This window comes from Ailuropoda melanoleuca, chromosome 15 (assembly GCF_002007445.2).
Source record: "Ailuropoda melanoleuca isolate Jingjing chromosome 15, ASM200744v2, whole genome shotgun sequence".
NCBI classification, from domain to species: domain Eukaryota; kingdom Metazoa; phylum Chordata; class Mammalia; order Carnivora; family Ursidae; genus Ailuropoda; species Ailuropoda melanoleuca.
This window is the reverse complement of record NC_048232.1, coordinates 24,358,889-24,430,977: the sequence shown is the minus strand read 5'-3', so window position 1 is coordinate 24,430,977 and position 72,089 is coordinate 24,358,889. Positions and strand designations below refer to the sequence as shown.

The window sequence follows — 72,089 nt, the reverse complement described above, 5'->3', positions numbered from 1 at the left end:
CAACAAAGTCCATATTAAGTTCAACTAAAGATTAGATTAACTCAGGTCTCTACATTTACTTTCTGGAAGTAAATGTTATTTTCCTCTCCGTTGTTTTTTCACACGCGATTGCCTGATCTATTAAAAATTATGGCACATTCAAAGAAGCAAGAAAATGTGAGCTATGGTTGAAAAAAGAAACAATAGTAATGAACCCAGAAATGGCCCAGAAGGTGGCCTTTATCAGACTGGGACATTAAAATAACTATAATAAATATGTAAAAGGACCTGGCAGGTAAAAAACAGACAATGCATAAATAGATGGGCAATATCCAGAGAGAGCAGGAAATTATAAAAAAAGAAACAAATAGAAACGTTAGAAATAAAAATATAGAAAGGGTGCCTAGGTAGCTCAGTGGGTTAAGCGTTTGACTTCGGCTCTGGTCACAATCCTCTGGTCACAATCCTCGGGTTCTGCGAGGGAGCCCCCCCACCCTTGTCAGGGTCAGCAGGGAGTCTCCTTCTCCTCTCCCTTTGCCCCTCCCCCCAGCTTGTGCGCGCGTGCACGTGCGCGCACTCTCTCTCTCAAATAAATAAAATCTTTAAAAAAATAAAATAAAGTAAAAATAAATAAAATTAAAAACTAAAAAGAAATAAAAACGTTAACAGATAAGAGAATCATTCAATGGACTCAGCCCACTAGACACAGCAGAGGAAAATACATCAGTGAGCTTCTAGACAAGTCAACTGAAATTATTCAGATTAAACTAAACAAAGGTGGGGAGGGGTGGAATGAGGTTAAAAAGAGAGAGAATCTGAGTTCTGTGGGACAGTAACAATGAAGACCTAACATTGTGCATGAAACTGAGTCCCCAAGGGAAAGAGAGTGAGTGGAACATAGGAAATCTGAAGAAATAATGGTTTGAGAAATTTCTTGGATTAATGATACCAACCCACAGATTCAAGAATCTCAGGAGACTTCAAGCAGGATAAACATGAAGAAAACTGCTCCTGGGCACAACAGAGTCAGACTGTTAAAACCAAAAAGATGAAGAGCACATCTAAGGAGCATCCATGGTGCGGCGGGGGTAATGATGAGAATGATGGCTGAATTCTCCCAGAAACAATGAAAACCAGAAAACACCAGACCCACATCTTTAAAGTCCTGAAAAGGGGGAAAACTGACAAACTAAAATTCCATATCCAGCAAAATTTTCAAAGTAAAATTTCAAAGAGTAAAACTGAGAGAATTCATTGCCAATAGACTGTCGCTTGCAAGAAATAGGAGCAGAAAATGTTTAGGCCAAAGGAAAATTGCACCCAATAGAAGAAAGAATCTGCAGACAAAATGAAGAGCCCTTGAAAGAGTAACTCTGTGGGTTTAGACCAACTCAGCCTAACAGCGCGGCTTTAATCCCCAAGCCATGGTCACCAATACTTTGCCCTGACGGTTGTATTACGGGTACTGGGGACCCGTCCCCAGTTGTGAACCCTTCCCTTGCAGACCCTATGCCTGGGGTTCTTCCTTTCTTTCCCCCGGACGACAGTTCCTCCGTAAAGATCATTTTATACGGAAACCAAGGACGCTGCCTGCCGGCGATGTGGCAGGAGCGGCGGAGCCTGAGCGGACGGAGAAAGGGAAGAGCCCGGTGGCGGGGCTGGGAGCGCGTAAGCGCGGAGCGGCCGGAGCTCTGACCCGCTTACGGCAGAGCTCGTGTGCAGCAGGGAGCCGGCTGAACGCTTCTTTGGTGTTCCAGTCCAAGAGAGCTCCTGGTACTGGGCAGGCAGTTGAGGTAAATCAAAGCCTGTTTCTTTCTTTATTGCTGTTATCCCTGCTGCTTTCGGTCCGAATTCACAGCACACAGAGCCCCAGAATGCGTCCCTTAGCCCACCCTCAGTGATAAAATAGCGCAATTGTCTTTCAACTTTGCAGTCTCCCTGCCCCTCCCCCTTACTTTCCGCGGTACTGTTTCCAGTTTTTGCCCCTCTGTGTATCTTCTTGGGTGTTTTAATGGGAAAGTTACAGAGGTCCCATCAGGTAAGTATAGTTTTTTTTTTTTCACTTTGATTATTATATATACAGGAAAGAGGAAATAATTTTATAGGGAATATTCTGCCTAAAGTATGGCGCTTGCTTATGATTGATAAGTTTTCATTTTTAGACACATTTTACAATAGATTTTAGTTTAAGCATTTTGTTTTTATGCACCTTCTCAGGACCTGCGAGCATTAGATATGCTTTAAAATATTAATATTAAAAAATAACCAGAGAAATAAAAACAGGAGTACAAATAATTGCGCTATAACTGATATGTCTGCATAACATTAATACATGGAGAACTGAAGCAATCATTTCAACTACCCACGTTTTAAAACTTTGTTGTGAAAGTTACTTGCATAATTTTTCACAACTATCCACTGCATTCCACAGATAAAAGCCAGTCAAACGAGGGGAAAGGAGAAATAAGTGGCCTCAATGTCAATCTGGGCCTGTGTTGTTCCAAGTAAAAATTCACCTAAAATGTAAATCAATCTTAGAATTCAAGAGATCTCCTTTTGCAGACGCTTTTTAAAAGAAATTATATAGTCCTGTAGTCTCGTGCCTGGTGATGAGGACAAGAAGCTGCTTCTTTTGTGATTCATCACCTTCTAACACTTTCGAGATTTGGGAGAAAACCCCAACAGCAGCAAATGGGGTGACTTGAAAAGTCACAGGATGGCCTCAAAGTCCTCTAAAAGGGGCACTTAAACTCCATTTTTTAAAAAAGGGTACGCTTTACACCAAAGCCTTGGTTGCAATATTCTTCCACATTACGTTTCCCCCTGTAATACAACATTTTAAACAGCCCAGCCAAGGGACCATAAAGCACTCCTACTCTTATATAACAATTCCCTGAATATTATTATTATTTTAAATTACATTCCCCTGGCACACATTACAAAGAAATTTTCCTACAGATCAAAACCATGAGCTTGGACTGAGCCAACGTTCGTTTCAACTTGAATCACCACCCACCTGGGCCTGACTCGGGCTGGCAGTCCAAAGGGAAAATACTGCCTCAGTGCATTACAGCCTTCGGATCTGTCCCCCGCTCAGGTGCACAGAACCAGATTAATCGGGAGAGGCGACAAGGCAAATTTGCCTGCAGATGAATTCTGGGAGGCAGCAGGGCTTAGGGTAGCCCAACCATTTGGCAAGGAGTGAAGTAGCAATTGAGTGGAACAGTTCGAGAAAGAACAAGGTTGTTCATGATTCAAGCCGTTGCCAGAGCTTGCTGAAGCTTTTAGCTAGAAATGCTTTTAAGACAAGGCTTTTCCTTCAGGAGAAGCTTAAGATCTGAACACCAGCCGTCTTTTGTTATTATGAAACTTCACAGTATATAAAACTCTAAAACAAAGACTCATGTTCACGAATTATATATTAAAATAAAAAGAAGCTAGAACTGATCTGTTCTTTGCCTTTAGAGATCCCTTTCGACTCTAGGTTTTTACATATCCCTTCTCAAATTAACTTTCAGGAAAAGGAAGGGGAGTTTTATTGGATAATTATTGCTCTTTCCTTTTTCCCATGGACCGGATTTTGCCAGGTGAGTAAATAGGGTCCGTTGGCTGAATCTAGCTTTAAATATCTTTAGTTCTCTTAAGCCTCCAGGATATTGCTTATTTAGGACAGGTATTAATTACCCTCTACCCAAGGGCCTAGCGATGTGGTGGGTCTCCTGAAACACTGGTGGGGAGGAGTGGTGAATGCCCTGTGTGGCGTTAGTCAAGAGCCCAGAAGCCTGGAAGACTGTGTTGGTTGCTCTTGGAGGTTTTGCCCATGTGACTGTTTGGAGAACCCAATAGCATTTCCAGCTGCTCCATTTGGTGGCTGGACAGACTGAGACAAGTTCCTTAATCTCTAAGGCCCATTTCCTCATCTGTAAAATGGGGCTAATAGCAATGCCTACATCATAGCGCTGTTTTCGGGATTAATGATGTACGGAGAGCACAAAGCAAATGTTAAACATATGTTAGCATTACTATCAGATGTCTGTGCGTGTGTGACCCCTAGAACTGCAACAAAGACCGATTTTTATTTGTGCCAGTAGGATTTCGTTGTCAGCTTTCGTCAGATAGGTCATGTTTTTAAAATGTTTTCACGACCGTGAAAAGATCACAAAAAAGACTCACAGCGGAGGCAGAGGGAGAACAGGGATCCCCTGGAATTGCTGCTCCCAATGTCCCTTCCAATTCCCAGCACCACTGAAAGCTACCTTTTGGGACCAAGGGAGAGCACTCTGGGGAGCTTCTGAAAAGCAGGCTTAGTGTGTGTGTGTGATTATTCCTCAACAAATATACGAAGCTCTACTTTGGGGATTCATGTCATAGATCCGCAAAAAGGAATCAGTAGAAACATTACGGACCTAAAAAACTCCGTAGGGACCTCACTAATGCTCGGTTACTTAGGCTGCTTGTATTTATGAAGACACCCTTCAAATTATCCCAAAAGGTGACCCAAATAGGCAAAACATAGACATGCTTTTAATGTCACTAGTGTCCAGATGGCGATAGTCTAGTTGCAAATAAATTCACGACAAATGAAACTACAAAACGCCGCTTCTGTCCCCATGGGATGGTTTTACTGCTTTTGTATCAATTTTGCCAAGTACGCTCTCAAGGTGGAGGCTCGCCTACCTAGTGATAAAAATTACTGGGTGTTAGGGAATGAGCTGCATTGAAAGACATTCGGATTCTTGGGAATTTTGACTTTTTCTTTCATATTTTATTTCTTGTGAAAGAAAAATGTAATTAGTTTTTTTGCTTTTATTGCCAGAGAAACATGGAAGGACTCTTCATTTTATTTGTATTTGAAAGAGGTCGTAATATCACACTCTGGATTCTGACCCCTTTTCAGACATTTTGAGCCACAGGAGAACTCTACTCACGAACACTCAAATTCACAATGTGGCTGCTGACATTATAGGGAATTATTCTACTGTTCCATTGGCCAAATAATAGGGGGAAAATCAGACATCCACTATGACTCTACCCGATATTAACAACATCTCTCAGCATTTATAACACATTGTACTCTGGTATCATCCATGGTGCTGGAAGAAAAGATATTTTTTCTAGGTTACAAAATTCTTGATTTTCATCTTCTGAGGTGCTATAATAGATATAGAGATCTCATAAAATCAATAGGTGTCTTTATTTTACACACAGTGACATGAAACTGAAAGTCTTTAGTTCAGCCATTGTTGTGAATATATTCCTATAGAAATCCCCCAGGCTAATATTAGACTGATGCTTTAATTTTGCCATAATGTAGGCAACATTAGACTGATGCTTTAATTTGGACAGAAATGTAGGAAATTCAGGAAAATGATAAAACCAGGAACATTTGATTTCGACAGTCTAATTGGTAAAAGATTGTTAATTTCTTAAAACCGGAAATCCTCCAATTTCCTTTAGGCATATTTTGCTGGGAGAGATTTGTAAACACTAACACAATTCCTAATCGTGCTCTACAGCACGAAGGCACTGCCTTACAATATTTACAGAATAGAGCAACTTCTGAAATTAAGGGACCAATGTTACCAACTGTTTCTCAGTTGAGGATATTCACAGCAAGGAAAACCCTACCATTTATTATCCCAGCGTCATTTCATCTCAAATGTAACATGTCCAAAAATAAAACACCTGATCCCTAACTGCCAACACAAATATGTTTCTCTGGTGTCATCTAGCTTAGCAAATGACACCACCAATCCACCCAAAAATGTCTGCTCAACCCAAAGGCTTAGGAGTTGTCCCTGACTTATTTCATTTCTCTCACACCTGGCATCCAATTTAGCAGCAAATTCCTTTGGCTCCACCTTTCCCAATTATCCCTAATCCAATCACGTCTTAGCTCCTTGATCTCCTAGCACTCTGGTCTAAACCATCATTATTTCTAGGCTGACCTACGGCAGGAGCTTCCTAACTGGTCCCCTACATCCCCTCTTGCACCTGATACTTAGCCTATTCTCCATAGAGCTGCGAGGATAATCCTTTCCGAAGATGGATTGAATTATTTCACTCCCCTGCTTAAAACCCTCCTGTGGCTTCTCCCTCACATTAGAATAAACCCAAGTTCCTTCCGTGGCCTCCAGGGCTCTAAGTGACCTGGCTCCTGCCTCCCCCTCCAACCTAATGCTTTCTTACTTTTCCCCTGGCTCACTCTGCTCCACCCAAATACATAACCTTTCCATCCCGAAAGCACACCAAGCATGCACTCACCCCAGGACTTGGCCTGTGTGGTCCATCTACTTGGATTGCACTTCAGATAGGCTCTTGGCTCACGGTCTGTCCCCTTTTGGGATGCTTCCCATGTGACTGAGTCAGAGAGGCAGTCTCTGACCACCCACCTAAAGGAGCATTTATGTCACTCTCTAACCTAGTGGTTCTCAATTCTGGCTGTACATTAGACCTACCTGGTGCCCAAGCTGTACTCCAGAGTAACTGAAATAGAATCTATCCAGGGGGAAAGAAGGCTTCAGCATTTCTTAAAGCTCCCAGGTGTTTCCAGTGTTGAGCCAAGGTGGAGCCCCACTCCCTAGACTCCTGCCCTTGCTTGATTTTTCTTCATAGCACTCATTACATAATTACTTACTACATAACATATGTATTTGTTTGTTTTCTGGAATGTGCTCTTGTGTTAAGAGGCTTCCTGTGTTTTCACTGCTAACCCCTGAGGACCTAGAACAGTTTCTTGCAAGTTATAGGAAGTCTTAATTTCATAAAAGGGCATTCCTTGCCCTGACCAAAGCAGAAAGAAGATAATCTCAGAAATAAAAAGATAGGGATGACTGGGTGGCTCAGTCGTTAAGCGTTTGCCTTTGGCTCAGGTCATGATCCCAGCATTCTGGGATCGAGCCCTGCATAGGACTCCTTGCTCAGCAGGAAGCTTGCTTCTCCCTCTCCCACTCCCCCTGCTTGTATTCCCTCTCTCGCTGCCTCTCTCTCTGTCAACTAAATAAATAAACTCTTAAAAAAAAAAAAGAAAGAAAGAAAGAAAAAGATAGTCCTTCCAAAGAAACAAAGTTTGTCTTTATCCTAATTTTTAAACTTTGAATGCAAAAAAAAATTTGCAATGTTGTGTTGTATGTCATGTGATTATTTTCCTAACACGGGAGCCTGTATTCAATATTGCAAGAGAAGAAGCCCCGAAAAGCCCGGCTTGCTCAGTTACTTCACTTTGAATGCCGTAACAAAAATGGAAGCAGCATTCTCTACTATTTTTTACTAAACTTGAGACAGTCTTCCAAGATACCAAGAGGAGCTCAGAAGACCGGACCCCACTCCTCACACTGTCCAAAGCTGAGGGCGTAGGGCCCGGTATGAGTGATGGCTGGGTGCTGGAGGCTCTGCCATATCTTTCCAGCCTTGAGCAGCCAAACATATGGCAGCATTCTTTCTCTTGGTCCTGGGGTGAAGTGGGGGTGAGAGCTTTGCAGAGGGGGAAGAGGCAAGAGAAACGGATGTAATCCTTCTGAGTACACAGTTATCTAGGAAGAAAAGCACATTCCTCACCATCTTAAAGGGGAAGCAGGTATCACATGTGAGCAAAGCCTAGTACTGGTTTTCCTTAATCTCTTGAGCAAAGAAGAAACTTCCTCTCCCACTCCCACCAGCAGAAAGTCGAACGGATGAAGCCATCGGCATGGAGTTTCATCCTCTAACATGTGAATATCTTATGTCAAGAGAAAGGCCAGTCAGAATACATGAACAGACATTTCTACAAAAAAAACACGCAGATGACCAACAGATACATCCAAAGATGCTTAGCATCGCTCCTCAGGGAAATGCAAATCAAGACTACAATGAAATATCACTTCATGCTTAAGAGAATGATTCAAATAAAAACACAAGAAACAAGTGTTGGTGAGGATGGGGAGAAAAAGGAGCCCTTTTATGCTGTTGGTGGGAATGCAAGCTGGTGCAGCCACTGTGGAAAACAGTATGGCGGTTCCTCAAAAAATTAAAGATAGACCTACCATATGATTCAGTAATCGCACTACTGGGTATGTTCCTAACAGGTACAAAAACACTAGTTCAAAAAGACATATGCACCCCTGTGTTTATTGTAGCATAATTTACAATAGCCAAAATATGGAAGCAGACCAAGTGTCCATAAATAAATAGATGAATGGATAAAGAAGATTTTATATATATATATATATATATTGCAACAACACGGATGGAGCTAGACAGTATAACGCTAAGTGAAATAAGTCAGTCAGAAAAGACAAATATCATGATTTCACTCTTAGTGTGAAATTTAAGAAACAAAACAAACCAGCAAAGGAAAAAACAGAGAGAGGCAAACTAAAAAACAGACTCTTTTTTTAAAAATATTTTTTTTTATTAAGTAAACTTTACAATGTGGGGCTCAAACTCATGACCCCAAGATTAAGAGTTGTGTATTCTACCAACTAAGCCAACCAGGTTCCTCCCAAAAATCACTCTTCACTGTAGAGCGCAAACTGATGGTTACCAGAGGGGAGGGGGTGGGGGATGGGTGAAATAGGTGGAAGGGATTAAAAGTACACTTACCATGATGAGCACTGAATAACGTACAGAATTGTCGAATCACCATGTTGTACTCCTGAAACGAATGTAACACTGCGTATTAACTATACGGGATTTAAAATAAACTAAAAAGGAAGCCCAGGGCCATCGTGTATCTCTGAAAAGAAGAAAGGGCGTCCTCCACTCCTGATTAAGTTGGGCATATCCCAAGTAGAAAAGCAGGGAAGTTTCTGGTGGTTGGATAATCTCTCTTCCGTCTAGGCCTATCCTGGGGAATTGAATTATTAAACAATTTATCTCTTCTTAATATCTGAGATAATCACTGGAGGCTTAGGCTAATTTACCTCACAAAAGGAAAAACCGGTTCAGAGGGTTTTTTCCACCGTATTCTACAGGGCTGTTATTGCTGTGTTTTTGATGGCGATACAAAGACAACAACTTCACCTAAAAATTTCAAACTACATGGAATAAAAATGTAGGACTCTGCCAATCGTGCATTATCTATTCACGCTTCCAGGGTAACTACTCTGGCCGTTTGGGGCGAATGCTGGACATGTTCTATGTATATTACACGCATGCGCGCGCGCACACGATGATCTCCTGTAGTCTATGATGTCATCTAATGTAAAACCCAGGATTAAACTGGAACCATTCCTCCAGGCTGCAGTCCTCCACCACTGACGCTGTGCCTCGGGCAATCCTGCGAGTGTCTACAGTAAGAGCGAGACCCGGGGTGCAACTGTTCACACAGCAGTACTGACATTCCTAGGGAAACCGGCAGGAATTACGTAACAGGCGAGAAATAAAACTAAACCAGAGATGAAGCATTACTGCTCTGGGACGAGACAGCCCAGGTTCATATCCTAGCTTTTCTGCTCACTAATGGCATGGCATTGGACACATTACCTGGGTGTCTCGATTTCTCACTGGTGAAATGGGGATAGTAACAGTACTCATCTTTAGTGTTACTCACAGGATTATATTAAATACCCGTGAGGAGCTTAGAACCAGGCAAAAGTGAGTGCTCAGCATGAATTAAGTTTTAGCATCTCTTCCTAAAATCCGCGGGTTATGCCATAAGTCACGAATCAGCAAACTTTTCCAGTTAAAGTGAATATTTTTGACTTTGGGAGCCGCAGTGGCTCTGTCACAACTGCTCAGCTCCGCCAGGGGGGGAAGCAGGCAGAGGCACTAGGCAAATGAACGCGCATGGCGTGTGCCAACAGAACGTGACCCGTGGACACCAAAATTGAAACGTCACATAATTTTCACGTATCATGAAATATTAATTTAAAAAATTTATTTCTCAATCATTTTTATGTTAAAAAAACCAAAAAGCAAAAAACATCCTTAGCTCCCGGGCTATACAGAACTAGCTGGCGGGCTGGATTTGGCTTACGGGCTGAAGTTTGCCAACAATCTGCCCCCACCCCTACCCCCCACCCCCACCGTAGGGTGTCCCTTACTGGCTGCTTTTCACCTTGACTCTGCCATACCAATGACTAGTCATATCAAAGCTTCCCTGCATCTTCTCTCTTCAGGTCCCCAGGCCCGTTTTCGCCCGTTTCTCCTCCACAGGAGAAAGCCAAAACTCAGTAATAATCTTTCCACTCCATTATGACCCAAGTATGCACGAAGCCTCTTTGTCTCAGCCTCTAAGCCCCTGAGTGAGCTCTGGCCTCACTGTTGCAAACTAGAGGGACCAGGGAAACAGCCACATATGTTGTAGAAGTTCCCTTGCCTTCCATTAGGGAGATATCTGTAGCCACAGCTGCAGCTGTATGATGTTCATTGCTTCATCACAGTCAACTGTTTGACTGTGTCAACAATTTGTTTAATTGACCTTTGTTAATGAAAATTCATCTAATATTGTTTCCAGACTCCAGGTTATCACTATGACAATAAATGCCCATTTTTCATACAATTGTCGAATTCTGTGAGATGGGAACATTTTCTTTTAAATCTCACTTTACAGATGAAGAATAGAGGAAATGAAGGCACTTGCTAAGCTCACACATGTGGTAAGTGGAAAAGGCAGAATTCTAATCCAGAGCCTGTATTTCTTTACTACCTTCCATTGTCTTCCTGCCAAAATAGGGGAAATACACTAACCTTTATTTAATAGATTAAGTAAGATGCTGGAGGAGTGCTGCAGTGTGCCCACCAGCGGCTTCACTAGCATTTGTAAATGCTGTTTCCTCAGCTTAGCACGTGGATTCACAGGTGTTTATTTTTGTGCTTCTTAATTACCCTTGCTGTTACATACGATGTTTCATATGTATCATCCACTGCACAATTAAAACTATAAAAAATCTTGGTACCAGTATAAAGATGTGTGGGTAAAATCTAAAGATACGTTCTTTAGAGTGCTTTAAAATTTTTGACCTATTCCAACATGGCTGGGGAAAGAAGAGATTGGAGTGGTGATTTGGGAACACACGGAGAGAGCAGATCTCAAGCTTGGTCACATAGTGGCCTCCATGACAATCGTTTATCTGGCACCTCTTTTCTAGGAACTGCCCTTTACCCAAAACTCATGGTTATGGTGGGAGGCACTATGACCGCACTTTGGGGCCACGGTTGGACCAAGAGTAGTTACTTGAGCCAAGACATTGTTCTTGTGGTAATTCATTTCCTGGCCTCAGCCAATTGGAGTATAAGCAGGCACGTGACTCACACTAAGCCATTCAGTGTCTTTTTCCCAGAATCTTAGAACTGGAAATGGCAATCTATTAAGATTTAAATTTATGCCTGCTAGTAGACTTTTAGAGAAAAAAAATCCATTTGTATTCCAAAAAAAAAGGGAAGCCAAGGCAGACAGAAAAACAGATGAGCCACAAGAGTCTTGATGGCATTCAAAGCTTGGTCCCCGATCTTCCTGAGGCCCAACTACACCCCAGACCTTCTAGAAGCTAAGTTGTCTTATAAAGAGAATGCAGTCTACATTTAACAAATTATTTTTTAAAGTATTTTTTTTTAAAGTTTCTTTCACTTTTATCTGACAGACTTCTAATTTCTTTGTCAGTGAATCAGCAGATAGTGCTGTAAAAATTATTAGGGAGCTAGGGGGTACCTGGATGACTCAGCTGGTTGAGTGTCTGACTCTTAACTTCCGCTCGGGCCACAATCTTGGTTTGGAGTCGGGCCCCACAATGGGCTCCAAGCTCAGCGCAGAGTCTGCTGGAGATTCTCTCTCTTTCTCTCCCTCTGCCCCTCCCCCGATCATGCTAAATAAATAAATAAATAATTTTTTTTTTTAAGTTACAAGGCAGCTATCAAGATACTGAGAACTGTTTCTCTGATGGCCACTGAAAGCTTAATAGGTTATAGACCGAAGACAAGTATTTCTACTGAAAAGTCAAAAGAAAGTACAGTTAGCAAACCAAGAAGTAAAATCTATTTAGCTATGATATAAAAGCAAACAAAAGTAAAGTCACCAGAGTTGCAGAACTTCCTTTGCTAAAAATAAAGAGAAAAAAATTGAGAAGCAAACTAGGAATAATGGATCCTAATTAATAGGAATAAACCATTTAAACTCTTCCTCATGTAACTTCCTGTTTCACATAAAATAACAGAGGTAGACCAGATAACTGCCTAGCTCTTCATTAGTTCTTTTTTTTTTTTTTTGAAGGGGGGCTGCAGGGGGGAGGGGCAGAGGGAGAGGGAGAGAATCTTAAGCAGCTCCACACCCAGTGCAGAGCAGGACTTAATTTTACAACCCTGAGATCATAACTGGAGCCGAAATCAAGAGTTGGATGCTTAAATCACTGAGCCACCCAAGAGCCCCCCTCCTCAGTAGTTCTAAAATTCTTTAGCTCTGATGTTAAAGACATCAACAGTAGTTCATAAATTCTTGAAAGTCCTAAAAATAGGATTTTCATATTGAACATAACTGTCAAAAACGGAGGTCTTAGCTGACTTAGTTCCAATAATAAAATCAGACCAACTGCTTCAGAATATTCTTTATGGGTTAGTTAACAAATTTGTGTTAATGACAAATTGTTATTAGCTCTCAGATGTGATTTGTAAAATATAAGTTATAGTCTATACTTTTTAGATGCTAAAAATACATAGAAATGCTGCATACAGATCCAAAAAAGCAAAATCAAATCTCTATCATTTTATTTCTGTATGGCTTTTAATTTAAAATTGCTACTCAGCTCAAGATCCAATTCATATTTATTTTCATTTTAAAGTCTGGCTTATTTTTCATTTCACACCAGTGGTTCACTTTATTATGAATATTTTCTTCCCTGTGACTTAGTACAATATGTATATATATATGATTAGAGTAGTGACTATCAAACATTTTGACAAGTGTGGAAAATAGTAGTTAATGTTTTCCATCTGCTACATGGCATGTCACCCTACAGAATAAGTAAACACCTACACAGGTACATGACAGAAATATAAATGTCTAATGAATTTATTTTGATCATTTACATACACATTTTTATAAATGTTACCATATGTTGTTGAAATTACCCATTATCAAAATTAGTGCCTGAATGTTGTCACTTCCAGAGCTTCACTCTGGAAAGTGTTTTAAAATTGTCATTATTTTATTTCTGTAAACTGTATCGTCCTTTATTTCTAAATATCTAATTTCTAACACTAAACTTCAGAGCTCTGAAGTGTCCTCCTTATAAGAGCTTTAGCAGTGCTGCTGCAAAATCTTTTGTTTGTTCAGCAGACTTAAGTTCTTTCAAGAGTCAAAACCTGTATCTAATGATCTCAAATTCAAACAGCAGACGGCAGAAAGGGAACGCAGAATGCTTCAGACCTTCGGCCTGCAGGCCTGGAAAGAAAGCACGGCAGATTATCCGTGTTCCAGGGGCTTGCCGCAGAGTGCGGGGACCCATCTGTCCCTGCCCTACCCAGCCTTCCCGGAGATTGTGCTGGGGCAAGACAGCTCAATCAGGACAACACGGGAAAGTCTAAGAAACTCTTCCTAGATTAAGTCCATCTCACCGAACTGGCACAAAAAAAGAGATCAGAAAGGCATAACCAAACAATTGCTTTATGTATTATAAATATTGGCATAGCTCTTTTGTTGTGTATTGGGGATTTATCGAGCAGGTGCTCTAGTTGGTCCCCATTTAACTTGCCTCGGGGTACACACCCAAGATGTTGCCCAGCTGGGAGGTGAACACAGGCACCTAACTATAGAGCTCATGCCTGGTGCACAACGCTACCTCTGAATAAATGAACGGGAAGGGCTAGATTTATTGGTACAAATGACACAAACACAACTTCCTGTCTTCTCGCCCTAGGTTATACTGGGGATTTAATGAAGCAGTCTTTCTAGCCTGATATTTTTTTTTCGTCTTTTTTCTTTTTCTTTTTTAATTTATTTGACGGAGAGAGAGTGTGTGTGCATGAGCAGGGGGAGGGGCAGAGGGAGAAGCAGACTCCCCACTGAGTAGGGAGCCGGATGAGGGGCTGGATCTCAGGACCCTGGGATCACGACCTGAGACAAAGGCAGACGCTCAACCAACTGAGCCACTCAGGCGCCCCTATTTTTTTTTTCAGTCTTATATTAATGTTTATGGACTCTGGTGTATCACTATTAGTATTGCATCTGTAAATTCCACACAGTAAAAACTTTTTAAAAATAGGAATTAAATCACATAGCTGTCCCATTTGCAGTACTGGCAAAATGAGTATCAAAGAATCTGCTCTGCTCTCCAACTGCTAAGTCAAAAAGGAACTCCACGGAGTCATGAGCTCCTGAAAACAGGCAAAACCACGAACACAGGTGCACATACACATTTTCCCTGAGAAGAGGTCACATGGCTTTTATCAGATAGTCACATCCTAAAACATGAAGACCCACTGCACTAAAATCTCTTAAAAAATGTAAAACTGACTTCCCGCATAACTTTATTATCTAGGAGGAATGTGAATCCATAAAAGAAAACCTTGCCTGTGATATGCTGTTGATGCTAATGTGGTAACTTGGTATTGTGATTTCTTCCAAGGCAAAGTTAGAGGAAAAACTGAAAATGTTTGCAGTAAGGTTTACAATGAACAGCTATGTTAAAAGAGGAAGCAACATTAAGTTGATACAGTGTTGACTGTTTTCATCAACATGTGGGCTCCAGGCTCTGAGTAATCTTTCTTTCCCTTATTCCCGAAGGGAAAAGAACAAATGGCTCTGTTCTGTTTACAATGCCTCCTTAGAAGAGTCCCAGCACTGAATTCACATCTTAGAGATTACCCTTCTTTAGCTTCCACTTTTGAGCTCAAATGCATTGTTACAACAAGAATTAAAAACGTCAACGGTATATTGATGATATAATGCAATCACTTGACATCTTTGATAAAAAACACTTAAGGTGTATTTACTGCTGGAAAACAGCATATTTTAGAAATTCATCCAGAAATGACCTGAATCCTCGGCCCCATTTTGCAGAAAGGACCGTGGAATGTGAGAAAGAGAACTGATGTAGAATGTAACCAATTAGGGAAAACTAAAGCTTATCACAGCACGATATTCCCCTTAGTATACAAACACATTACAGCAAAGAAATAAAATAATCTTACCCATTCCTGATATCTCTTCTCTTGATGCAGCAAATGAGTGCACGTCATCTACAGTATAATAAGGAAATTGCTTTTGAATCGTACGACATGTGCTTTTTTTGATTTTTATGTTACAGAGAGTTAGGAATTTAATCTCTTCCTTTCTGTGAGATAGAGTGTGCGTGCGGGTGTGTGTGTGCCAGCAAGGAGGAGGGGCGGGGCAGGGAGAGAGGGAGAGAATTTTAAGCAGACTCGGCACTGAGTTCAGAGTCCTAGGTGGGACTCAATCTCATGACACTGAGATCATGACCCAGAGACCATGACCCGAAATCAAGAGTCTGACTCCTAATTGACTGAACCACCCAGGCATCCCAGGAATTTAATCTGTTCTAGGAGTTAACAAATAAATATAAGGATTCCATCCTTCGAGTTGCAGGAAACAAAACAGAAGTCCCATTCTTGTTATATTATCACTATACAACTGAAGTGTTTGAATCTAGGCCTGTCAATGCACTCCAGTAAGCTGAATGACATTCATGTGGTATCCAGTCATTGTTGCGTTTGCTTTTGTTTTTTGTTTTTTTTTTATTTTTAGATTTACTTATTTATCTGAGAGAGAGAGAGCACGCGTGCGTGCATTAGTCAGGGGAGGGGCTGAAGGAGAGGGAGAAAGAGAATTGCAAACAGACTCCATGCTGAGCACAGAGCCTGACTAGGGGTTCGATCTCATGATCCTGAGATCATGACCTAAGACGAAATCAAGAGTCAACAATCAACCAACTAAGCCCTCGAGATGCCCCAAGTGTGCCTTAATCTTAATGGATGGAAGGAGTTTCCTCCTTCTTTTGCAAAAGGAAGGAACTCTGTGGCAATCTATACAAGGAAAGGTTTTTTTTCCAAACTGGACTATAATACTTGGTGCCAAATATACATTTAGTATTTGTTGAACATCAGCATAAAAAGAGAGAGAATTACATACAGAAATACTTACAATGTATCCCTGGGATACCACTGATGATCTTGCTTTGGACACTTATTCCAGATGTCCAGAAACACTGTTATGGTATTAAAATGACATTGATGAACAATCTAAGACTTACTTTTCTTTACTGTGCTGTTTGCCCAACAACACCAAGCTCACAGTTTAAAGCTTCAGGTAGAGCAAAGCCAAATGCCTAGCAAATCAAATAAGTCACTATCATAGTGATCAAATATAGTAGAAATGTCCGTCCTAATCCAAAACCTAAAGCAAAGACAACGGGGGGGGGGGGGGGGGAGGAGGGGAATCTAATCCACAAACAAAAGTGGCTGATAGGAAAAACATGCAGAGCATCGATAGGAACCCAGAGCCAATTAAATCTTGGGCCAAGAGTCCACTGAGGCTCATGATAAAGCAGCCAAAGAATTACTTTGATCCTTATGGTAGAAACAGGCATTTGAATTAGGGCTCTCCTGACCAAGAAAACACAATCATGCATCTTCTTTTAAGAATTTATTATTATTATTTTTTAAAGATTTTATTTATTTATTCGACAGAGATAGAGACAGCCAGCGAGAGAGGGAACACAAGCAGGGGGAGTGGGAGAGGAAGAAGCAGGCTCATAGCAGAGGAGCCTGACGTGGGGCTCGATCCCATAACGCCGGGATCACGCCCTGAGCCGAAGGCAGACGCTTAACCGCTGTGCCACCCAGGCTCCCCAAGAATTTATTATTTTTTAAAGATTTTATTTATTTATTTGAAAGAGAGAGACGGCGAGAGAGGGAACACAAGCAAGGGGAGTGAGAGGGAGAGGCAGCCTTCCCGCCAAGCAGGGAGCCCGATGCAGGGCTATATCCCAGGACCCTAGGACCATGACCCGAGACAAAGGCAGATGCTTAACGACTGAACTACCCAGGTGCCCCAACTCTGCAAGTTTCTAAACTCAGAGAAGCTGCATGCCAGATGGATGCTAGATGCGTGGACCCTCTGCCTCCTGCTGCAAAGACCCTCGTCCCCGTTGTCGAGAAGCAAGTCGCTGAGGCATCTGCTCCAAGCTGGAGAAGTGAGTACAGATAGTCAAGCTGCCCCTTACAAATGGTGTCACTCAAGCAAAGCAGAGCAGTCATCTCTGAGGGTATGAATGCCTAGTGTTCCTCATCCAGTAACCCATCCTGTTCCTTCTCCCCATCATGAGAGACAGACCACAACAAATGCAGTACCGAAACCCAAAACTGCCAAATACAGGATGAAAATCAGTGTCATAAAAGAGATGTACCAAACTTCATTAACTGGAAGGGGTAAATGCTTAATAGAGCAAACAAAATGAGGCTTTAATGTGAAATTAATATCCTCAGAAGAACATCATAACTATGAAAAAAGAACAGTGTTACAAGAATGCAATTTTAGATCTTAAAAATAAAAAAAGTCATTTATTATTACAATAAAACTCAATATATCGGCTGAATGATAGAATGGGCACAAGTGAAGAGCAAGTTAATAAGCTGATTACCCAGCCCTAAATGCGGCTCAATAGAATGAATGGGTAGGAAGTGCGACATAAAAGCTGAGGCTTGAGGGGGTGCCTGGGTGGCACAGCTGGTTAAGCATCTGACTCTTGGTTTCCGCTCAGGTCATGATCTCACAGTCATGAGATCAAGCGCCGCATCAGTCTTCATGCTCAACACAGAGTCTGCTTGAGGTTCTCTCTCCCTCTCCCTCTGCCCCTCCCCCCTGCTCTCTCTCTCTCTCTCTCTCTCTCTCAGATAAATAAAACTTTAAAGAAAAAAAAGAAGTTGAGGCTTGAAAGAAAGTCCCAGAAAATCTTGCATCCATGAAATAGTAGTTCCATAAAAAGAAGAGAGAGAAAGAGGACTGAAAAAAAGGTAATAAAAGCAATGACACGAGAACATCAAAAGAAGTGAGTCCCCAGATTTAAAGGGACTATTAAAAATGAAGCCAGATGAAAAACAACCATAGATATTCAAGGGGTTCAAAACAAGTCTCCCCAAAATATGTCATGTTGGCATATTTAAAATGAAAACAATCAAGACCCAGAAAACTCAGGAAAAACTTTTACTGGTCCCTTAACTACCTGAAAGAATTTAGATAGGGGCCTGGCCCAGAAAGACGACTATTACCAGAGATAATTTTTTTTATCTGAATGACAGATCTGTATGGTAGGTCAAACACCTAATTACCCACATCTGCTTTCCTTATTGTACTGTGAATCACCCTTCTCTTTGAAGCCCCAGGTCCCAGTCCCATTCCTTAGCTGAAGATAGCATATAAGCAGGAATTGCCCAGCTTCTGGTTGGGTCTCATAGCCTAATGGTACCCCTCATACATATGTAATTAAATTTGTTTTCCCTGTTAATCTGCCATATGTTAATTTCATTATTAGACCAGCCAAATAACCTTGAAGGGTGGAAGGAAATTTTTTCCTCCCCAATAATAGTTCTTATAAAATATTAAAGGAGAAGAATAATATCTAAGAGCCTTGAAAGAAGAAAAATAATTATTTCCAAAGAAGCAAGAATCCAATTGGTATTAAATATTATAGCAATGCTGGATACAAGAAGTCAAAAGAGCAAATTTTCAAAGTAGCAAATGAAAATAATTTGAATCTAATTTAAATTTGAATCTAAACAACTAAAATATCCACCAGTAACAGGATGATTAGATGAGATAGAGTATATTCATATTATGTGCTAGGATTCAGCAGTTAAATATAATGCCATCTCTAAGACATATTGTTAGTGAAAAAGCAAGTCACAGAAATATATATGTCAGTCATGGCTCAACCAGAGAAACAGAATCAGTAAGAAATATATAATAAGAGATTTATTGCAAAGATGGCTTATGCAATTATCAGGGCTGGCTAGGCAAGTTGGAAAATCACAGGGCAGGCCATCAGGAAGGGAGTTATCTACAACTTTGAGGCACAAACTGAAACTGCTGTCCCCAGACAGAATTTCTTCTTCAGGTAGGATTAAGTGCTGCTTTTAAGACTTTTCAAATAACTAAATCAGTTCCATCCAGGTTATCTAGGGTCATCTCCCTTCCTAATAAGTCAACTGGTTTGGACTTAAATCACATCTACAAAACACCTTCAAAGCAACACTTACATAAATGTTTGAAGGAATAACTGGGAACTATATAGCCTAGCCAAGTTGACATATAAAACTGACCATCACAACCACATGTATATGAATGCACACACACATTGTGTGTGTCTATGTGTGTATGGAGACAGTTCAGGAAGGATGCACACCAAATTGATAACAATGAAACAGAGTAAAAATTGGCAAGTTGAAAAGGCAAGTGGTGTAGGGCAAAAAGGAGATTCACTTTTTACTCTTTATAGTTCTGGTGGGGGATGTTGATAATGAGCGAGACACGCACGTGCAGGGACAGGAGGGAGATGAGAAAACGTTGTACCTTCGGTTTCATTTTTCCATGAACCTGAAATTACTCTAAAAAATAAATTCTATTATTTTTTTATTTTTATTTTTATTCATTTATTTTTTTTTTAGAGAAAGAGAGCATGCATGAGCAGGGATGGGGAAAGGCAAAGGGAGAGGGAGAGAGAGAATCTTAAACAGGCTCCACGCCCAGCATGGAGCCCAACATGGGGCTTGATCTCACAACCCCAAGATCATGAATCAAGACTCAGATGCTTAGCTGACTGAGCCACCCACGCACTCCTAAGATTTTATTTTTTAGCAATCGCTACACCCAACATGGGGCTTGAATTCACAACCCAAAGATCAAGAGTCCCATGCTCCACTGACCGAGCCAGCCAGGAGCCACTTTGTTCTTTTTTTAATTGAAAGATTACCTACAAAAAACCCCCCAAAAAACAAAAAAGCAAAAACCAATCAGGTTGGTAGCAGAGCTCTCATCAGCAAAAATAAATGCCAAAAGGTAGCAGGAAAATATCTTTCATATACCTACAGTAAAGACCTCATAACCTAGAATTCTATACATAATAAATTATCATTCAAAAAGGAAGATAATTCAATATATATTCAAGTATGAAAAAATAAGAGTTTACTCCTCACTGACATTTGTGAAGAAACTACTGAAGAATATGCATCAGCCATAAAACTGATTCAAAGAAAGAAGGAGGAAATTCAATGGTGAGCAAATTCTTTTGAAAAACACAGCCAAACTAAATGAACTATTGAGTGTGAAAGAAATAACCACAGTATGGCTGGGTGGCTCAGTTGGTTAAGTGTCTGACTCTTGATTTTGGCTCAGGTCATGATCTCAGGGTCCTGGGATCCAGCTCCATGCTCAGCAGGGAGCCTACTTGAGAATTTTCTCTTTCCCTCTCCCTCTGCCCCTCCCGCATTCTCACTCTCTCTGTCTAAAATACAAATAAATAATAACAATACTAGGAAAGCTGATAGCAGGGTGTTTCAACTTAAAATAAAAAATTATAAATATTTTCATTGCTTTTGGAAAAGAATAGTTAATAATTAACCTTAGAACTTGTTGGAGAGGGGCACCTGGGTTGCTTAGTTAGTAAAGCGTTCAACTCTTGATTTTGGCTAGGTCATGACCTCAGGGTCATGAGTCTGAGCCCCCATCTCAGGCTCCCCACTCAGCAAGGAGTCTGTTTCTCTGCCTCTTCCTCTCCTTCTGCCCCTCCCCCTGTATGTGTGCTCTCCCCCTCTCCCTTTTTAAAATAAATAAATAAATCTTTCAAAAAAAAAAAAGAACTTGTTGGAGAAATGTAAAACCAAGATACAGGTTAAAGATTTAAGAGTAACTTTTAAAGCAAACCATGAGAATTAAGAAAAAGATACCACTCCAACAAAAGGAACAAGAATAAAAGTAGAAAAAGCAAGTAGGAATAAAAGCTGGTAAAAAGATGACATAAAATAGGATAAATTCTAAGGAAATTAATAGATTTTTGAAAATTTATCTTTAGAACACTACCCATCAAAACCTATAGAGTCATTAATCCAATATGATAATGAAAAGTCATAGTTTTACATGCATTTATTATAAAACAAGAAGTCAACTTAAGTCAGAAAAAGAATTTAAAACGTTGGAAGAAGGAAATAAAGGCAAAGGTAGAAATTAAACTATGATCAAAGAATTTTAAAATAGAGTTAAACTGCAAAATCAAAACCTTTCTTCTCTTAAAAGAGTAATAAATTAAAAAAGCTTTAAAAGCCTCTTAAGGAAAAAAGAGAGTAGACACAGATTAATATTAGGAGTGGAAAAAGGGTCAGAAGTATAGATAAAGAATAGATTATTTTTTATTTTAAAAATGCACGAAAACATTATAGCAATTTAAAAATTAATGATGTAAAACACACTTTTAGAAAAATTATCAAGTTGGCTGAAGAAGAAATTTAATACCTGATTCACCCTATACTATCAACAAAATTGAGTTGGTTGGTAAAAATTTCCATCTCTTAAAGGCACTAGACCCAGAAAAGTCCCAGGAGAGATTTAGCAATCTTTCAAGAAACAGGTTATTTCTGGTCAGCTGGGAAGAAGGCAGAGTAGGAGGGCCCTAAGCTTGCCTCCTCCCATGGACACAACTAGATACCACTTGCAGCAGTGTAAATCACCCAGAAAATGACCCAAGACTTACAGAAGAAAGAGAAGAGGTCACACTTAGAAGGTAGGAAGGGCAAAGACATGGAAGATGAAGTCTAGGAGCAAAATGGACTGTGGACATCCTTGGTGGAGAGGGAGCTGGTGGTGTAGAGAAGGGTAAAGAAAACAGACTTTCACATTGGGAAGCCAACGGAACGGGGAGGACAAATCCCCAAAACATTTGCCTTTGAAAGAGAGAGAGGCCAAATCCCATGAGTTCTTATACTTAGTGGGACTCTCAGCTCTGGGAGAGCCTGGAGGGTGTTAGAAAGCAGAGTGCCCACACTTAAAGAGACATGTGACAAACAGCCCTTGCAAATACAGCCCTAGAAACAACAGTTTGAAAAATGGAGGGAGTAGACAGGAAGGAGCGTGATTTCCTCATATCAGAGTATAGCCCAGAGACATAAGGATCATGGGAAGACCCCTCCAGGGACAAAGGAACGAGCAGGTGCCATTTCCCTCCCCTGTCCCCTAGCATACACAATGCCCATCCGTGGGAACAAGCACTGCATTGATACTTGCTATGTAACTTGTTTGCACCAAGCTTCCAACCCCTTACTTGGGCAGATCCACCCTTCCCAGTGCTGCAGGGCCCCTCCCCTGGAAGACCGGCCCAAAGCCTGTCCACCACATCTCCAGACCAGCATATTTTGTGGGACCTCAGTTCCTGCAGCAACAGGGGCAGGTCTCACTTTGCAAGGAGACCACCACATACCTTGTTAAAATGCACCCCCACCACTGCTGGGGACAAAACACTGCCCACAATAGGCAAAGAGAGCCTCTGCAGACAACTGGATAGAAGGAAAAAGAGGCCAAGACTCAACAGCAGAGCACACACAACACACAGAGGAGACACTCACCAAAGCCCCAGGGAACAGGGGACGCTGCACTGCATGGCACTACAGGACCTCTTCTTCATAAGGCTACTATTGTTAGAGAGCAAGAGAAGTAGCTGATTTTCCTAACACACAGAAACAGACACAGAAAGTTAGACAAAATGAGGAGACAGAGCAATATCTCCCAAATGAAAGGAAAGCACAAAACCACAGTAAGAGACGTAAGTGAAATGGATAAAATTCTGATAGAGAATTTAATGTTCATAAAGATATTCACTGGACTTGAGAAAAGAGTGGAGGACATCAGCGAGACCACTTAACACATAGATAAAAAAAGAACTGATCAGAGATCAACAACGCAATAAAATGAAATAAAAATATACTTGATGGAATAAGTCACAGGTTAGATGAATCAGAAGAATGAATTAATGACCTGGAAGACAGAGGAATGGAAAGTAACCAAGGTGAGCAAACGAGAGAAAAGAAAATTATGCAAATTGAGAATAGTCTTAAAGAACTCAGTGACTCCATCAAGCATAATAACATTCGCATTGTAGGGATCTCAGAAGAATAAGAGAAAAAGGGGCAGAAATTTTATCTGAAGAAATAATACCTGAAAACGTCCCTAATCTGGGGAGGGAAACAGATATCCAGATCCAGGAGACATAGAGAATGCCCCAAAAGTTCAACCCAAGGAGGTCCACACCAAGACACATAGTAATTAAAATAGCAAAAAGTAGAGATAAAGAAAATATTTTAAAAGCAGCAAGAGAAAAAACAGTTATGTACAAGGGAAACCCCATAAGGCTATCAGCAGATTTTTCAACAGAAACTTTGCAGGTCAGAGGGAGTGACATGATATATTCAAAGTGCTGAGAAGGAAAAATATGCAGTTTAGAATATTCTGTCCAGCACTACTACCATGCAGAACAGAAGGAGAGATAAAGAGTTTCCCAGACAGGGAGCCTGGGTGGCTCGGTCGGTTAAGCCTCCAACTCTTGATCCCAGCTCAGGTCTTGATCTCAGGGTTCTGAGTTCAAGCCCCTAATTGGACTCCATGCTGGGTGTGGAGCCTACTTAAAGAGAGAGAGAGAGAGAGAGTTTTCCAGACAAACAAAAACTAAAGGAGTTCATGATGACTAAACCAGGCCTGCAAGAAATATTAAAGGGGACTCTGAGTGGGAAAGAATGACCATAAGGGAGAATATGAAAAGTAAAAAATACAAAAGCAGTAAAAATAAATATTTCTATAAAAATCAGTGAAGGGATTCATAAAATAAAAGGATGTAAAATATGACCCACATACCTAAAATGTGGAGGGACAGGAGAAAAGGATGGGTTTTAACTTAAGCAGCCATCACCTTAATACAGACTGTTACATACAGAAGATGTTATATACAATCCTAACGGTACCCACAAATCAAAAACCACTAATAGATACGCAAAGAATAAAGAGAAAGGAATCCAGGAATATCACTACAGAAAGCCAAAAAACCATGAAAGACAGCAAGAGGAAAAGATCACAGAAAACTTATAGAAACAACCACAAAGCAAGTAACAAAATGGCAATCGATACATATCTATCAATACTTACTTTGAATATAAATGGACTAAAGGCTCCAAGCAAATGATATAGGGTGACAGAGACCCATCTGTGTGCTACCTAGAAGAGACTCAATTCAGACCGAAAAACACCCGCAGATTGAAAGTGAGGGGATGGAGAAACATTTATTGTGTGAAAGAATGTCAAAAGAAAGCCAGGGCAATAATATTTAAATCAGACAAAACATACTTTAAAACAAAGATTGTAGCAAGAGACAAAGAAAGACACTGTATAATAAAGGGGACAATCCAACAAAAGGATATAACAATTGTAAATATTTATGCACTCAAACACATAATCAGTTAATAAAAAACATAAAGGAAATAATTGATAGTGATACAATAATAGTAGGGGACTTTAACACCCCACATACATCAATGGATGGATAATCCAAGAAGAAAATCAACAAGGAAACAGTGGCTTTGAACAACACACTGGAGTGGATGGATTTAACAGACGTTCAGAACATTCCATCCTAAAACAGCAGAATACTATTATTTTCAAGTGCACATGGAACATTCTCCAGAATGGATCTTGTATTAGGCCACAAAACAAGTCTCAACAAATTTAAAAAAAAAAATCAAGTCATACCATGCATCTTTTCTGACCACAATGCTATGAAATTAGAAATCAACCACAAGAAGAAATCTGGAAAGAGCACAAATAAATGGAGGTTAAATTATACACTACTAACCAATGAATCGATCAACCAAGAAATAAAAGAAGAAATAAAAAATTACACAGAAACGAATGAACATCAAAACAAAATGGTCCAAAATCTTTGGGATGCAGCAAAAGTGGTTCTAAGAGGGAAGTTGATAGCAATACAGGCCTGCATCAAGGAGCAAGAAAAAATCTCAAATAAACAATCTAACTTGTACCTAAAGGGAGCTAGAAAGAGAAGACCAAAAAACATTCAAACCCAGCAAAAGGAAGGAAATAATAAAGATTAGAATAGAAATAAATGACATAGAAACAAAAAAACAAAAGAACAGCTCAGTGAAACCAGCAGCTGAGTCTGAAAAAATCAACAAAATTGAAAAACCTCTATGCAGACTCATCAAAAAAAAAAAGAAAAAATGAACGAGAACCTGAATCAACAAAATCACTAACAAAAGAGGAGAAATAACAACCAACAGCACAGAAATACAAATAATTTTAACAGAATATTATGAAAACCTAAAATGCCAATGAATTCAACAATCTAGAAGAAATGGATAAATTCTTAGAAACATATAAATTATCAGTACTAAAACAAGAAGAAATAGATAATTTGAACAGACCAATTACCAGCAATGAAACTGAAATAATAATCAAAAAACTCCCAAAAAACAAAAGTCCAGGACCAGACAGCTTCACAGGCAAATTCTACCAAACATTTAAAGAAGAGTTAATACCTATTCTTCTCAAACTACTTCAAAAAGTAGAAAGGGAAGGAAAACTTCCAAATTCATTCTGATGAGATCAGTATCACCTTGATACCAAAACCAGATAACGACACTACCAAAAAAGAGAACTACAGGCCAATATCTCTCATGAATATAGATGCAAAAGTCCTCAACAAAATATTAAAAAACTGAATCCAACAGTACGTTAATAAAAAAAATCATACACCACAATCAAGTGGGGTTTATTCCCAGGATGCAAGGGTGGTTCAACAGTCCCAAAACAATCAACATGATATGTCACATCATTAAGAGATAGGATAAAAACCATATGATCATTTCAATAGGTACAGGAAGACCATTCAACTAAGTACAACATCCATTCATGACAAAAAACTCTCTGTAAAGTAGGTCTCCAGGGAACATACATCAATAAAATAAAGGACTTATATGAAAAATCCACAGTCAACATCATACTCAATGGTGAAACACTGAGAGCTTTTGCCCTAAGGTCAGGAACAAGACAAGGATGTCCAGTCTCCCCACTTTTATTCAACACAGTAGTTGAAGTCCTAGCGACAGCAATTAGACAACATAAAGAAGTAAAAGGCATCCAAATTGGTAAGGAAGAAGTAAAACTCTCACTCTCTGTGGATGACATGATACTATATATATAGAAAACCCTAAAGACTCCACCAAAAAACTACTAGAACTGATACACGAATTCAGTAAAGCCGCAGGATACAAAAGCAATGGACAGAAATCCACTGCATTCCCATACACTAATAATGAAGCAGGAGAAAGTGAAATTAAGAAAACAATCCCATTTGCATTTCCACCAAACACAATAAAATATCTAAGAATAAACTTAACCAAAGAGGTGAAAGACCTGTACTCTGAAAACTATAAAAAACTGATGAAAGAAATTTAAGATGATGCAAAGAAATGGAAAGGCATTCCATGCTCATGGATTGAAAGAAAAAATATTGTTAAAATGTCTGTACTACCCCAAAACAATATACAGATTTACTGCAATATCTATCAAAATATCAACAGCATTTTTCACAGAACTAGAACAAACAATCCTAAAATTTGTTCAGAACCACGAAAGACCTTGAATAGTCAAAGCAATCTTGGAAAAGAAAAACAAAACTTGAGGTATCACAATTGCAGATTCCAAGTTATACTACAAAGTGGTAGTAATTTAAACAGTATGGTACTGGCATAAAAATAGACACATAGATCAATGGAATAAAGTAGAAAACTCAGAAATAAATCCATAAATCCATATGGTGAATTAATCTTTGACAAAGGAAGAATGACTATACAATGGGGGGGAAATACAGTATCTTCAATAAATGGTGCTGGGAAAACTCTACAGTTATATACCAAAAAAAAAGAAACTGACTACTTTATTTCCCCATACACAAAAATAAACTCAAAATGGATTAAAGACCGAAATGTGAGACTTGAGACCATAAAAATCCTTGAAGAGAGCACAGGTAGTAATTTCTCTGACACTGGCTGTAGCAACACTTTTCTAAGTATGTCTCCTGAGGCAAGGGAAACAAAAGTAAAAATAGACTATTGGCACTACATCAAAATAAAAAAGTTTCTCACAGTAAAGGAAATAATCAACAAAACTAAAAGGCAACGTACAGAATGGGAGAAGAGAATTGCAAATGATGTATCTGATAAAGGGTTAGTATCCAAAATATATAAAGAACAGATACTACTCAATACCCAAAAAACAAATAATCCAATTTAAAAAATGGGCAGAGGACATTAACAGACATTTCTCCAAAGAAGGCATCCAGATGGCAAACTGACACATGAAAAGATGCTCATTATCATGTATCATCAGGGAAATGGAAATCAAACCACAATGAGATACCACCTCATACCTGTCAGAATGGCTAAAATCAAAAACACAAGCAACAACAAGTGTTGGCGAGGATGTGGAGAAAAACGAACCCTCCTGCACTGTTGGTGGGAATGCAAACTGGTGCAGCCACTGTGGAAAACAGTATGGAGTTTCCTCAAAAAAATTAACAACAGAACTACCCTGTGATCCAGTAATTGTACTACTGGGTATTTATCCCAAAAATACAAAAACACTAATTCAAAAGGATACATGAACCCCTATGTTTATTGCAGCATTATTTACAATAGCCAAACTATGGAAGCAGCCCAATGTCCACTGACAGATGAATAGATAAAAAAGTGGTATGTCACACACACACACACACACACACACACACACACTGGAATATTATACAGTTTAAAAAAGAATGAAATCTCACCATTTGCAATGGCATGGATGGAGCTAGAGAGTATAATGCTAAACAAAGCAAAATACGTCAGTCAGAGAAAGACAAATACCACTTCACTCATATGTGGAATTTTAGAAACAAAACAAACCAGCAAAGGAAAAAGAGAAAGAGAGAAAGACAAACCAAGAAACGGAGTCTTAACTATGAGAACAAACTGCTGGTTACCAGAGGGAGGTGGGTGGGGAGATGGGTGAAACAGGTGATGGGGATTAAAGAGTACACTTATCATGATGGAAAAATAAAATAAAGAAAAAGAGGGGGAAAAAAGAAACCGTTTTTTATATAAGTTTATATATGATATAAGTTTTATATAAGATATTTCTATCTTATATAAACTTTTGCAGAGAATAGAAAAAGAAAGTTATCCTTATAAGGCTAGTATAACATTGTTATCCAAATTGGACAATAAAAGAAAATTAGAGGCTAATCTCACCTCAACATGAACGCAGTAATGCTATATAAAATGTAGTAAATTGAATCTGCATTATATTCTGACATTTAGGGTTTTCAAGCATCTGTTCAAGGTTAAACAACAACAACACCATCTGCCACATACACAGATGAAGGAGAGACTCATGTCCTTCCCAACAGATTAACACACATGATTTGATAAAATTTAACTCATTCATGAAAAAAACACTTCTTAGCAAACTTTCCTTACCTTCATAAAGGCATAAAACTAAAACAAACAAGCAAAAAAATCCTACGCAATAGTGAAACTATTTCTAATAATAATAGCCCTTATTGAATTTCACGTTTTAAATAATTTAGCATGTATTAAGTAATTTAATCCTAAGAAGCTTCTCCACTTAAAAAGTGGAAAATGTGGGGCGCCTGGGTGGCACAGCGGTTAAGCGTCTGCCTTCAGCTCAGGGCGTGATCCCGGCGTTATGGGATCGAGCCCCACGTCAGGCTCCTCCGCTATGAGCCTGCTTCTTCCTCTCCCACTCCCCCTGCTTGTGTTCCCTCTCTTGCTGGCTGTCTCTATCTCTGTCGAATAAATAAATAAAATCTTTAAAAAAAATAAAAATTAAAAAAAAAAGTGGAAAATGTGACAGAAAGAGGTTAAATACCTGGCCCAAAATCACACAGGTAGTAAGAGGTAGAGCTGGGTTGGGAACCCAGGCACCGTAGCCTCAAAGTCTATATTTTTAACTAGGATGCCGTAATTCCTTGAAAAATATCCCAAACCGCTTCATTTCCACTGCCCATGTAGACCTCGTACTCCTGGATTGAGTGTGGGTTCTGTCTAGTCCTGTTTGAGCAGAATTTATGTGGGCCCCAAAACTTGTGTCTTGGGGTCACTTTCCCCTGAGTTCTCCACATGCATTTCAGCTGTAAAATCATTCTCATCAGATTCCTGAACAGAATCTATTATTTGTGTTCCTGAAGTCTGTGCCCCTTGGGGCCTAGCAAGGATCAATACCTCTGCCATGTTCTCTCTGCCCCCCCCCCCAAGATTACCTGTTCCAGCTTTTGGATTTTTCTATACTCTTAAGAACTTACCTCACCTCGGAGGGCTGCAGAAGATCTCCCCTTCCCACATTGCTTTCTGTGGTGGAGTTCCAGGACAAAGATTTCCTGCCCTTCCAGGTTACCTTTCCCTTCCTCTTTTTAAGAAGGTTCCCTTAGTTTTACAAATCTTATCTTGCCCCTCACAGTGATCCCTTTCCTTCTCGAAAAACCTGAAAGCAGCCCTATTTGGTGGGACTGAGTGCTCTCCCTTTATTATTTCCCCTTGATTTAGGGCTCAGACATTGGTTTGCTAACATAGTCTTCCATTTTTGTTTTGGGAAGGCTCCCACAGAAATATAAAGCCAAGGAGTTACTGAAGGATCAAACCACCCACTGTTTACCAAATCTCCCACCTTCACCTCCATTGGATAAATTCATACTCTCCCAATGGACTTCAGGCCCAGGGTCAATCACTGTGGTCCCCCCTGGTTCCTTGTAGTGTTTCTCCTCTTTCCTGTGCTTCTCTTTGGAGAAGATTTCACTCTAGAAATTCTTGGTCCGCTGGGGCTAAGGAGATACAAGAATCTTTACTGAAATAACTTCATCACTTTGAGACTGACTTAATAACATGCGAAAGAGTCTAATTGCCCAAGTTCTAGACTTAAAACTCTATTCAGACTTTTCTCCTGTTCTTCAAGGAAACATCTCCACAGGCTGGAGATTACTCAGTTATCTCCTGGATTTGTGCTTCCTCTGGGGGCATTAGTCTGGTTTCTTCTGTTACATATTTTAAGACTCCAGTCATTCTCTCTAACCTATTCATTTTTAATTATCCACCCCCCCCTTTAAAGTCCTGCTCAATAAAATGTCAAGTCTGGTTATTGTTGCTGTGTTTTCCTTTCTGTATGTTGAATGTGGTCTTCAAGATCTCCACGTTCCTGTTCTGTCTAATGTGTTCTCTCAAATTCCAACAATTCCATTAAGGAGATCTCTATTTTTCTTTCTCTCAAGCATTCTCCAGCTTGTCTTCTGCTATTTCCTGAGCCATGGTTTTGGGCATCACTATACTACAGAAAATGAGAAATTCACCTTATTATATAAAAAGGAATTAAATGAAGGTCAACGATAAAGTAACTACTTCAAAGAGTTTTACCATCAGCATCGTGAATGCCAAGTCCATAAAAACCTGAGCCCTCTTGCTTCCAAAAGAAGGCAAATCCCAAATGCACATGTACTTATCAACCTTCTGCTTGTGTCACAGTTGCTAATGTCCCATTGGACCTAGTAAGTCACATGGCCAAACCCAGCATCAATGTGGGAGGAAACCATGAAAAATCATAAATGCTGGGAGCCATGATTCATTGGAGACCATCAATATAAAAGCCTACCACCCTACCATAATACGTATGTGTGTTTTAACAGTGTTTCTCGGGGCACCTGGGTAACTCAGCCACTTAAGTGTCTACTCTTGATTTCAGCTCAGGTTATGATCTCAGGGTGGTGAGATGGAGCCCCAAGTCAGGCTCCGCACTGGGCGTGGAACATACTTGGGATCCTCTCTCCCTCCTCTTCTGCTCCTTCTCTCTCTCATTCTCTCTCTTGCTCTCTCTCTCTCAAAAAAAAAAAATTTCCTTCCCCAGCACTACATTCATGATCAGTTCTTGCTGCTGCCCCTTCTTCAGTTTCTTTCTTTTCATCTTTCAGTTTTAGAGCCTCTTCTCAATGGCCAATTTATTAAATCTTTAGATTTCAGTCTAGAAAAGGAAAACTGAGCGACTTCATAATGCTCTGTGACAGATTATTACACGAGTTAGGAGGAACGGCTATACTCTTTTAATTCCAACAAGGAAGAAAGGAAAAGGAAAAAAGCTGAAGATAGGGCAGATGAAAAGATGCAAAAAGATAGCTGGTGTCTCAGTTAGAACACAGGCATCTGAGCAGACCCTATAGGATCTACAGAGTACATTTCCACCATTATGGCTGCCATATTTGAATTCTGTAATTTCTAGAGCTGTGGAAAGACAAGCAGGACCACCCAAGTTATGACTAACATTAGAGTGTCCTCTGAGTATCAAACACAGGGATGAACAAGATGCAGTTCTCATCTCCAAGGAGCTCATACTCAAGTGTAGGAAACAGATTAACAAGTAACTAAAATCACAGTTAAAGGAGAAGCATCTATTTGTAAATAATAATGAGGAAAAACTTTTTTTTAATAAAAAATAATGGGGAACTGCCCTTTATTTATACCAAACTCAGTTTGGCTAACCTGAGAGAATGCAACTTAGAAAAGGAGAAATAGGGGGACGAGGAAAAAAAAGGGACATGGGAGCTGCTTGAGAAGGACTGGGGAACAGAAGGAAATGGAATCTACATAGTGATAAGAGATACAGAAAAGGTAATGCTTTGCCTGCTTCATTTTATCTAGACCGAAGGTGGATAAGAAGTAGACAAGATAAACTTTTAAGTTCTAAACTATATTCTTGAATCCCCAATTCCCACCCTCTTCTCATCCAGAAGGCATTTTATAAAGTATGGAGAATCCTATCCTGACAAAGTAGACACCATTCTCAGATTAAAGGCCAGTGGGTTGTATGAATTGAAAGGAAGAAACTTAAAAGACTTGTCACTTAAGACATGTGACTTCTAGGCCACGTTACAGCTGCTTTTGGAGCAGTCTAGAGCTCCGAAACCAATATGAAAGGGTTTCACAACTCAAATACAGCAGATGAGCTCATTTCAAAAATGCCAAATTCCTTTTATGGAATGACACAGAAAAACTGGTGGGGAATAACTATTAGTGGTATTTTTTATTGACGTTCTAAACCCACACAAACATTAGTAATCTAGATAACTAGATTAGTAAAAGTAAATGATCTATAATCAATAAACCAGAATGAAGAAACTGGATAAATTCAAATCTCGAGGCACATATTTTTCTATAGAATTTAGTACTTCACGGTGGCTGATTTATGAGCAACTGTAGAAATTTAGTGGTTGTGTCTTGAGATAAAAAAAAAAAACCACACACTGGGGCGCCTGGGTGGCTCAGTCGTTGAGCGTCTGCCTTCGGCTCAGGGCGTGATCCCAGAGTTCTGGATCGAGCCCCACATCAGACTCCTCCGCTATGAGCCTGCTTCTTCCTCTCCCACTCCCCCTGCTTGTGTTACCTCTCTCGCTGGCTGTCTGTCTGTCAAATGAATAAATAAAATCTTAAAAAAAAAACACCACGCTGATGCTGTGCTAAAAAAATACCATAAAGATGGGCAGTAAGAGGCAGTAAGGGGTTTGGTTTCATACATTATGGAGTACTTGTGAACACCCTCCCTCTAACATTTCATCCTAAATGTTTAGGAAACCAGCGAGCCATTCTCTCCCTAATGTAGATATGGTTTAACAAATGGAATTCCCGAATAAGTTCCTTCATTTCAATGTGATATAGATGCCACTAGATGTATGGCACATCAACGATAAACTCAAAATGTAGCTATAACTAGGACTTGCAACACGCAGATAAAGGAGAAAAGGAATCCCCGGTCCCATCTGCCATAACTTTTAAAAGAGAAAATGGGCGCCATCTGTGGTTATTAAGGTCGCTCTCAAACAATGGCTTTCTGGAAAGCCAACTTAACAATATCTCCTATTTCTTTCTCCTTTAAAATAGTGTTAAAGATATCTTCCTTAAACTCTCGGACTTGGTAGTCTTGCAATCTGGAGATTTCGTTAAAATGTTGTAGTAACACAAATCACAATTAATGCCAAGTGACTGCCAACCATGGAAAACATGGCAAGCAATGTTCATAATTCTAGGAACCGCTCGCCACCTGCCTTTCAGTTCCCTGCATGTTAAAAGGTAGGTGAGGCCTTTCATAAAAATGGTGACATGAACGCGGGGGTCCCTCCATCCTGGGAACTGTGGGACAGACCAAAGATAAGCACTCACTTTTCATTCTGCATATTGACTTCTAACTTTTTACGAGGAGCATGTATATGTTAGGTTTGTAGTCAATAAAAATAATAAAGTAAGTGTGCCAGGTTCACCTTACCCAAGAACTGGGTTACTGGATGATCCCAGAAAGGTTAGAACACGTGTGTGTGTGTGTGTGTGTGTGTGTGTGTGTGTGTGTACAAGCCAAATTCCCCCAATAAAATGCAAGTCTTGTTGAACAGGCACGCATTTACTCACCTTTAGGAAGTGTTTGTGTATTCACCAAACTCCTGGGGGCACAGGCCACAGACGAATTTGGGGCTACTGAGGCTCTGGGTCAAAACACGTGCTCCCCAACGAAGCTTCCAGGCTCCGGGCGCGAGCAGCCCGAGTTCAAACAGACTTCCATAGAATTTCTCCAGGAAACCGTCGGGTGGGGTGGAGATGAGCGCTCCGCCCGGTAGCTGCTGTCTAACCCGCTGTCCAGTTTGAGAACGTTGCCTTTCCCTCCCGGAAATGAGCCTCAGTCCCTCCAAGGTTGCGCCGGAGGCCCAGCCCGAGGCGGAGGCGGAGCGGGAGCCCGAGTCCACAGCAGAGAAGCTGGAGCAGGAGCCGGAGGAGCCGGAGCCGCAGCCGGAGCCGGAGGCTGAGCGGGAGCCCGAGCGGGAGCCGCAACCGGAGCCGGAGGCGAGGCGGGAACCCGAGGCCGGGCTTGGGCCAGACTCCGGGAGGCCGTCGGAGGTGGAGGCTGGCCCGCGGGCAGAGCCGCTCCCCGCCTCCAGGCAGGAGTCAGAGCGGCTCTTGGAGTCAAGTCAAGGACGGGAACCCGAGCTTAAGTGGGCTTCAGGGCAGCGCACGCAGCCCCTTGGGGCGTCCCGTTCACAGTCGGTGTCAGTGAGCAGGCGTTCCAGTCTGCGGGCAGCACGGTCAGAAAATCAGTTGTCGGAGAGACCCCGCTGCCACACCGACTGCCTGGAGACGCCCCTCTCCCGCACCTTCGGAAGGCTGGGGTGGGAGGTGGGCTCGCACCCCTGGATCTTCCTGCTGGCGCCCATGGTGCTGACGGCCGCTCTGGGCACGGGCTTGATTTACTTGCCCAAAGATGAGGAAGAAAACCTCGAGGAGCAGTACACCCCCATAGGGAGCCCGGCCAAGGCTGAGCGGCGCTTTGTGCAGGGACATTTCACCGCCAACGACTCTTACCGCTTCTCCATCTCCAGGAAGAGCACCGAAGTCAATTTCGCTTGTATTCTGGCGGTCTCCAACACTGCCTCACTGCTAGAACAAGAAATCTTAGAAGAAATTAGTCGATTGGATGACGTGGTACAGAATCTGTATGTGACAGAGGAAAACGGAACCCAGATCCGCTACAGTCAGGTGTGCGCTAAGAACCAGGGCCTCTGCGTGCCCTCCAACCCACTCCTGTCTGCCTGGCAGATGAACAAGAACCTCGACCTGAGAAACCTCCCCTTCCCAATCTTCAGCCAAGCAGGGCAGCCCATCTACCTGGCCGGCACCATTGGAGGAACCTTTCTAGGCAAGAGGACGGGAATGGCCCAGTTACTCATGAAGGCCAAGGCCATGCGGCTACTGTACTACCTGCAGACGGAGGATGGAGAGGTCAATGAGCTTAGCAAGAGGTGGTTGATCCATTTCCTGAACCAATTTAGCAACATCGAAAGAAGTCTGGCCTTGGAGAAGATCCAGGTACCTGGTGGCTGGGCTTTATAGGGAGGCCAGGAGAAGGTGGGAGGAAGGAGGTCGCTTTTTCCAAGGATCATAGCAGGAGCAGTCCCTGATTATTGGATAGGAGTCCTTGACTTGAAGCTGGGAGTGCTCTACCCGATTCCGTACTTAATCCAACGTCCTTAATCTCACACATCAAAGGATGCCACAAATCTTAAATCCTTAGTAATATTCCGGTGGAAAACAAAAATCCTACATCTTCAAGGTAGGTCTGTTCAGTACAGACATTGATCATCAGGTTTCCTAGTCAAATGACTTTGTGATTCCTCTTTTTAGTTAGTCTCTGCTGTTTGGGGGAGCCCCTAAAACTTGTTTGGAGTTCATTGAAAACAAAACAAAAGAAAACCTCTAAGCAGAAGTTCTATGGTGTTTTTGTAAAGAGAACCGGCTCAGCATTTTCCAAGTAAGTTACGGCATAGTGCCAGGCACATGCTAGCTATCCTGTAATGCTGGGCGAGCAAGCCTACTAATACTTGTGAATAAGCCAAGTGAGACCACTACTGGAAAAAGCCTTTGAATACCAGATGGTTCCGAAATATCAATGCAATTAAAATAGTAAAAGACAACAGCCTAATACAATTTAGAAAAAGCGACACTTTTCTGTAGCTATTAATGATTTCATGGTCTTAAATAAAACTCAGATTTTGTATATTCAAGAGTTTTAAACTTTGGGTTTTTGCAAGAAACTTTGGAAAGCATGCCATGAATTTGTGGGAAGAAGCAAATCTATGTTATCTTTAAAGTCATAGTTCACATATTTTGATCTTTTACTAAATTCTAACATGTTTCAGTGAATAAGCTATAGTGTTTTGATAGTGTTTGTAACTCACATGCAAATATTGGAATGAAAAGTTATTTACTTGAGTATATTTTTGTGGCAGGTGGTCTACTTTACATCACTTTCCAGACAACTGGAATTTGAAGCAACTTCTATGACAGTGATCCCTTTGTTTCACTTGGCATACCTTCTAATCATATTATTTGCAATCACATCATGCTACAGGTAAAACAGTTTTATTGGTTGTTTAACTTTTTTTTAAAAAGATTTTATTTATTTATGTGACAGAGAGACAGCCAGCGAGAGAGGGAACACAGCAGGAGAGTGGGAGAGGAAGAAGCAGGCTCCCAGCGGAGGAGCCCGGTGTGGGACTCGATCCCAGAATGCCGGGATCACGCCCTGAGCCAAAGGCAGACGCTTAACTACTGCGCTACCCAGGCGCCCCTGTTTAACTCTTTTTAAAAAATATTTGTGTGTGGTGAAATATACATAAAAGATATAAAATATGTCATCTCAATCATCTTTCAGTGTACAATTCAGTGGCATTACATTCACACTGTTGTGCACCCATCACGACCAAACAATTTGTATAAGCATTAGGCAGTAACCCTCCACGGTTTCCCTTCCCCCAACCCCAGTCCCAGTTAACCTTTACCGACTTTCTATCCCTATGCATTTGCCTAGTCTAAAGATTTCATATAAGTGGAATCATACAACATTTGTTCTTTTGTGACTGGCTTATTTCATTTAGCATAATGTTTTCAAGGTTCAACCTTGACATAGCACGTATTAAAGCTTCATTCCTTTTTATGACTGACTAATATTTCATCATATATAAATAGCACTGTTTATCCACTTACCTGCTGATGAGTGCTTGGAATGTTTCCACCTTTTGACTATTGTGAATAATGCTGCCTTGAACACTGGTGTACAAAAACTTGTTTGCGCTCCTATTTTCAATTCTTTTCAGTATATACCTAGGAGCTGAATTGGTGAGTTGTATGAGAATTCTCTATGTAGTTCTTTGAAGAACTGCCAAACTGCTTGCCACAGAGGCTACCCCATTTTGTATCCTACCAGCAATGCATAAGGGTTCCAATTTCTGCACACCCTCGCTGACACTTGTTACTTTTTGTTTTATTGACTATAGCCATCTGGGTAGTGGCAAAGTGTGGTTTGATTTACATTTCCCTAATTACTAATAATGTTAAGTATCTTTTCATGTGCATGTGGGCCATTTGCCTCTCTTCTTTGGAGAGATGTCTATGCAAGTCCTTTGCCCATTTTTTAATTGGGTTGTTTGTCTTTTGGTTGCTGAGTCCTGTTGTTAGTGAGTACTTTGTGTATTTTGGATATTAAACCCTTATCAGATATATGATTTGTAGGGGCACCTGGGTGGCTCAGTTGGTTGAGCGTCCAACTCTTGGTTTTCAGCTCAGGTCATGATCTCAGCGTTGTGAGGTCAAGCCCCGAGTCAGGCTCCATGCTGGGTGAGGAGCCTACTTAAGATTTTTTCTTTCTCTCTCTCTCTCTGCCCCTCCCTCTTGCTCATGCTCTTGCTCTCTCTCTCTTTCTCAAAAAAAAAAAAAAGACATATGATTTGTAAATATTTTCTCCCACTCCATGTACTGTCTCCACTTTCTTGATAATGTCTTTAATGCACCAGAGCTTTTAATTTTGATGAAATCCGATTTATCTTTTATCATTTTTCTTTTGCTACTTACGCTTTTGGTGTTACATCTATGAGTCCATTGAAAAGTCCAAGGTCGTGCATATATGCCCTGTGTTTCCTTCTAAGAGTTTTATGGTTTTAGCTCTTATATATAAGTTGTTGATCAGTTTTTAGTTCATATTTGTATATGGTGTCAGTAGAGGTCTAACTTCATTCTTGCACATATGGAAATCCAGTTGTCCCAGTACCATGTGTTGAAGAGACTGCTCTTTCCCAGTTGATTGGATTTGGCATCCTCATCAAAAATCAATTGGCCGTAGATGTATGGGCTTATTTCTGGACTCTCAATTCTGTTCCATTAGCCTAGATGTCTGTTGGTAGGCCAGTACCACACTGTTTTGATTGCTCTAGCTTTGTTGTGAGTTTTGAAATCTGGAAATCTCAGTCCTCCCAATTCTTTTCTTCTTTTTCATGACTATTTTGGGTATCCAGGGATCCTTGCAATTCCATATGAATTTGAGGGTTGGCTTTTCCATTTCTTAAGAAAAAAAAAAGGCCATTGGAATTTTGTGATAAAGATTGTGTTGAATCTATAGGTTGCTTTAGGTGAGATTGATGATTTCCCTATCATTTTGAGGAAGTTCATTCCAATTCCTTGGTTTTTGAGTGTTTTTATCATAAATGGGTATCGGATCTTGTCAAATGCCTGTTCTGCAACTATTGAGATGATCACGTGATCATCTCACATGATCATATCCTTTGTTCTATTAGTGTGGCATATCACATTGATTGATTTTCCCATGTTGAACCACTCTTGCATTCCTGGGATAAATCCCACTTGGTCATGATGTATAATCCTTTTAATGTGCTATTGAATTGGGTTTGCTAGAATTTCATTGAGGATATCTGCATCCATATTCATAAGAGATATTGATCTGTAGTTTTCTCCTTGTAGTCTTTGTCTTGCATTGGTATTAGTGTTCCTTCCTTTTCAATCTTTTGGAAGGCTTTGAGAAGGATTGGTGTTAATTCTTCTTTACCTGTTTAGTAAAATTCACCAGTGAAATGATCTGGTCTTGGACTTTTCTTTATTGGGAGGTTTTTGATTACTGATTCAATCTTTTTACTTGTTACATGTCCATTGAGATGTTCTATTTCATCTTGAGTCAGTTTAGGTCATTTGTGTGTTTCTAGAAATTTGTGCATTTCATCTAGGTTATCTAATTTGTTGGTATAAGTTGTTTATAGTATTTTTTATAATCCTTTCTATTTCTCTAAAATCAGTAGTAATATCTTCACTTTCATGTTTTATTTAGTTATTTGGATCTTCTTTTTTCTTTGTCACTCTAGATAAAGTTTTGTCAACTTGTTGATTTTTTTAAATAACCAACTTTTACTTTTGTTGGTTCTCCTTTGTTTTTCTATTTTCAATTTTTTTTTTCTCTTCTAATCTGTTCCTTTCCTTTCTTCTGTTATCTTTGGGTTTTGTTTTGTTTCTATTTCTACAAGATGTCTAGTACCATAAGGTGATTTAAGATCTTTTTTCTTTTTTAAATGTAGTATAAATTTATCTGTGAGCGTTGGTGTTGCTACATCTAGTAAGTTATGGTATGCTGTGTATTTGTTTTCATTTGTTGCTAAGTATTTACTAATTTCCCGTGTGATTTATTCTTTGGCCCATTAGTTATTTAATAGTGAATTGTTTAATTTCCATATATTTTAAATTATCCAGTTTTCTCTCTGTTATTGATTTGGAGCTTCATTCCATTGTTGGTTGAAAAGATACTTTGTGTAGTTTCAATATTTTTACATTTTCAGACTTGTTTTGTAATCTAACATATGATCTATTCCAGAGAATGTTTCATGTGCACTTGAGAATAATGTATGTTTTCTATCGTTGGGTTGAGTGTTCTATATATCTCTGTAAGGTCTAACTGATTTATAGTGTTGTCCATTTCTTAGGTTTCCTTATAGATTATCTGCCTGGATGTTTTATTCATTATTGAAAGTGGTATATTGAATTCTCCAGCTACTATGGTAGAGCTACCTATTTCTCTCTACGAGTCTGTCAATATTTGTTTCATGTATTTTGCATCTCTATTGGGGGTGCATGTATGTTTGTAGTTTTTATATCTTCTTGATGAATTGGCCTTTTTATCAATATATAATGTCCATCTTTGTCTCTTTTAACCATTTTTAAAATAAAGTCTATTTTGTCTTATATCAGTATATCCACCCCTGCTGTCCTTTGGTTACTATTCGTATGGAATATCTTTCTCCATTCTTTAACTTTCAATCTGTTTATGTCTTTGGATCTAAACTGAGTCTCTTGTAGACACCATATAGTTGAATCATGTTATTTTATCCATTCTGTCAATCTCTACATTTTGACTGGAGAGTTTAATCCATTTACATTTAAAATAACTGCTGACAAGGAAAGACTTCTGCTATTTTGCTATTTGTATTCTGTATATCTTATAGCTTTTCCCCTCATTTCATCCATATGTCTCTTGAATGTTTAGTTTCTATTTTTCTAATGACCTGTTTGATTCTCTTGTCATTTCCATTGGCAATGATTTTGTAAGAAATTCTTTGTCTATACCATGGAGATTCATATAATTCTAAATGTAAAACAATCTACATTAATTTGATACCAACTTAACTTCAAAAACACACAAATACGGGGGTGCCTGGTTGGCTCAGTTGGTTAAGTGTCTGACTCTTGGTTTTAGCTCAGGTCATGATCTCATGGGTGGTGAGACTGAGTTCCACATCACGCTCTGTGCTCAGTATGGAGTCTGCTTGAAGATTCTCTCCCTCTGCCCTTCCCCCCACTCATACTCTTGCTCTCTATCAAATAAATAATTCTTAAACATAAACACACACACACAAATATGCTGCTTCTATACATCGCTGTCCCCCCCTTATGTTGTTGTTGTCACAAATTACATCTTTATACACTGTATACCTATAACATAGATTTATAATTATTTTTATGTTCTGAATTGTATAGGCAATAAAATGTAGGGTTATAAGCCAAAAATATAATAATACTTGCTATTATATTTGATGTTATATTTGACCAAGACCTATATTTCCTCATATGACTTAGCATTACTTTTTATTGTTCTTTTATTTCAATCTGAAGTATTCCCTTTACCATTTCATATACGGCAGATCTAATAGTAATAAGCCCCCTCAGCTCTTGGTTATCTGGGAGTGTCTTAATTTCTCCTCCATTTTTTTAAAGATTTTATTCATTTATTTTACAGAGAGAGAGGGAGAGGGAGAGAGAAAGCACAAACAGGGACAGCTGCAGGGAACAGGAGAAGCAGTCTCCCCTCCGAGCAGAGAGCCTGACACAGGACTCCATCCCAGAACCCTGGGATCATGACCTGAGCCAAAGGCAGATGCTTAACCAACTGAGCCCCCCAGGTGCCCCAATTTCTCCTTCATTTTTGAAGGACAGTTTTGATGGATACAGAATTTTCAGTTGATGGCTATTTTTTCTTTTAACACTTTAAATATGCCACTATCCATTTGCCTCCATGGTTTCTGATGAGCAATCAAGCTTTATACTTATTAAGGATCCCTCATACGTGGGGAGTTGCTCCTCTCACTGCTTCCAAGACTCACTTTGGCTTTGGATTTCAACAGTTTGATTATAATGTGTCTCAGTCTGGGTCTTTTTGAGTTTTTCCTATTTCGTGTTCCTTAAGCTTCTTGGATTTGTAGCTTCATGTCTTCTATAAAATTTGAGAAGTTTTCAGTCATTATTTCTTCAAATATTCTTCCTGCCCCCTTTTCTGTCTCTTCTGGGACTCCCATAATGTGTATGTTGGTCTATTGGCTGGTATCCCACAGATCTCTGAGGTTATCTTTTCACTTTTCTTGATCCTTTTTTCTTTCTGCCTCTTAGGCTCCCTACTTTCAATTGTCCTATCTTCAAGTTCACTGATTCTTCTGCCTGTTAGATCTGCTGTTGAACACCTCTAGCCTCTAGTGTTTTGTTTTTTCGTCATTTCAGTTGCTGTACTTTTCAGTTCCAGAATTTCTGTTCTGTTCCTTTAAAAGTTTCCTATCTCTTTATTTACATTATCATTTTGCTCAAACGTTATTTTTTTTTTATTTCCTTGTCAGTGCTCTCCTTCAGCTCTGTCAGCATATTTAGAACAGTGTTTATAGACTTTGTCTAGTAGGTCCTATCTCTGTCTTTCCTCAAGGATGCTTTCTGTTGATTTATTTTGTTTCATACATATTTTGAGCCATACTTTCCTCTCTTTGTATACCTTGTAATTTTTGTATTTGTTGTTGTTGAAAACTCCACCCCCCCCCATTAGCAATAGTGTGCAATCAGATAGAATAGTAAAAAGAAATAAAGAAATTGTGGCCAGGGGCGCCTGGGTGGCTCAGTCAGTTAAACATCTGTCTGCCTTTGGCTCAGGTCATGATCCCAGGGTCCTGGGATCGAGTCCTGCATCAGGTTCCTTGCTCAACAGGGACCCTGCTCCTCCCTCTCCCTCTGCTTGACACTCCCCCTGCTTGTGCTCTCTCTCTCTCTCTCTCTCTGACAAAAAAATAATAATATCTTAAAAAAAGAAAAGGTAAAAGGAAACTGTGGTCAGTCTTGTTTGATTTGGCATATGTTTTTTACTTTACATATTGTGCCAATTATGACTAATTATTCCATTTGGAGGCAGATATGCCGATAGAACTAAACAGCAAGCCCTTATTTCTATTATAAGTTTGAACTAGTACTTTTAATTATATTAAAAAATTAATCTCTAATTTAATTTTAATTTAATTGATTTAGATATCTTCATTGTTCTAATGTGGGGTTTACCTTGTTAAGCACTTAAAAATTGTTATCTAGGCATTAGGGTTAATTGGGGCTCTTGTGATCAGAAAGCTCAAATATGAAAAATATCAGTAAACAAAAGAATTTAGGTGTAGAAAGAACCCCACAGATTATACCATTCCAGTGACTCTCACAGCAGAGTCACAGAGAGAACTCTAAACCCACATGTTCGGAGGCCCGGCTGTATTGAATCAAGTCTCTGGGGGCTCAGCTCGAACATCTGTATTTCAAAAATGTCTCTAGTTGATTCTCATGTGTAGGTTGGTTTGGGAACAAATGATAGAATTCAACTCTCTAGATTTTAACGTAGAGAAAAATGAAGCCCCAGTAGTAGAGGGAGTGAACCACAATGGGCACCTCTCTAGAGTCAGTAGAACTATCTCCCAGCTTTGTTATTCTAGAAAGAAAGACCTCATCCCCTAGAAAACAAACAAACCAAAATACTAACAAGGAAGGGTAGGCGGGAGGGAGGGAAGGAGGGAGGAAGGGAGGGAGGGTGCAAGTGAGGGAGGAAAAATGGGGCAGGGAAAAGAAAAAATTCAATCTTGTTAAAGTCAGTAGAGTAAAAAAAAATGTTAAACTAGCGTAGAGCCTACAAGTTACCAACAACTGGCTCGACAAAACCTGTCTACTAGGTAGTTGGTTCTGAGGATACAAGTTTATATCAGTTCTTACCTTTACAAATGATTATGGACAGTGATACAGAGAACCTTGTGCCGAAGGCAATTAGAAAATGATTTCTGTTTGTCTTTGAAGACTTGATATGTATGTAGCCAACATACTGACCACATAGGACTCATGAGGCATAAACATAAAGCAACTTTGTTTTTGTCTCCCTTTATTCCCTTGAAGTTTTGTAGGTAGAGTGAGTTCTTCCTCTGCCCCATGAAAACGCAGGCAGGCCCTGTGACTTTTGGGGTCATTCTTAGGTAAGACAAAATCCGCCAGTCAGAATTAAAACGTCCATGTCCACATAATAAACAAAACTGGTAACTAGATTCAAAGCTCAGGTTCCCCTCAGCACTCCTAGCCAGAGCATGCTGCGTGGGGTAGCCCTTAATGGAGTAAAAAGGGACTCACCAGCCCTCTTCTATCACTTCTCTTCCTACTTCCCATCTTGCTAAGCTGGCTCCTGGACTGGAGCATGCCCAAGAAGAGGAAAGGGGGCAGGAAAATTCTTAAGGTACAGATGCTGCCGTGGTGGTTCAATTCATGCCTTCTCTGGGCTCAAAAATAAAACCCATTTTCCTGTTAAGAGCGTTTCTAAGTTCCTAGGGGCGCCTGGGTGGCACAGTTGTTATGCGTCTGTCTTGGGCTTAGGGCGTGATCCCAGCGTTCTGGGATCGAGCCCCACATCAGGCTCCTCTGCTGGGAGCCTGCTTCTTCTTCTCCCACTCCCCCTGCTTGTGTTCTCTCCCTCGCTGGCTGTCTCTCTCTGTGTGTCAAATAAATAAACAAAATCTTTAAAAAAAAAAAAAGAGTGTTTCTAAGTTCCTTAGACATCTCCCACTCATACCGCTCTGTTATCACTGAGAATCACTTATCTCTATTCTGGCCGAGGCCTCCTAGACAGTCCTTAACACATTGCCCATCCTGTTTGTCTCATATACTTACATATGAAGGTTATTTCTTGCATACATGCATTTGCCTCACACAAAACTCTCATTTGAATTCATTTTAGGGTTCTGTATTTATTGTCTTATAGCAAAGTCATATGAACAATAGTAAGACTTTTTCAAGTTTATGCTCTAATTTGAACCTTATTCTACAGCAAGTAGTGATATATTGAGCTTCTAGACTATTTCAGAATTGTCTCACATTTTGGAAATGACAAAACTTACCCCAAATATTAGATTAGTTTCTGAGACAATCTGGAAAATCTTTCCTTTCTCAAATACACTGTAAATTATTGCTTACTCATGGGAGACATCTTTGCCTTTCAAGGAAGATGTGGGTCTCACATGAAATATATAGATTGTTTTCTAAGTGCGATAATTTCTAATTTTGCCCTTCTATGCTAAGTGAATAAAAAATTCAGAAGACTGGCCATTTTGCTGCCAGTGATGCCCAATCGGCCTGAGCACTGGAATCATATGAGGAAAGTTTTAGACGTATCGCTTCTGCTTCTTCACTACAAACCTACTGAATCAGGACCTGTGTAGCTAGGTTCCAGGAAATCTAAAGTTCTAAGGCTCTCCTAGGTCATTCTGATAAACTGCTTAAAACAAAATCCTTCTAGGGGACTGGAATATCTGCAAGTGTATTCACTGAACTCCTACAGTGTTCCACTTCCAAATTTTTTCTTCCATTGTCTATTGAACACTAAAATAAAAGTCATCGAGAGAAATTCAACTCAGCAACTAGTCAAAGTACAGTCATACTCTCCAATCCTCTGAAAAATTCACACCAAAGAATCCGGAAACTTGAAAGAGGGAATGGAAATAAATGTGTCATGTGTAATTTTTATCCTCCTTAATCTTTCTGATTTCAAAGTTCATCTTTGTTACTTTCTTATTTTAACCTGCTATAAACCAGTACTGCTTTAAGACGGTATTTATGATAATCAAATTTTATTCTAACAAAGCAATTTACTTTTGCTCTAGAATTTTGCATGTGTGGTTGATGTGGGGCCCTGAATTTAACTCCTAGCACTGGTGGGTTGAAAAAAAGTGAAATACAACCATGGTGTAGAAATTTTTTTTCATAATAAGAAAGGTTAGCTATGTTACTGTTACAACAGTAAGAGGTCTTTAGTCATGTTCTGCTGTATTAGAATCAGTGCCTCCATTTCCATAGTTGACCCCCAGTTTTCAATCCAAACTTAGTTTCTTTCTCCTTCTAAAAATATTTGGAGATGAGTATCAGTCATTTGTTTTGAAACAGTTAACAAGCAAGTGAAATATAAAACCAGAGATCGTTGTCAGTATTTTAAAATGTAATGTGGGGGGCGCCTGGGTGGCTCAGTCGGTTAAGTGTCTGCCTTCAGCTCAGGTCATGATCCCAGGGTCCTGGGATCGAGCCCCACATTGGGCTTCCTGGTCAGCTGGGAGGCTGCTTATGTGCTCTCGCAGGCGCTCTCTCTCTCTCTCTGACAAATAAATAAATAAATAATCTTTTTAAAAAATGTAATGTTGTGGTTGTTGGGTAGGTGAAGTACTGAATCCATACTTTAAAATGCTGTCTATATATTCCTATTTCTGGGAAACAGGCACAGGCTGTGTTATTCAAAATGGACTACATTTCCAATTCTTTTGCAATTACCAGCAACTTTTCTAAAGCCCACTTCAGCAGTAGATGAGAATCTCAACAACGTTTTAGGAGGAGTCTTTCTACATTTTGCTAACCACAATACTTACTGAACTGGTTCTGAAATACAGGAGCTATTTAGGATTGCCTCTGTGGCTAGCTGGAGTCAAGGGCTGGGTGAAAAGAGCACTGGACATGGGTACTTTCTCTGCTACAGCTTGCCCTCCCTTTGCTGTTGTATTCCATTTGCTCCCTTTGAAGAGCAGAGCGGAATTAACCATGGGAAGTGTTTGTGGTTCTCAACTACCAGTCAGTAGAGTAGTGCTTGCTGAGCTGCAGAAGAATCACCCAGGAAGTTTGGTAAAAGCACAGATAACTTTTCTGTTCCCTCTCTCCTTTTTCCCACTTGGTCTGGGATAGTGCCTGGGAATTAAACGTCTCCAGTAAACAGGTGTGGGAATTGTTGCCCAAGAGCTTTCTGAACAGGTGTCCCAAGTCGAGAATGTTATAAACTGATGGAATTTCAGTATAGAAGCCACCACCACAAAACCCATGATTTTTCCCCTCCAAATTTACAGGTGTGACTGTGTACGCAACAAAATGTGGGCTGCAGCCTTTGGAGTGATTTCCGCTGCCTTGGCAGTGGTGAGCGGCTTTGGTCTAATGTTGTACATTGGGGTGCCATTTGTGATCATAGTTGCAAATTCACCGTTTCTTATTCTGGGTGAGTAAAACAAAACACGAGGCTATGCATTGTATATGTGGGGGTGCAGGGCAGATGAGGGAAGGAATTTAGGTTACATTAAGCAAAATAATTATATTTAGGTGATTCCATAGATCCAAAATGAGGTGAGAGGAAAAAGAAAATCAAATTGAATTACGTGTCTTTAGAGGTAGAAAAATCTAGAAACCCAAATGGAAAAACACAGACAAGGGACATGAACAGGCGGTTCACACACACACACCCAAAAATCCAAAATATGAATCACTGGAAATATAAGAAAAAAAATAATTTGACCTTTCAATTAACCAACAGATACAAATTCAACCAAAAGTGAGACACCTTGTTTCTTATCAGATTAATAAATATCAGCAAGATTGAAGGATGGTTGTATGGAAATGAACACTCAGCCTGCTCAGGGAAAATTGTAAACTGGTACACCCTTCTTTTAGTCCAATTTTGCAACAAAGCAAAAGACTCAAAAATTAAACAGTGAATGCCTTTGGCTTACCAATTCCACTTCTAGGAATTTATCCTAATAATTAGACAAGTGCTCAAAAAGTAGAACAAGTATGCTCCTTTTGGCATTATTTTGAACAGGAAGGTTTTGAAAACCATCTAATCCCATATAGACATGGGATTGGGCACCTCAAACATTGCATATTAAAAATTTGAATCCTATTCAGTCCTTAGAAAGAGGTGGCTATATAAGGTGAGATGAAAAATGCTGGTTATGAAACAGGGTGTTTGAAATAGAGACAGTCATACGCGCATATTTGTATGGAGCAAATTCTGGACAGATATATGTCAAAATGAAGGGTGGAGTTACAGTTGTTTAAATTTTTTCTCTGTACTTTCCTGTACTTTCAGAATTTATTTTATAACAAGCATGAGAAAACAAAGGTGTTTATATTTGAGAAAGGAAAGAGCTTGGAAGCAGTAGTATTTGGTTTCCTAGGGGAGACAATGGATGAGCTGTATGCTGGATGTCAGGACATCACTTCCACGTACACAACCATACGTAGACACCTACTGTCCCCCACAGCCATTAATCACTATGGTTAAGGTGTATATAATTGATTGAATGTAAACCAGTAATGTATGGTTTGTGTATTCACAGGAATGTGAATGGCTCTATGTATGTGTGTGTATGTGTGTGCGTGACTTAAGCAACTCAAGCAAGAAATGTGCAAGGACAATTTCGGAATGAGGTTCTATAAATAATAAAATTAGTTTTAAAATACCTAATAAATGTCAGAGAGTTCATTTTTGGTCCTTAGTACTTCTGATTCTTCCCTTCTGTCCAGCTGAGTACAACTGAAATCCTCAAAGCCGCTAGCCGTGGGATGTCAGGATGCAATTTGTGACAGGCTATGTAGACTTATGTTGATTTAGAACCTTCTGCCTTCTTGATCAGACCCATAGAACATCTGATCAGAGGCAAGTTGCAATTCCTAGTACCCTCCCATGGAGACGATCCCCCCAAATTGAAAAGAAGATCAGCATTTTCCTCCACTTTATAGTTTACTCGTTTATTTTATTGAGTTTGTATCAATATACATGAGTGGAAGTAGCGTCGACGTTAGTAGAAAGCTTGAGGGAGGTGAAATCGATTTGCAACATGCCATGCTGTCCTTCTTAATCCCCTTTCTTCTTTCTAGTCCTTTCCAAGTTTTCAGTGGTGATTTCAAAGACCTCAAATGTTCTTCTGTCCTCTGTATTCCAAACCAGTCATGAAACATCCCTGTGGAATAGAATTACCTAGTAGGCATTCATATGTAAGGGATTCTTAAGATTTACCTCGGGCATATGTCTGATCTCAAGAGTCCTTGCATTTTGATAACAATGCCTTAACCTGGGAAAGTAAGTGTAAATGATAACATTCTGGGTAGCAAAAACAGGCTGGGAGGAAAACGGTATTTGTGTGTGTGTGTGTGTGTGTGTGTGTGTGTGTGTATGTGTGTGAACTCTGTGTTGCCCCTCAAATCATACCACACTGATAGTTAGATGCTAACTGTGGAACAGATAAGTCCAGCTTATATTTTAAGCAGCAGAATGTTGGCTTGATGTGTTTGTGCATTCGTGTACAACGGTTTATGCGGGAAAACGGTCTCTCAAGTAATCCAGTGGAATCAAAGACATGTTGCTAATCCTGCTTTGACTAACACCCACAACAGGTTTGCTGACTCATCATTAAACCAGCCTACATGAAGACTGGGAGCAGAGTAGCCCGTGCTACGTACAAATTATGGGAGTACGTACGAAGCCCAGAGTTATTACAGAGGAAGGGGGTGAACACTGTTGTAGATTCAGAGGCCACCAGAGAAAGCCACAGAGAAAGTAGTGTCAAAGCACAGATTGGGTGAGATCAATAAAACCTTAAGAGATAGACAAAGAAGCTGGTTTGAGTTTATGTGTTTAATTTGTAATGGATATTCACATGTATGAAGACTGTTTCCTTTTTTTTTTTTTTTAACAGGTGTTGGGGTTGATGATATGTTCATAATGATTTCTGCCTGGCAGAAGACCAGCCTCATGGATAACATCAAGCAGCGGCTGTCCAGTGTCTATTCCAAAGTGGCCGTGTCGATTACCATTACCACCATCACCAACGTCCTGGCTTTCTATACAGGGATTATGACCTCTTTCAGGTCCGTACAATACTTTTGCATCTATACAGGAACAACCCTGCTCTTTTGTTATTTCTATAACATCACCTGTTTTGGAGCATTTATGGCACTGGATGGTAAAAGAGAAGTAGTCTGTCTGCGCTGGTTGAAAAAGCCAGAAACTCCTAACCAAAAATGTTCCTCATTAAAGAGGTCCTGCTGTCTCCCGTGTGATTCTCTCCCGGATGAACAAGAAACTGATGTCCATCCAATGAATTTGTTCTTTCGAGACTATTTTGGCCCTTTTCTCACAAGCACTGAGTCCAAGTTTTTTGTAGTGCTTATATACATTCTGTACATCATAAGTAGTATCTATGGGTGTTTCCAAGTGCAGGAAGGTTTAGACCTTCGAAATTTGGCAAGTGACGATTCCTACATCACACCGTATTTTAATGTAGAAGAAGAATATTTCTCAGATTATGGTCCCAGGGTTATGGTTATTGTTACTGAAACTCTCGACTACTGGGATCAAGATGCTAGGCGAAAACTGGAAATATGTCTGGCAGATTTGGAAAACAGTGACTATGTAGATAAAAATCTTACAGAGTTTTGGTTACGAGAGTATGTGCAATATATGGAAAACAACAGACAAGATGTAAATGATAAGGACACTTTTATGAACGGTTTGCCCAATTTTTTAACGCATTTTCCACTTTTTGTGTATGATATTAATATCTCATCATCACATGAAATCATTGCTTCCCGGGGCTTCATTCAGACCATGGGTGTTTCTTCTTCCACCAATAAGAAGATGATGTTATCCCAGTTACGAAGCAGAGCCGAAAAGTGCGAAATTCCCCTAATGGTGTATAACCAGGCATTCATATATTTTGATCAGTATACTGCAATATTAGAAAACACTGTTCGAAATGTCATTGTTGCTTCAACCGCTATGTTCATTGTTTCCTTATTGTTAATTCCTCATCCACTGTGTTCTTTGTGGGTAACCTTTGCTATTGCTTCTGTGATTGTGGGAGTAACGGGTTTCATGGCATTCTGGAATGTCAATCTTGATTCCATATCCATGATTAATCTTGTCATTTGTATAGGGTTTTCTTTTGATTTTTCTGCACACATTTCTTATGCATTTGTTTCCAGTTCTAAGCCCTCAGTAAACCAAAAAATAATTGAGGCATTGTATCTGCTAGGCTACCCAGTGTTACAAAGTGCACTTTCAACAGTAATAGGGGTGTGTGTTTTATCTGCAGCTAAAGCATACATCTTCAGGACATTTTTTAAGATTATGTTTCTTGTTATGGTATTTGGGGCTGCTCATGGCCTAATTTTTATTCCAGTATTCTTGACCTTTTTTTGAAGGTTTGTTTGAATATCCACTAACAAATCAAAGACCAATTATAGAATTCCTGATTGCCACAATCCAATCTGATAAAAATGCACTATTAGAAATAGTTAATAAACTAAAAACAAAGGCATGTTTCCTTGGCTTGGAAATCCCATTTAAAAATGTCATTTAAAATATCCTGAGAAAAATTAATTAGTCTTCCATTAAAATATCTTAACTAAATTAGGAAGTGTTGTCATCTTTATTATAGTCTATACAATCAAGCATAAGGTATGGCTTTCCAATTATTTTTTCTTTTGTTTCATTGTTAGAGTTTGTGCCTGGAATTCAAGTATTTTATATATTATAATATAAATGGAATATTATTTTCATTGTACTTCCTATATCATTATTATGTAAAAGTACAACTAATTATTTATTCTCCCTGTCTGGGGCTTTGTATGCATTTTCTTAATGGTATATTTTCATAAACTGAAATTCTTTAAAGTTTTGAAATCCAATTTATCATTTTTTTTAATGGCCAGTGTTTTCTGTGTCCTCTCTAAGAAGTCCTTGCCTAGTCCAAGATTATAAAAAAAATGCATCAACGTTTTCTTCTCAAAGCTCATAGTTTTAATTTTACATTTAGGCCTATGATCCACAGATCTGTATTTGTTGAGATGTGTGGATAGAAATTCATTATCTTCCCATAATAGTTCTCCATCCAGTTGTTCCAGCATCATTCGTAAAAAAGACTACATTTTCAGCATTTTCAGCATAGGGTTAATTTGGCAGCTCTGTCAGAGAATGCGCTGACAGTTTATGGGTGGCTCTATTTCTGTGCATGGATCTGTTTGTCTATCCTAAAGCCAATACCACAGTGCCTTGATTACTGAACCTTTATAGTAGATCTTGAAATTAGGGTGTATAATGTGTCCAGCATTTTTCTTCTTTTCCAAATCATTTTGGCTATTCTACATTCTTCCCATTTAGATAACAATTTTAGAATCGCTTGTCAATTTATCAGAAAGCCTTCTGGGTTCATGACTCGGTGATAGTGAATCTACAGATCAGTTTGGGGAAAATAGGTCATCTTAGCCATTTGGAATCTTCTAACCTACGAACATGGTTTATCTCTCCATTTATTTAGTCTTCTTTAATTTCCCTCAGGAATATCTTATAGATTTAGGTAGATTTGGTTCCAAGTATTTTTCATTTTTATGACATTGTAAATAAATTGAAATCCCTTTTCCATTTTGGTTTTACTATCACATAAAAATACAGTTGATTTCGGTATGCCTAAATTATATTATGTAACCTTGTTAGGTTCATTTATTAGTTCTTGTAGATCCTTGTAGTTTCTTCAGCAGTTTTTATATGTGCGATTATGTAAAGGTCACATAAAGTCCATTTTATTTCTTCCTATGTAATCTTTATCTCTTACTTGACTCATTGCACTGGCTGAAAACATCCGATAAAATGTGGGAAAACACACTAAAGGCAGATCTCATTGCCTTGTTCCCAACTCTACAGGAAATGTTCAATATTTCATCATTAAATATGATGATTATCTGGAGGTATTCCATAGCTGTTTCTATCAGATTGGGGAAGCTCCTTTCTCCTCCTAGTTCGCTGAGATGTTTTACCATGGATGGGTATTGAATTTTGTCAAATAATTTTTGTCCATCTATTAAGACTATCATGTTATTTTTCTATTTTAATCTGTGAACATGGCAGTTTATGTGGAATGACCTGTTAGTATTACACCAACCTTGCATTCCTAAGTTGACTCACATTTGATCATGGCATGTTAGTGTTTTCATATATCGCTGTCTTTGTGTTGTCATTTTTGTCAATGATATTTGTTCCTATGATCATGAGGGATATTGGTCTGCAGTTCCCTTTTCTTATAATGTCTTCCTCAGGTTTTGATAACAGGGTTATGCTGCCCTCAGGAAATGAGCTGGTAAATATTCCTCTTCTATTTTCTGAAATATGTGATGTATGGTTGATACAATTTCTTACTTAAATATTTGGTAAAATTCACCAGTGAAGTCATCTGGGCATAGAGTTTTTCTGGAAAGGTTTTTTTTTAATTTAAAATTCACTTTCTTTAACAAATAGAAGGGCATTCAGATGTTGTTTTCTTCTTGGATCAATTTTGGTATGTTTTAATTATCCCTTTTAGCTAAGTGGCCAGTGGATTATTTTTTTATTATCAATTTAATGTCTCTAGTGATGTTCCCTGTGCAATTCTTGATATCGGTAATCTGTATTATAGTCCTTCTATTTCTTGATCGAGGGATTATCAATTTTATTAAATTTTTCCAAGAACCAACTTTTGGCCTTATTGATTTCCACTATTATTTCTCTATTTGCTACTTCAGTGGCTTCTACTCTTTGCTCCCTCTTGTTTTCTACTTTGAGTATAATTTTCTCTTCATTTTCCAGCTCTTTTAGGTAGTAGCTGAAGTCATTGATTTTAAGCTGTATTCTTCTAAGAAAGCATTTAGTGCTATAAATTTCCTTCTTACTACCATTTTAACTGTATCCACAAATTTTTATACAATGGCTCTACCTTAACATTCCTTTCAAAATAAGTTCCTGTTTCTCTTGTGATTTCTTCTTTGATCATAGATCAAACAATGCCTTTGCTTTCTCTTCATTTTTTTAAGAATACTTTAACTGGATATAGAATTCTTGGTTGAGAGGGTTTTTTTCAGCACTTTAAAAATGTCGTTCTGTTGTCTTCTTGATTAGAATTCGGCTTCCATTGTTATACTGTTCTTCTGTATGGAATATGTCTTTTTTTTCCTACTTGCTTTTAAGATTTTTCCTTTATTACTTGTTTTCAGCAATTTGACTATGATGTGGTTGTATGTGGTGCTTTTTCTATTCAACCTTCTTGGGTATCTTGAGCTTTTAGGACCGGTAGCTTGATATTTTCTATCATATTTGGGAATATTTTAGCCTTTTATTTCTTCAAATGTTTTTCTGCCACATTGTCTCTATCCTCTCCTTCTGGGACTCTAATTACAAATATGTTCTTATTATTTTTAGTTGGTGCATAATATTGTAATATTCTTCAAGTTTGCATTTTATCATTAATAAATTTGAATTTGTTGACACCTTCTATAGACTCTTCTCTATAACCCATATTTTATTGAAAAAAACAATCTTTCTACATACAGTGAGATTCCTGATAAGCTCAGGAATATTCTACTATGTGAAGGTTATTATTATGCTTTTGTGTATGGAAATATTTAAGTATTTCAGTCAATATATGTTCATCACTACTGTCCCTTTTTATTTCATTGAGATTATAATTCTTAGACAAATATAACACAAAATTCATCAAATAAGTTCTCACTATCTCTGATTATCTTCAACGTTTGGCAAACAATTGGAGATGTTGCAAAATAATAGATCTTTTCAATTTCATTCCATCATTACAGAATGTAAATTTATCCCCAAAATGGAAGCTCATCAAAAAATTATTCTCCCAAGTTGAGAAATTACAAAACACAATTATAAAATTGCAAAATTAAATCAGATACACTGTTCAAGCTCTCCTTGTTTGATTTGTTCATTTCCTTCCTCACTTTTGTAGTGACAAATTCACTGGCTTCCTATTCACACACTTTGTTTTCAATAATTCCAATTTGCTAAAGGCTTCAAAACTTTAAGTTTCTTTGGTCTTCCCTTCAGTGAACACTTGATTAAAGATTCACAACTGATTTTGAACAAATTGCAACAAGAACAAATAGAGGACTCATTCACAAACTAGTCCAATACCATTGTAGGGCACTAGATTGATTTTCAAAGTAGTTTTTCTTTTTTTTTTTTTTTTTTTTTTTTTTTTTTAAAAGATTTTATTGTTTATTTGACAGAGATAGAGACAGCCAGCGAGAGAGGGAACACAAGCAGGGGGAGTGGGAGAGGAAGAGGCAGGCTCATAGCGGAAGAGCCTGATGTGGGGCTCGATCCCACAACGCTGGGATCACGCCCTGAGCCGAAGGCAGACGCCCAACCGCTGTGCCACCCAGGCGCCCCATCAAAGTAGTTTTTCAAAGAGTCAAGCATTTGTAAAATCTGGCTGATGTTGGACAGCTAAGAGGAAAACGTACATACTGTCATGCTTAAATGTTTTTAAATTCAACATCAGCTTAATCACCAAATACTTGTTGTTCACTTACTTTAGGTATTTTATTAGCTCATCTTGTTCCTTCCACATGTATTCCTCGGATGTAACCTTTGATTAACGATTCATATTTATAAATGAAGCCTATTTTGCTTAGTATAGGTCATTATTAAGTTTTCTATGTGATTGTTAACTCTATCTCCAGCAGCCAAAACTGGTTTTCCATGATTGTCCTGGCATACCACCTAATTTAAATTTGGATGTCTTATTTTAAATGAAGTATTATTATTATTATTAATAGTTGAATTAAAATAAGCGTGGATTGGTTTGCTATACCTCTGCTTTTTACTTTCAGATTCTGCCATGGTCTAGTGATGTGGATGGCACAGGGGCACTGAATAGAATTCTCACTGTAACATGTGGTTAACTCTGAAAGTCACCCACTGATACACCACCTCCCTTCCCAATCCCTTACAAATGCTACATAACTAATGCTACCCTTCCAGCGACAGTTGGCAGAGTGCTCACTGAATAACATGAAGTGTGCTCAGACACAAGTCGTTAGGGACAGCTCTCTCTTCATTGGATACTTTATTGGTAAAGCCATATTAGCCATTTTAATAAGTCCCAACATTTTGGTGGCTTATCCCAATGGAAGTATATTTCTCATGCATGCAAAAATCACAGTAGACGTTCCTAGTCAGTGAGCAGCCATCTTGACCATGGTAGTTCAGGGACCCTGATTCCTGGCAACTTATGGTGCCACAATTTCAATGGGCTCCTCTGTTGCCTCTGTCTACATGGCAGAACACAGAAATTCTTAAAGGTCTTGGCCTATAGGTGACACACATCACTTCTGCTTATATTCTGTACTTGATTACAGGCCACATGGCTACACGTGTAGGTCAAAGGGACTAGAAAATGTAGTCCTTGAATGGGCAGCCATGTTTCAATTGCCATTCCATATTATGGAAAGATAGCACAATTTTTGCCTGACAGCAAGCACTTAATGTCATTGATTCTTAACCTCTTCCACTATGCTAAATTCCAGGTGGTCATTTAAACTTTTTATGAAGTAGATAACTATAATCGCAGAAAGGGAAAAGTCTGTCTATTATGACACAAAATCTAGAACTCATAAAAGCAAAGCGTTAGTTAATTTACCTTCAAATATGTGCCATGGTAACCAGCAAAGGTGGCAGGGGTGGGTGGGTGGAGGGAAGAACTCATGACTCAAAACACAGGTAAAAGGGAACATTCCTTTAATATGTGAACGGTTCTCATAAATCAAGAAGAAAATACCAATAGTCCAAAAGGTAAACCAGAAAAACACATAAGATGATAGTTTACGCAAAGAGGAAATATGATGATTCTGAACAATAATTTAAAAATAAAACCAAAATAAGATACCAATGGCACAAATCAAATGATTTACTGACATTCTGGGATAGGCTATGGCAAAACAAAACCTCATACACGGCTTTTGAGGGTGTAAACTGATAAACTCCTCAGAATATTAATTTATCAATAGCTCTAGACATTTAAATGGGCACAATAAATCCATTTCTAAAAAAAATTATCTCAGAGATACAGATCTTGTGCTCGGAATAAAAGACATTCATTCACTTAGCATTGTTTATAAGAGAAAAGACTCTGAACAACCCACAGATCTATCAATAGAGTTACGACTAATTTGTTTCACTCATACACTGGAAAATTATAAAGCAGTTCAAAGGAATAAGATAGCCATATGCACAGACATGCTAAGATCCTTGGATGTATTAGATGAAAAATATAATTTACAGACACAAATAGTATATAACATTTATGAAAAACACACACCTGCCTATATTTTGAAATGTGTAAATTCGTAGAAAAGGGTTTGTAAGGATGAACACCCACTTTTCATTTTATGTTAATTCTAACTTTTTACAAGGAGAATGTAAGCACCAATCACTTCTGTAATTAGGGAATAAAAAACACTAAATTAGGTGTACCAGGTTCACAAAAGCCTTACCTAAGAACTAGGCTGCTGGATGATCCCTTAAAAGGTAAAAACTGCCAGTTAGAACTGTGTGTGTGTGTGTGTGTGTGTGTGTGTGTGTGTGTGTGTGAACAAGCCAAATTCTCCCAATAAACTGTGAGTCTTGTAGAACATGCACGCATTTTATGCACCTCTAAAGAAGTGTTTCTTGTATTAACTGAATTCCTGAGAAGACTGGCACACCACAAACAAGTCTTGCTTAAACCGCTTGCTCCCCACCGAAGGAAGGCTCCAGGAACCGGCTGCCAGGCTGGAGCAGCGAAGCTCAAACCGACTCCCTTAGAATTCCTCCAGGAAACCGTCGGGTCGGGTGGAGGTGGGCGCCCCGCCCAGTAGCCAGGTTCCAGAGCATCCTTACCTTCCCGGAAATGAGCCTAAGTCGCTCTAAGGTTGCTCCTGAGCGGAGTCCGATCACTACCCAGGACCGAGCCTGGAACCGAAAGCCAGGCGGGAACCGGAAGCCAGACAGGAGCCAGAAGGGGAGTGGGGGGCGGGGCCAGGACTGCTTGTCAACCTAGAGGGGTTGTCCGCAGTTTTCAGTCAGCACTGGGTCAGAGCGGCTGGCATCCTCAAGGGAAGGGTCGGAGCAGCTCTAGAGGAAAGCGTAGTGTGGGGGCGGGGGCCAGATCCAAACCAAACATCCGGACCTAGGTCACGAGTATTCTGGACATCAGATCAGGGGTCCTAAACTGAGTGGAGACCAGCATCAGGAGGGTTTCTGGAAGTGCTCTGGGTGTCAGACCACAGGCTGAAGGCAAGCCAAACAGGGAGTCAGCCCTGTTCTTGGAGACAGTTGGACCTGGGCATAGATTTAAAGAGGAGAGAGATGACCCCAGTAGGTAAAGGGACTTGAACACAGTGAGTAACCCTAATAAATTGCCTCATAATTCCATTATTCCAGAATATTGGACAAACCACATCTCTCAAAAACAAAAAGGAAGGGAAGGAGCAGGAAGAATGAAAAAAAACTGTGTTGTAAAATTAGTGGGATAAAACATTTAAAAAAATTTCTAGCCGTCTCCAATCACATACCTTCTCGTCTCCACCTTGCTAAGCTGGCTCCGGGGTCAGAGCATATGGGATGGGCCCCACAGCTTCTCAGGTTCTCTGATTAGCCTTCCAGGTTAGGCAGGACTGTGGGCTATATTCTGCAGCACACAAGCTTTGAATCTGCTTCCCTGCCCAGGTGTAGCGACAGAAGGGGGTCCAAGGCTGGTATGACCAGCTGGGTGGGTACCTGAAATCAAGCAGGACTTGCCACCAAGTTCCCTGACCTGACAGGCCCCTGGCTCCACTCCGGAGATCCGCAGAGCCACTGGCAGGGCTCTCTGTGCAGCTACTGCTATAGATGGGCTGTAGGATGGTCTGTGCAGCGTCCCAGGCACTCCGGTTAGGCTTCCCGTTCCTGCTCCCAGGACAGAGGGCTATATTCGGCATGAGGCAGGGCTTTGAGCTCGCTTCCCTGCCGAGGCAGAAGGATTGAACAGACTCCAAGGTATGTATGGCTCATTAACTGTGGATCTAAATCCAGCTGAGCTGTTTCCTGGCCAGACAAGGCCACCAACTCAGCTCTGCACATGGGCAGAGCCACTGGCTACAATATCTGCTTGGCGGCCCTGCAAGGAAGAATGCTATCGGCCAAGATCTGAGCACTGTTACCTGTAAACCCTACGCTAACTCAATCTGAGCCCCAGGGATCAAGGCTCACAGTCTTCCCCTATGATCCTTGTGAGGCAAGACCCAAGTGGGCCCCCCAGGAAGCATCCCACAATGCTGGGAGAGCTAGATGTTTACCATGGGCTCTTTTTTATTCCCCCACTGGAGAAACCATAGGCCCTGGGGGGAAGGGAAGGAGAGGGGTGCCGCTCAGTGCATAGCTGTGCTGGCCTGGGGAGGGGTGAAGCAATCAGAGTATAACTGTTCCTCTTATCCTTCTAATGCAATCCCTTTTTGGTCTCTGTGTTCCGGGGTGGGGGCGGTGCTTCAGCCTTACCCCCATGTCCTGCGATTTTCAAATGGTGTCTTGCCTATGGATAGTTGCTAGGTGCTCTTGTGAGGAGGACTGCAGTTGGGAATCAGCTGTGTGGCCATCTTGATGACATCACTCCCCTCCATGCCTGGTTTCATCTTTAGACCATACTTTCCTAACAGTTCTTTGGATTTGATCTTTTCCTAGAGCCATTTCTTCATCGTAGCATTGTTTGCTATTTGAAGAGGCGGAGAACTTTCAAACCTAGCAGTACCTTGTGTTTAACAACTTTTTCTTTAACTTCTCTCTGTTTTACGTAGTGCAATGAACTGCAAAAGGAAGCCACAGTGCCCTTTCAACATCCTGCCTGAGAAGTTTCTTAGTTTAGTCATCCAGCTGATTCAGTGCCTTTTCTAGTTCCCATAATACCACAGTATCATGGGTATCGACAGTGCCTCTCAACTTTTTGCCACCATGTAGCAGGGTTCTCTTTTTACCAGTCTCCAGTCATATTCTTCTCACTTACCTGACAGCTTCCATGGCAGCCTCCTCAAGGACCACAAGGTTGTTAATAGCAACTTCAAGGCCTTTTGCCTTTCACTACAAGTCTCAAGATGTTCCAGCTTTTCCCTACTTGCTCAGACCCAAAGTCACTCCTACATTTTTGGGATTTTGTTCTAGTAGCAGTACCAATGTCTATATTAATTCTCTATTGTTCCCAAATTATCCCAAAATTCAGTGGCATAAAACAATAATCACATTTATTGTCTTTCACATTTTCTGCGGTTAAGGAATTCGGGAATGTTAGCTTCGATTGGATGTACTCTCTTGCAGTTCTCATGAGATTTAGTCAGACGTCAGCTAGGGATGCATATATCTGAAGGCTTGACTGAAGTGGGAAGAAGGTTCATTTTCAGGGTGGCTAACTCATGGGGCTGACAAGTTGCGTTGCCTATTTTGTGACGGCCTCAGCTCCCCTCCATCTGGTCCTCATCACAGGGGTGCCCATGATGTACCTGCTGGCTTCTCCCAGAACAAGAGATCCAATTGTCCTTTTGTCCTAGCCTAGACTATCACACAGGAGCACCGCTAATGCACTCCGCTTGTCATACCAACTCATTCTAACTCAGTGTGCAAGGAGACTAAAGGACATGACTGTCAGGAGGTGATGATAATTGAAAGCCATCATTGAGTCCAGCTACTATTTACCATTTGTTGATTTCTACCAGAGTTACGGGTCGTATTTTCTTTCTTTGCATGCCTAGTAATTTTGTATTGGAAGCTGGGCCTTGTAGAGTATATATGTTGAGTACTAAATTTCTTTGCTTCCTTTAAATATTATTGGACTTTGATCTGACAGGGAAGTCATTTATATTTCATGTTGATCCTTTCAAGACTTGTTTCTAAGCCTTGTTAGGACAAGTCTGGAGTCGTCCTTAGTCTGGGGCGGGTTTTGCCTCTATGAGTATGAGGCAAAAGTCTCTGGAGTTTCCACTGAAAGCCCCAATGAGGGCTCTGCATTCTGGTTGTTCAAAACTTAACCATCCCCCAGCTCTGGATGAGCTCGGGCAACTTTTTCACATCTATTTCTCCAATTATGTTTTGCCTCAGCTCGTGGAGTTTTATCCATGCATATGTGGGTAAGTATTTAGTGACAGACTCTGGCCACATCTATGACTGGGGATTTGAGGAAACTGAAGGAAACGCCATGCACATTTCTGAGGCACTTTATCTATCTGTCAAGCTCCGTCATCCCTGGCACTCAGCCTCACATATTCCAGCCACCTCATGCCCCCTAAACTCTGCTTGGTCTCCTCGACTTAGAGAAAATGTTGTGCTTTGCTTAGATTCTCCTTCCTGGGCTGCGGTCTGGAAAATGTCTCTAAGGAGGTCAGAGGGGTTCTATGGTTCACCTCACTTGTTTCCTTTTTTCCATGGATCATAGTCCTTCACTGTTTATTGCTCAGTTTCTGAAGACAGTTGCTCAACACATTTTGTCCCTTTATTTACAATAAAAGGACAGTCTTTCAATTATCTCATCAGAGCTAGAAAGAAGTCCCCTATCTTTTTTCCTATTATGTCATTCATTTTGCTAAGTTTACAGTTCGGGTTCACTCTAGTTCAACTCCTTGAAGTGAGCTTTGAAGTAAATTAATTACATGGGATTTCAATATATCTGGAAAATCCCTTTTTTTCTCGTGATAAATTAATAGCCATATAATGCAAAAAATGATCTTATAATTCATTTGATTGGCTCTTAAACTTTCTAAAATAACAACAGAAAGACTGCTTTAACAAAGTAAATAGGTTTTCAAGGAAATTGCAAAAGAGGCTGATATATATACTATGCCAAATGCCCAGAAAGTTCAGAAAAGTTCTTCCATATAATATTTTTGCCTTCAAATTCCAAAGAATACATCAACACTATAAATAATATTCTTGTATGCTGCAAATTTGCAGGATAAGATGACTCTCACCCTCTATTCCTACCCCCTTCCTCCAACTTTTTCCCTTTTCTTTACGGAGAAAGATCCTTGAGGTGATTTAGGTATAACTATGTTGGTTAATAGTTGTCAAAGTATAGAGTCTAAAGTTAAAGGATTTGTTGGCCATGTAAGTATCAAACCGTAGGGACGCCTGGCTGGCTCAGTCGGTAGAGCATGTGACTCTTCATCTCAGGGTTGTGAGTTGAAGCCCCATGCTGGGTGTAGAGGTTACTTAAAAATAAACATTTTTTTTAAGTATCAGCTGAGAGTAACTTTTAAAAAAAGAGATAATCGAATTATAACACGGCTATACTTATAATGAAGAACATACAAGCATTTAAAATTATCACTTTGATTTGATACTCAGTCCACAAATGATATCTGTTCTTGTTTTATATATATATTTATGTATACACATATACACACATATATACGTATATATGTGTATATATGCACACATACTTTGTACATAACACATAATAAAATACTTATTATCTGATGCTGTGCAGAGGAGAGCTGACATTCCTGGCAATTGTAGATTTAAAATGATCTTACTGTTAATTTTTCTAATGTCAATAGAGAATATCAGCATTCATTCTCTCTTTTTGCCTAGATAATTGAAAAGAATATATTCTTTTCTCCAAAAAGAAAAAAGGCTTTAAGAATTCTAAAGTTCAAGATTTTCTCAGAGGGCATTCTAACCTAAATCACAGTGGAACTCTTACGGACTTCCTCATCTTTACTCTGCATGGACGATGCCTTGAGACACAATCCTTCTGCCCAGATTTTCTTCAAGAGGCAGGACAGGGATTGCAAATGGAGTCAGAATCCAGGAAGAGCTGTGACCACCACATTTCTTGTTAGGCGTTTCACTCCTGATGAGAAGAATAGACTCAGAGAATATCCTACTAAAAGAGAGAGGGTAGATGAGAGTTAGTTGTTAACACTTCTTTCTTTTTGACAACAGTAATAATAAATTTCCTTTCTAGTGTTAAAAGTGTGCAATCCATTTGCTCATTTCACAAATATTTTTTTGAGGATTTGTATTGTGGTAGACTCTCTTCTGGGCACAGGCCATGAAGCAATGAACAAATAAACAGAAGTCTCTGACCCTGCGGAATTTACAGTCTAGTGGCTGAGGAACAAAACACACAAGATAGATAAATACGTAGTAAGTTAGGAGGTGATAATCGTCAGGGAGAAACCCAACAGCAATTACCATGAAGTCCAGCAGGATAACGTGAGACCTCATCACTAAATAGGAATGTGAGCATACATGCACACGCGAGTTAGTGTCTGTGCATGTGCACACGTGTGTTGGTGGGCAGGGCAGGAAATTGCCACAGAGGCTTATGACAAAACTGGGGGGAAATGAAAGCTTATTCTTATAAGTATATTAACACACATTAACTTGGAAAGAAAAATTTAGGTAAAGGAAGCACAATACTCCTACATATTATCAATCACGATTATTGTTTTCTTCTCTTTTCTTTTTTTTTCCCCAAAGATTTTATTTATTTATTTGACAGAGAGAGAGACAGCCATCGAGAGAGGGAACACAAGCAGGGGGAGTGGGAGAGGAAGAAGCAGGCTTATAGCGGAGGAGCCTGATGTGAGGCTCGATCCCATAACACCGGGATCACGCCCTGAGCCAAAGGCAGACGCTTAACCGCTGTGCCACCCAGGCGCCCCTGTTTTCTTCTCTTTTCTAAAATGGCTTAGGATCGGCATCAACTTTCTGGGTATCAACAAGGAAACTGGTTTTGGATTATAAAGTATGTACTTTATTTTAACAGATTTTGTTAGATTTAAGGGTTCACTGTAAGGTTTTTAGTAAGTAGAAAAACAGTAAAAAAAAAAAAAAAACACCTGACATTTCAGGGAGACTTCATAATAAAAAGCCCACACCTCATTATTTTGCCATAAAAACTCTCCACTCACTGGATGCTCGAGCCAAGTCCTCCAGATCTTTAGCACATCCTGACATGTTGAAGGAAACTCTTCTAAATGAAGGAATCATTAAATTTGTTCTATGGGGTACCACCTTTTTGAAAGTAGAAGAGAAAAGGGAATTCCATAATGTGACACAACAAAATCCAACCAATGGGACATTTTTCTCAAGTCTGAGGTGATATCTGTGCCCTCAACATTTGTGGAGAATCAGCTTATCAGGCACTACAAAGCACGTGGAGGTAGACTGACTTTAGGGAGATACGAAATCCAGTTTCTAGCAACAGAGAAATAGAGCAAAAAACATTGACGTGTGCTTTCAGGCCAAGTAAGTGATTATGTTTTGTACAGGCATGTCAGATGTCCAGAGCCTGCCTTAAGGGATTCAGAAGGGTACCATTTTTTTTTTCATCCTCCGTTATAATGTTGGTCCTACAAAATAAAACTCACACACTTAAAGTTTCAGGTTGACTAAGCCCATATGACAGTTAATTCATTCAAATAATGACTATCATCAACAACATGATGAGGAAAATCATCAAGGTCATGATGTTAAAACACCTTGAAAAAAATTAATAAATTAATAAAATTCCTCCAGAATAAAAACTATATTCCAGGTGTTAAACTGCTATGGAAATCACAAAAGAAATGTTAATAGGAAAAACACACAACTCATCAATAAAAACCTAAAGCCAACTAAATCTTGAGCCAAGAATCAATTGCAAGCCATGATAGAGCTATTGAGGTTTTTTAAAATTCTTTATTGAAGAAACAGATATTTGGCATAAAGATGGTCGAGCCTAAAACACCCTTAGTAGGTATGCATAGTTTTTGAATAGATGTTACCAATAGAGGTGGCCATCACTAATCCCTCTTACTTTCTTTCCCTTTTCTCTCTCCTCTCTCTCCCTCTGTCCCTCTCTCCCTTTCCCTCCCTCCCTCTCTCTCTCTCTCCCTTCCCCTCCCTCCCTCTCCCTCTGTCTCCCTTCCCCTCCCTCCCTCTCCCTCTCTCTCCCTCTCCCACCCTCCCTCTCCCTCTTTCTACCTCTCTCTTCCTCTCTGTCACACACACACACACACACACACACACACACACACAAGATTGCAAACTAGATTCCCAAATATATTAATCCTTTAAAGTTTTACTTTCCATTTTTCTCTTTTTACTGAGTTATTTTCCCCACAATTATTGTCTCAATAGATATTCTCTGAACTAGGCAGCTAATGAAATCACGCAAATATACACCCACGTAAAGAAGCAGAGACTTTTTTTTCTCAGTTTTTTCTCCTACCCATACTGGTTCTATCTCTAAAGCAGTCTTTTATAATGTTATTCAAATAACAGGCCACCAGATATTGTTGCCTCTAAAAGCGCACCTGTGTCTTTCATCAACTCGAATGGAAATTCTGGGAGCACACTGCTGCTGTTAGGTTCAAGAGTCAAAGAGGGGACAAGGTTTTATGAATTTTTCAGATTGCTGACCAAGAAATATAGTTCATTTCCTACATTATCTATACCATTTAAAAGTGACGGTCATAATATTTCTGGAACAGAAATTTGGTAACTTAAAAAAAAATAAACAATAGCTCACTTTTATTTCAATACTTTCTCTGGTGTTTAAAAGGAAATACATTATCAAGGCCTTTTGCCAACAATTTGTTAGTAATAAAATGAATAAAAGCTAGTGTGTTGCACAATTCCTTTGCCAATAAGGAATGAATAAATAGAGACTATAATTTCAATACCCTTTTCAACAATATTTACAGATTTTCCACACCACTGGTGGCTTATTTCATCCTCACCCAGAAAAATACGTACAAGACAAACCATTGTCCCCACAGCACTTTCTTATTATCTTGCTGAAACGTGGTGAAATGCGTTACAGTTTCAGGTGATTTCAGGAATGTTGAGAAAAACTCTGTCGATTCCCTGAGAAAAAGCTTCCTTCTTTTTTTCATATGAATTCTGCTCCTGGTTGATTCACTCCTGTATCAGCGTTTTGAGACCAAAAACTTTTCAGCAGACTGTTTCTCTAGGGAGAAACATAAGCTCTACTTATCACAGGCTGTGTTTTCTTCACTTTGTCCCCACTGCTATTGATTAGAAGGAATAGGTGATTTTGAAAGTTTCTAATCGACAATGGCTACTTGCCTCAACCTCGCTAAGGCACCCTCCTTGGACTGAAGGAAGAATCTTCGAATCACTGATGGTTCGCAGCACCAAAGGGTGCATATAGGAAGATCTCAGATCAACTCAAGGTCTGTTGTAGTGTAGATTACTTTACCACATTTATCCTGGGGTCAGCTGTGCTGGGAAGCAGTTGGGGGTACTTACAAATCAAGTTTGAAGGTACCTAGATTTCCAAGTCCCCATTCAGAAATGCAGAGATGATAACCTTGTCTGTGCCTTTTGAAAAGAGCAGAGGCAGTCATCCTCCTGAAGGAGGATCACAGGGGTCTTCCTTCCTCTCAGTCACCTCCTCTCCTGGCCATCTCCATCCAGAGACTTACACAGACCGAAGCCACTGTATATAGGGACGGTACCCATCACTAAGACAAGAAATTGTCTTATCTACTACCACAGTGACCCCGTTTCATTTCCTAAAGATCAGAGACCAACTCCACTTTGGGCCTGTGTGACAAATCCCAAGGACAAAATGGCAGAACCCAAAGCTATGTTATTCACCATTATGAAACACAAATCTTGACACACTCCTGCCTGTGCATGCGACATTTATTTTGACAGTTAAGAGTCACCTCAAGTCGGGGTTAATTATTTTTAAACTATAAAAGTGACATCTTGTGGGTTTTCAATGTCAATGGATATAGCTTTTTAAATACAAATTCTTATATTGAAGGTAACATTGTGAAAAAATGAATAACAAAGTCTCTAAGGCAGGAGCCTCACCTCCAAGATACAATTTGAGCCTTTAGAGATTAGAAACTCCCAGAAACTTAGAAACCCAAGTTTGAGAAACACTGCATTTAAAATTGAAAGTTGTCCTTTAGAGAACCATGTAGCACAAAGTTGTTCGTGAGGACAAAAGACTACGCCGGCACTGGCGAGGAGAGGAAAGGGGTAGAGGGTTCTGCCTGTTCTTTCGTTCTTCCTCTTCTCCACTCCTCCTCCTGCATCCTGCTGCTGGCTCTGAGAAGGGGCGCGGTCACAGTCACTGCCATTCCTCTAAAATAGCTGTTGTTCACTCTGTTAAGGCAGGTTTTCTCTTGGATCCCATTGGTGGGGTTTTTCATCCCTCAATGCAGATCTTCTTCCAGCTGACTCCTTTTAAAATCCTGTTCATGGTTAATGCCACGCCAACTTCTGCTGAGGTCCCCTGCCCTCCAGAGAGGGACCCGTCTGTCCACTCAAGCACAGCTCCTCTGGGCAATATCCATCGATCCATGCAATCACATACCCTTACTTCCCAAATGATAGGTCTTTCTGCAGCCCTTCCTCCTTGCCAAGCGCTACCAGATAACTCCTGCCAAAGTCCTGCCTTTAGAATTCTTAAGGCAAGATTCATGCTAGAGTCTCTCCACCAGGAGGAGGAGACAGGGAAAGCCGCTCCCAGACTCAACACGCACTCCCATATGTGTGTATTAATGATGTATGTCGAAGAAAGCTTCAAGAAATCTTTATTCTTTTTAGACAGTTGGAAATGACCATCACTGAACTTTATGGATGCAATGAGGATTCTATCACCACTGTTCTCAGCTGAAATTCTGTGAAAACAGGGAAAGCCACATTCCTTTTTTGCTTTCCAGGTCTGGAAGTTATCATAAAACAAAAACAAGACCTGAATTTTTCATACATAAAGCATTCACTGATACAGAGGAAACAGCATTGGACAAGCAAGAAAATCACAATTCACACACTGTCTCTGTGTCTTTCCAGCTGCGCCCCTGGGTGAGAGTAGCTTTACCTTAGTCAACTTCTGGTTACTCAGCTAGAAAATGAAAAACACACATATACACTTACCTCTAGAATATCTGGAACAGGATATCTGGACTATTTAGAACAATATCTCCCTTATCATTAAGTCAAACGCTACAAATTAAAACATTTAATGAGAAAGACATTACTAAATTATCACCTCCTTAAATGCAGGGACCACGTCTCATTTGCATTTCCATAGCAAGTGCTCAAATGAGATATTTACCAAATGGGTAAATTTTTTTTTTAAAGATTTTATTTATTTATTTGACAGAGATAGAGACAGCCAGTGAGGGAACACAAGCAGGGGGAGTGGGAGAGGAAGAAGCAGGCTCATAGCAGAGGAGCCTGATGTGGGGCTCGATCCCATAACGCTGGGATCACGCCCTGAGCCGAAGGCAGACGCTTAACCGCTGTGCCACCCAGGCGCCCCCAAATGGGTAAATTTTTGAATCAACTTAAAATGGAAGAAATACGAAGAAGGCAAGGATGTGAGTGACACCCAAATATGTCTGCTTCCTAATCCGCAGAACTGGTGACTATGCTTTTTTACTGTGCTTTGTTAGTACCGAAAGAGAGTTAAGGTTGCAGATGGAATTAAGATTGCTGATCAGTTGACCTTAAGACAGAGAACGTATCCTGGGTTATCCAAGTGGGGCCAGTGTAATCTTCAAGCTCTTAAAAATGGAAGAGACCATGACAGCTGGGAAATTTTTCAGTACTTGACATTCCACAATTTTTCATTCACCTATAAATGAAATTGATGAAAGTGGTTCATTTTCACTGTTATTCCTGAAACCCAGAACTACAAGATTCTGTCCCATATTGGAGATGATTTATACATATATACATGCAACAGTGGAAGGAAACCGAAGCACATGATGTTTTGTCAAATTCTTTGCTGCACACATACAAATATGTGCATGCGTGTGTGTGTGTCCAACAAATTGTGCCTGCCTACCCAGCCATATCCATGAGGAGAACTAGCCTGTGGCCCAGAGCTTTCTCTCTTTCCTCTCTGCCATGCTCAGCATGTCTCTCACCTGCAGACTAGTTCCCGTGTCACAAGCTGGCTGCAGCCTTCTCAGGACCCCATTCAGACACAACAGCATTGAGCAGAAGGAGAAGGACTGTTTATCCATGTGCCTCTGGTAACAAGAGCAGAGCCTTTTCCCCAAGAACCAGAAGGCATCTCACATCCCTGGACAGTGGAGTGGCATGCCCACATCAGATTCAATAACTGACAAGGAAACTGGACCACAATGACTGGCTTAGATCAATTAGAATTTATTGCTGGGGCCTGGATAGTGTATCTTTCTCAAGTCACGTGGGTCGGGGCCACACACTGGAATGCAATAAAGGCTCCACATCAGGAGAAAAGGTAGGAATAGCTTTTAGGTAAGCAAACAAGATTTTTTTTTTTCTGCTAACACTTCTTGAAACTTCGACATGCTTCCCAACGTGTAGGGAAGAACACCAACTGCAGTTGTCCACAGCCAGTCTCAGATCATCTTGACTGTCCTATAATGCTACCCCATCCCAGGGATAGTGTGAGACTTCACCCGAAACTATGTTAAATTAATTTATTCCATTTAGCCTGCTTTTTATGTGGCTAGAGAGGAAATAAAGTCGGAGTAACAACCTATTTCTTCTGAGAAATTGGGCTGTTATAACCACAACCTCCTCTGGAAGAACATACAGAGTACCTGTTACGCTCCCTTTCATGTACGCCATCAAGTTTCTGCTGGCTACTTCACAACAACTCTCAAGACAGCCCAAATCTAACAGTAGTCACATGCTGCTTTCTTTTAGGTAGAAAAATATGTTGTAAAGCAATATAAGCAACCTTTCATCTAACAAATGTTTATTGAGCTCCTATTACATTCTCTTGCCTGGGACTACGGTAATAATGATTGGCGACAACAGACAGAATTCACAGCCTCGTGGAGCTTGAGTCCAGTAGGGAAGACAGACGTTGTTGGCTAACAATAATAATAGAAGCAAATGTGAAATTATCAGTGATAAGTGCCAAGAAAGAGAGGCAAGGAGGGTCCACAAAGGCAGACTTGAGGAGGTAAAGCTTGAGCTCATATTGTGGGAAGATAGGAGCCAACTTGGTATGTGGTGGGGGAGGGGGTAGATGAGTGATCCAGAAAGAAGGAGCAGCATGTGAGAGGTTTTGTGGCAAGAGAGAGCATGGCCAGAGAGGTTGGAGCATAGAGCTCATAGATGAGTGAGGGAGGTGGGGCAGGAGAAAGCCAGAGTCTCAGGGAGGGGCCAGATCATACAGGCCAAGGTGACTTATGTTTAGAAATGGAGTCTTAATCCTAAATGTAAAGGGAAATTTCTTAAGTGTCTTATCTAAGGGGTGGTATCATCAGATTCATATTTGAAAGGGTTATTCTGCCAGGGTGAAGGTCAGATTGTATACAAAAAGGCCACTTTCAATGCTAATAATGCAATAGACCACATAAAAAAATGGTGGTTAGACTATGGTGGAACCTGATACAAGAATTCAAAAGATGCTCAGGAGGTAAAAATTTCAGAATTCAGTGGTAGATAGGATGAGAGATAAACTATCTCTCAAATAAACGGTGGTGCCAGCCAATGTAAAGGGAACATGGAAATAGAACTTGGGGTGGAAGGGATATCCAAAATACATGAAGATCTCATACAACTCAATAGCAAAACAAAACAAAACACAGTCTGATTTAAAAACGAGTGGAAGCCCTGAACAGACATACATGTCTCCTTTTTCCAAAGAAGGCATACAGATGGCCAACAAGTACTTGAAAAGATGTTCAACATCACTCATCGTCAAGGAAATGCAAATCAAAGCCACAGTGAGATATCACCTCACATCTGTTAGGACCGCTATTAACAAGAAGACAAGAGCTAACAAGTGTTGGTAAGAATATGGAGAGAAGGGAACACTTGTGCACTGTTGGTGGGAATGCAAACTGGTGCAACCACTGTGGGAAACAGAATGCAGGTTCCTCAAAAAATTAAAAATAGAACTACCATATGATCCAGCAATTCCACTTCTGGGTATTTATCCAAAGAAAACAAAAACAGTAACTTGAAAAGATATATGCATCCCTTTGTTCACTGAAGAATTATTTATAATAGCTGAGATGGGATACAACCTAAATGTTCATTAATGGATGAATGGATAAAGAAGATGTGATATATAGATATAGATACAGATATAGATATCCACCATATATATATATATATATATATATATATGGTGGAAAATTATTCAGCCATAAAAAGGAATGAAATCCTTCCCTTTGCCACAACATGGATGGACCTTGAGGGCACTGTGCTAAGTGAAATACCCAGACAGAGAAAGACAAATACTGCATGATCTCACTTGTATTTGGAATCTCAAAACCGGTGACTTCAGTGAAAGGTGTTGGGAGTACCTCTGTTGGGCCAGAGGCTAAACAGGAATGGACGGGGCAGTAAGTGGGAGAGGAGGCAGTGGATGCTGGGACTCCAAATCTTCTCTGAAGGAGTCTGAGTGTGGAGGAGAGAGAAATGCAGAAGGGTACCTGGAGCAGTATATGAGAACCAAGTTTGGTTATTTCAATGGGAGAGTCTTTAATATATTTAAAAGCTAAAAGCAGGTTTCACTGAGAAGTAAAGTTATAAGACAGAGAAGGGGTTATTAATACTGTAAAGAACTGGAGAAAAAAACAAGAAGATGGAATTTGAAATGCAAGTAGGGGGACTGGCCATTGAGGAAAGAGAAATCTAAGCTGGCGATGGTAACAGTAGGGGCCCAGGGCACTGGGAGGAGCAGAGAGTGAGGAAACTGTCTGTGCCAGGGAGGTTTGAAGTCGTGAAAAGTGATGAGTACGTGATCTGGAATAACGGGAGGCCAGAAGGTAAAATGCTGTCATTTCTGACTCTGGAGGTAAGGTGATGGACGATGGCAATATGGAAGTTATGACCCCCGAGAGTGACTACCAATGTGTTGTGCAGAACACCTGTGTGAGGGAGCACTGGACCGGAGGGGCTGCCATCACTAATTGTACCGATGCTGAGTTGTTGAAACTCCAGATAATGTTAGGATATCATCCTCTCTGTTTCACAGATGCCTGTTCTTTAAGGAATAGTCCTTTTCCTAACGTCTATAGTTATTTTTGTAATAGTCTGTCCTATTTTCTAATTGTATGAAATGGAAATTTAACTTCCAATATACGTGCTAACTTTTCAGACATTGCACCTCCTCAGCCCACTGGGAATGAATTATTCTCTATCTCATCGCCTTAAGACCCATTGGAGGATTAACAGGGTAGAAATTATGCCTAAAATCAGGCTTCTTATCTCGTTTTTGGTTCATAACCACTGAATCAGAACCTTTCTCTCTACAGCTTTGCCATCAAAATAAATGTTAAATATTCCGAGAATGCTGTCCAAAACAGTGGAGAAATTGTCAGTGTGAGACTGTGATAAACCAGATTCAGTTCTCTCAAACTAAAGTGAGCTAGATTTTATAGCAGGGGGAATATTTTATTATTAGTTTGTTTCCAAGTTTTCCACAAGAAAAGCACGGTCATTGTGTTAATATAATGGGTTGAACCTTTATAAAATAAATTTAGCCTAAAACATATGAGTATATAATTAAATTTTGCAGTATGCTGTTGAGCTCTACAAAAGCTTCCAAGACCTGGTACCAAGAACGTTTACCCAGAAGAACTCTACTCTTCATAGATTCTGCTCCAGATTTGGCAAGAACCGTCTTCCCAGGCACTCACTACAGAACACTTGTTACCTTTGTGAGATGGAAGTTAATGAAAGTAACTACATCTAGAGTTTTCATTATTGGCACAATTATATGACCGCGTGTCAGTATAAGGAAGCATCCCCAGTCCCCACTTTGAACACGAAAATTTTATTTCCAAGATTGCTGTCGAATGTCCCATTTCAGGATTCTGAGCAAGTCCTACATACAACGGGTCAAGGGAAACCCAATCACATTAGGTGATGGGGTGGGGGATGTGCAAAGGGAGGGATGGAAGGAGGGAGAGGGAAAGCGATTGATTTTTGGACAGGAGACTCTGAGACCAGAAATTCTTTGCAAGTCAACCTGCCCACCATTATGCTTACCCGTAGAAATAAATAGCTAAGAAGAACAGGAAATACTAGAGGGTAACAGCAGGTCAAACCTGTTGTTCTCTCCATGAGACTTTCCTCCTAGGTTGAAGTTCTCCAAACTTACATCTAGTCCTTTTCCATAATTATAAGTTGTGCATTTTCACTGCATTTAGTACATTAGCTCTTACTGCATTGAGAACATTGGCCAGGGGCCATGTTGCAGCCCTGACACTTTCCTAGGAAGATACAATGGACATAAGTTACATTTAAAATCTGTCCATAAACCTTT

General features: G+C 39.9%; 1 protein-coding gene across 1 annotated transcript; it reads left to right on the top strand.

Annotated features, from left to right (window-relative positions):
- The first annotated feature begins 33,714 nt into the window (after positions 1 to 33,714).
- On the top strand, positions 33,715 to 50,203 carry PTCHD3 (patched domain containing 3). Its single transcript, XM_002929579.4, has 4 exons — positions 33,715 to 34,905; positions 35,826 to 35,947; positions 46,077 to 46,222; positions 48,699 to 50,203. The coding sequence occupies exons 1-4, from the start codon at positions 33,715 to 33,717 to the stop codon at positions 50,201 to 50,203; spliced, it is 2,964 nt and encodes a 987-aa protein (XP_002929625.4).
- The last annotated feature ends 21,886 nt before the right edge of the window (positions 50,204 to 72,089 follow it).

Coding starts and splice junctions, on each gene's coding strand:
- PTCHD3 (XM_002929579.4), top strand. CDS start 33,715: ATGAGCCTCAGTCCCTCCAAGGTTGCGCCGGAGGCCCAGCCCGAGGCG. Junction 34,906..35,825: donor TGGCCTTGGAGAAGATCCAG/GTACCTGGTGGC, acceptor TTTTTGTGGCAG/GTGGTCTACTTTACATCACT. Junction 46,223..48,698: donor TTCACCGTTTCTTATTCTGG/GTGAGTAAAACA, acceptor TTTTTTTAACAG/GTGTTGGGGTTGATGATATG.